This window comes from Patella vulgata, chromosome 6, assembly GCF_932274485.2.
Source record: "Patella vulgata chromosome 6, xgPatVulg1.2, whole genome shotgun sequence".
NCBI lineage: Eukaryota > Metazoa > Mollusca > Gastropoda > Patellidae > Patella > Patella vulgata.
Window position 1 is genome coordinate 4370942 of NC_065884.2, and position 72089 is coordinate 4443030.

The 72089-nt window shown below is 38.6% G+C and overlaps 2 protein-coding genes and 1 long non-coding RNA gene across 3 annotated transcripts; all 3 read right to left on the bottom strand.

Moving 5' to 3' along the window:
- Positions 1-812: 812 nt before the first annotated feature.
- On the bottom strand, positions 813-3626 carry LOC126823592 (uncharacterized). The gene is made up of 2 exons (XM_050552513.2): positions 3558-3626; positions 813-2212 (listed from the first exon to the last, which is right to left on the bottom strand). Exons 1-2 carry the CDS (start codon positions 3623-3625, stop codon positions 814-816), a joined length of 1467 nt encoding a protein of 488 aa, XP_050408470.2. The 5' UTR covers position 3626; the 3' UTR covers position 813.
- Positions 3627-19136: 15510 nt separating this feature from the next.
- Positions 19137-23701, bottom strand: LOC130013246 (uncharacterized). Its single transcript, XR_008788623.1, has 3 exons — positions 23618-23701; positions 20200-20380; positions 19137-19191 (listed from the first exon to the last, which is right to left on the bottom strand). It is a non-coding gene; the product is annotated as an uncharacterized LOC130013246 (long non-coding RNA).
- A 1843-nt stretch (positions 23702-25544) lies between these two features.
- Positions 25545-30963, bottom strand: LOC126824191 (prostatic acid phosphatase-like). The gene is made up of 5 exons (XM_050553376.2): positions 30868-30963; positions 30053-30139; positions 28194-28346; positions 27975-28070; positions 25545-25559 (listed from the first exon to the last, which is right to left on the bottom strand). Exons 1-5 carry the CDS (start codon positions 30961-30963, stop codon positions 25545-25547), a joined length of 447 nt encoding a protein of 148 aa, XP_050409333.1.
- Between the last annotated feature and the right edge of the window lie 41126 nt (positions 30964-72089).

The window sequence follows — 72089 nt, forward strand, 5'->3', positions numbered from 1 at the left end:
GACCCCACCCCCTCTGCATTTGCCCCCGTCCTGTTATTCTGTCTGTGATTTCATGTACATAACACAAAAAAAAACGTAATTGTCATTTAAGATTCTGCTGAATCTTATTGTAATATTACTTTAGTCACATATTCTCCATTCCTTATGCAACATAAGTTGTTAGGTCAAGTGAAGTGGTGTGCTAAATATTTAGCCTTGGGATTTAGAAGCTGGATACAAGATAACATTTTTGCCAACAAATGTGGTTTTGTAGTTTGGTGGACTAACGCTTCGCATTAGATGATAAGATATGCCATTGAGTCAGGTGACGTGGTTTCGATTCCCAGCTTGTACATGACAAAGAATAAGAGTCGCCTGTACAACCTAGTGTGTTATGTCTAGATCAACCCCAGTTTCCTCCTAAGAGAGAAAGAGAAATGGGGTTTAACGTCCACTCGACACAAACTAGGTCATTTCGGGACTAACATATGGTTCAATTGTATTTCAATAATTCGCTTGCGCTTAGGGGTCTTTAGCAGGGGGAAGAAACCGGAGAACCTGGAGAAAACCCACGAGGTTGGACAGGCGACCCTACTCCTTGTCACTAGACAAGGACAACTACACAAAAGCGAATTATTGAAATATTTAGTCATGCAATGACCTATTCTATGTCGAGTTGAGTTAAACCCAATTTCTCCTTCTCTTTTAGACCAAAGGCCAACATCCGGCTCACCAGCCCAATAGTTTTAAATAGACAACAACGATAATAAATTGGTTATGTATAGATTTTATTTATTTCTTGAGGCAGAATTAAATATTTCTAAAATATCCACTCTAACCGATAATGGTCGAACCAGCCTCGCTTATCCTAAATACAACTGCACCCTCGGTTGGTATGTCTGTATATTTATACGTGTGCCTGCCAATGGTGACTCGGAAAGTTTGTTTACTGGTCCAGCTGTCGTTGATAACGATCAAGATTATGTCACCATTAGGATTTTTAAAAGCAACCGAATGAAGAGTTCCTCCATCTCCAAGGTCACTTGTCGATTCTAGACGTATTGCGTTTCTGTGTACGAATTTCGTGAAGTGCTGTATGATATAATATTCGATGTTTTTATCGAAACCAGATTTGTCGTTGCGAACAGTAACGACGCCACGACAGTCCTTGCAACCACATCCACGTGAACATCCAGGTGTAGTCAATACTGGGCCGTGGTTTTCATCCAAAGCTAAATTCCATAACAGAACAGTCCTGGCAAATACCCGAGGTTGTCCAACAAACAGATTGACGAAGTTCCATCGGAAAACTCGCTTCCACGTGGTGTCACTACCACTTCCGGTACATTCGGTGAAATAGATATCGCGATCAGGATGCGCGTTGACTACCTGTGCCGGAGACTTTCTATCACCACCATAACAATGGAAGGCTGAACCAGAGATATAGCGCTTGGCTGTATGATCGTTGAGAACACTGATGGGATATTCTGGATGATCCCAATTATGATCGTAGATGATGATTTTAGTGTGTATATTGGCGCTAGCAAACTTTGGACCCAGCACCTTTACAAAATCTCGTTCATCTGGAGCACCTAACTTCATGGTCGGATATCCATCGGCTTCAAATCCCGGTTCATTCTGAATAGTCATGGCATAGATGTTGACACCTTCATGTTGATAAGCTTGAATAAATTTTACAAGGTACGTAGCATAGGTATCTGCATATTTCATATTGAAAGAACCACCATTTAGAGATGATCTTTGGTTGTTCCAATATGGAGCCCATTTCATCCATGCCGGAGCACTCCATGGTGATGCTATTATCTCTAAATGTGGGTTCAAGCTGAGGGCTTGCTTCAAGATTGGGATCATGTACTGTTTGTCCTTGTTTATGCTGAAATCGTTAATATTGCCGGAATCGGCATACGTGTAGGGTTGATTCGGCACGAAGTCAGAACCATCTATCGGCATCCTGATTACATTTATACCAGCCCCTTTAGAGGATGAAAATAAGGATTCCATGATCTGATTTCTATGGGGACTATTGAAGATCAGATATGCGGAAGAATGCGTCATTGCGGCACCAAATCCCAACATCTTCTGGTGATGTTTGTTCAGGTCGACTGTTATATGAGATCCACTTGAATCTGAGCTAGGGGAGAGACATCCTTGTTTAAAGAAATTCTTCTGCTGAGGGAATCCTTCAACGTCACTTACCCAAAACTGTAAATCACTGCAAACAAAAATGGAGAAAATATATTGTTTTAAATCTGCATAAAATAAATCTAATTCATTTAAAGGGGTATTAGATAAGATTTAGATGGGCCGTTCTCGCTATATTAGCTAAAAAAAACCCCATAGATCATGAAAACGGAACATCCTGAAACTTTCAGTTAAATTGCTTCACTCTGAACCGAGATATTAGAGATTCAATTTTAGGCTAACCTCGATCGTCATTACTACTGTTGGTACGATAATAAACACAGTTTCAATTATTCATTTGTATGTTAAATCATCCATCACAAAACGTATTCACTAAATATCGCAGGCTAACGATGACATTCAGAGTTGATTATGGTCTGGATAAGTTAATTAATGTCTAATTAATAATTTATATAACATTTCAGGTTTAAACAAAGATCTACAGTGGACATGTTTAAGGTTATCTTGTGTTTTATTTCCGTTTTTTTTTAAACTGACATCTGACAATTTATAATCGACAACTTTCAACTGGCTCCGGGTGTGTAATTGATAAATTATATGCATTGAGTCCTTGTTCTCACCCAGTAGAGTATCAATGAGGTCAAAGTTTGCCGAGCGACCGTCAAGGACTGGGCGTGGATGGATTGATTAAGATACCCAACGTGTCCATGAGATGAATGATTAACTGGATTCGTGTCATCTGTTACTAGACATTAAGGTCAGAAAACATCGCACACAAGCATTGATTGGTTCGATAATTCATTGAACTCAAACTTGAATTGATTTGGCCTTGAGTTACCTAGCCGTTACGAGTATTTGTAAAAGAGAGAGAGAGAAATAGGGTTTAACGTCCACTCGACATAAACTAGGTCATTTCGGGATTAACACATGGTTTAATTTTATTTCAATAATTAGCTTGAGCGTAGGAGTCTTTAGTTTGGGAGGAAACCGGAGGACCCAGAGAAAACCCACGAGGTTGGACAGCGACCTACTCCTTGTCACGTACAATCGGGGAATCGAAACCCCGCCAGTTGACTCAATCGCAGACCTTATGATACAGCGCGCACGTGCTAACCATTCGGCCATCCAACCCCCCAGTATTTGTAAATTTTACACGTGTAAGACCTTTGGCTGTAGATCATTTACATATAATGTAGCACAATCTACGTCTACATCTACCGACATTACCGTCTTTAAACATAAACTCAAAACCTACTGTTTTATTGTTGATAGTTATAACTATATCCTGTAAAGTTTGTCAGCGCTTTGAGCATACACTACTATTGTAGTCTAGCGCTTTATTAGAACCCTTATTATTATTATTATAACCCGTACGTTTTATGAGCAGTATAGATATGATTTAATATTACACCTACCTTTCTTTGCAGCAAATGACGGCGCCAAATGAATACAATAATATATAGATAGACCCCAAGTACTTCATTATTACTATAATTAAAAACAAAGTTATAATTTAACTTATTTCGAAAGTAATAGAAGATAATGCGCCGGTATCTACATCTACGGACGGTCACAGCGTCTTTAAACATAAACTCAAAACCCATTTACTCCAGAAAGTTATCAAATATTTGCCTGTCAGGGGATCTTTAAAACGGGACCTCGGTGTTTCGACACGACTATTGTCTTTACCAGCCCCTCCCCACCTCCTCTTTAACTGCTGACAATGAGGAAGAAGTTGAAACATCCACAAAAGGAATCTTCATCAGCCTACACTGGGATTGAACCCGAGTTAAAGAGCCATTCTTCATACTCACTGGGCAACACGCCACTCCGTGTCACGCAAGGGCAGGGGACAGCGCTGCTTTTGCATTGAGGCATAAAATCTCGTTGGGCACAATATTTATATCGAAAGGGGAAAGGGTCATGCTGGAGTCGATTACTAGCATATCGAAACTAATGACACTGATTTAACATTATGATTATGGCTACACCCATGACTCAAAGCGCTCCATTGTGCCCGCTCGTGTCACAGAGCTAAATACAAGCGGAGAGGGAGAGAGAAATGGGGTTTAACGTCCACTCGACACAAAGTAGGTCATTGCGGGACTAACATTATGGTTTAATTTTATTTCAATAATTCGCTTGCGCGTAGGGGTCTGTAGCAGTGGGATGAAACCGGAGGACCCGGAGAAAACCCACGAGGTTGGACAGGCGACCCTACTCCTTGTCACGTACAACCGAGGATTCGAAACCACGCCAGTTGACTCAATGACAGGCCTTATGATACAGCGCGCTCGTGCTAACCATTCGGCCATCCCCCCACCCCCCCAAAAAAAATACGAGCAATATAAAGCAATACATCAATGCCAAGTTAATACCGAACAACCAAAAAAATAGACAGAAGCAAGGAATTACCTGTCTTTCACGTAGAATTCAGTTGTTGATATGTTGTATATATTATCTTATCTGGAACCTATCTACGCTATCTACATGCAACTCTTTAGAGATTATGACCTTGAACATACTTTATAGGCATACAGTCATACAGGGTTCACACCACTGATGTCAGTTCTCAGCTGACAAAATCTCTCATTTCAAATCCGACAACTGATATTAAAAGATGAAGTATGTAAGGGCTAAATCTGCCTACTCGTTATAAATTATGACCTTGAAATACTTTATAGGTATATATAGTTTCTCATTATAAACCACATACAACAAATAAAATAACACAATATTGACTTTGTGACGAAACTAGCAAACAGCTGTATTTAGTATAATCAAACACAAACGGTTGTGTTGCATGGGACCAGAGTGTGGGCTTGTTTACAAGGATTGGTAGCAGAGTCAGAATGGGATTGTTAACAAAAGTTTGGGGTTTGGGTCAAAGACCCGAATATATTTATTAACATGAGTTATTATATAAGTGATGTACATGAAACGGAATACGTCGATTCAAGATCAAATTAAGAATTACGATCAAATTAAGAATTATGATCAAATTTAGAATTAAGATGGCTGCGATGACGTCATGGGCCATATAGTTCGCTCGTGCTCGTTGCATCTGTATATATTACACGTTAGTGCCCCGTCATGGTTTCGTTTCAGGACCTAGGTCAGAAGATGCACGGGAACAGGACAGGCAATTGAGCCCAAAGGTCTCGGCGCATTGGATTCATTGTCACAACAAAGAGTGTTACTCGTGCACGGGAACAGGACAGTCAATTGAGCCCAAAGGTCTCGGCGCATTGGATTCATTGTCACAACAAAGAGTGTTACTCGCTTTGAAATGATTGTTTTATACTTACAGCTGAATAAACCATCATTTTCTCTGTGAGTGTTCCAGCAATCTTCATCTTCATATTCTTTATCATCTGTTTTAGTAAGGGACCTGATATTTTAATATGAAATAAACGTTGAGAAAATCACACGAAACCCGTCATAATGAAACACGTTGTTTAAAGTTTTGGTAGCTATTGTAACCTAAACGAGCTTAGTAAAGACGACGGTGTAATTTAAATCTACAAAGTTCAATTTATTACCCAATTAATTCTACAAGCTAAGTTAAATCAAAAAGGTTAAGTTAAATCTCCAAGCGAATTTCAATATCCAAGCTAAGTTAAATCAATTAGGTAAGTTCGATCTACAAGCTAAACTCAATCTAAACGTTAAATCTAAAAGCAAAGTTCATTCTACAAGCTAAGCTCAATCTAAAAGTTAAATTTAAAAGGAAAGTTCAATATACTAGATTAATCAACATGCTAAGTTCCATCTACAAACAAAGTGCAAGTTCAATCTACAAGCTAAGTTAAACATACATTATGCTAGAGCTAAAATTGCCCATTGCAGGTCGATCTTAAGGCCTGAATGTTATCTACATTATTAATTAGATATTAATTAACGTATCCAGCCCATAATTAACTTTCGATGCCATCGCTAGCCTGCGATATTTACTAGAGTTGAATACAGTTTGTGATGGATGATTTAACGTCAAAATGGATAATCGAGACTTCGTTTTTTATCTTACCAACTTTAGTAATGATAATCCAGTGGAGCAATTTGACTGAACTTTTCAGCTTATTCTCTTGACGTTATCTATTATTAACTATTATAGCGAGAACTGTCAGCTCTTTATCTAATCTCCCATAATGACTCTTTAACTTTACAAACTAAGTTAAATCTCCAAGCTAAGATCAATCTACAAGCTAAGTTCAATCTACGAGCTACGTTAAATCTACCAGCTACGTTCAATCTACAAGCTAAGTTAAATCTAAAAGCTAAGTTAAATCAACACGCTAAGTCCAATCTACAATTTAGTGCAATCTAAAATGTCAGTCCAATATACGAATTAAGTAAAAGATACAAATAGTCTCGTTCACCCAGGACGGCCATATTATATTGTGATTTTTCTGGTAACAGAGATAAAAGTATGAAATGAAAAGAAATAAAATGGGGTTTGACGTTCTACTGTTCTGCTCCCAACTGGGCTAATGAAGACGGGCATACGCCATACAGTGTACTATGAGGTAAATACGGCCTACTCTTATATCGAATTCCAACTGTCAAGGGATATTTTACGTGCACGCCACCTTGGTTTCTCTACACGGGACCTCGGTTTTTCGTCCTATCCGAACGACTAGACAGCTGTCGTTGTCAGGTACTCTGTCATGCATCACTGACAAGGGGGAACCACGTCGGAAAATCTGTATGTATAGTTAAAAAATCAGGTTGTCATGTAAATATACTCTAAAGACAATTTTGCTTGGTAAGCGACATTTCCTTTTATTTGGATTGTCATCCAGTCGGTAGGGGAGATCTTTATTGTTCATCTAACCCGATCCTTGGCAGTTGTTATGGTGCATGATATCTTTAAAGGATCTTGTACCGTATGTTTTATGCGCCATTGTTTTCTACCCTTTTGCATACCCATTGTTGTTGATTTTTTTTGGTCTAGAATGGACGTAGAGGGTTTGAATTAAAATTTTCTGCCATGTTTTGGTAAATATTCATGATTTGGGTGATGAGGTGGGGGGGGGGGGGGGGTTACCGAAGTTAACAGGTTGGTTACGGTGATGTGATATGTACGGCGAATAATTACATGTTTTTAGTATGCTGCTTCAAGTTTGGGTATCTCCAAATTTTGGTGGTCAATCTCATACAAATTTTGGTGCAAAGATATGACCATTTGATTCTCTTCTTGTAGTGAAAAACATTCGGCCAAACGATAATTTTGGGAAAAGTTGGAGCCGGGCAAAGACAAAGAATTAATTTTGAAGTCAATGTGGAAAGTAATGGTGGTCTGCATCCTAGATTACCATGGGCGGAACAAACGTCAAGGGAGATAACTGACGTACTAAATACTATGAACATAACACCGTGGTCTTTATGGGACTAACACACGAGAGTTTTATGTTTCTGTGGTTATGCGTGCAATGAGGTATTATGGCCACTCACTCTGGTTTTCAGTTTTTTCTAGGAAAACCGTTGGAACAGCATTCATGGGAGATAACTGTCATAGTAAATATGGACTTAAACTAGTAATTATGTAGTGCGAGTTATAAATAGACAATTTTTCCCTTAATTTTTTTCTCCCCTCTTTCTGAATTTTTGGGTTGACTTTTTGGGATCAAATTTGTAATTTCACAGCAGTTTAGGGTAATACAGATGATTTTACAGCGGAGGGATAGGGGGTGTAACGTGTCTTTCTGCAGACCAATCATTGTGTCGGAAGTGAGGTTTTCGCCTCAGTCAACATCAAATCCCCGTAGCAAAAAATCTAAACCGTCAATCCCCTACAAAATTATATGATGAGGAGATTGCCAAATGTGGTCCCCGCTGTGCCTATAAAGATCGGAACGAACGGAATGTTGAGCAAAACGTTACAGCCTGTGATATTACAGCCATTTAACATTGAAGTCAATGGGCAAATTATTGCTAGTCTGAATCCGTACTCCATGTCACGTACTCCTTGTCACGCAAGTTGACTCAATGACAGGCCTTATGGTAAAGCACTCGGCCATCCCCCCCCCCCCCCCCGCCTAACAACAAAGAGAACAGTTACAACAATAATAAACAGATCGTCGCATACTGGAGTATGTTAGATAGAGCCAGGACGGTCCTAGAGTAATTCATACCCGGGGAGGGACTTGTCAGGGTATCGAGTCCAAATAGGGTTATAATGCAGAACACATATTTGCGAGATGGGGGTGCACTCGTTTTTCGACTACCAATAATACAAATTTAAAGTTGAGATGTTTTAGCTTCTTAGGGTTTAACATCCTAATGTTCTGGGCTATGAGGTAATTTTCCAGGGCAGCGGCACTACAGCCTACTTTTTTTTCAAAAATCAACTGTCAAGGGCGCTTTTACGTGCATGCCAATGTGTACACGAGATCTCGGTTTTTCTTACCTCCCATAAGACTAGACACTGTTCTTTGCAAGGGCCTGTACCACTGACAAGAGGAAACCCCATCGGAAAATCCAGATGAAATGTTTCGACCAACACCGGGATCGAACCCACTGAGCCACCGCGGCTCCTCAGATTCGTACTGGCAAAGTGTACCGGTCATGACGTCAGTGGTGCTAGTGTAGCCTACTACTCATGACGACGATGGTGCTGGTGTAGCCTATTATTTACGACGACTGTGGTACTCGTGTAGTTACTAGTCATGACGGCGGCAGTGCTAGTGTAGTCTCCCAGTCATGACGACGGTGGTACTAGTGTAGCTTATAGTAATTGCGACGGTGGTGCTAGTGTAGCCTCTTAGTCATGACGACGGTGGTACAAGTGTATCTTATAGTGATGACGACGGTGGTACTAGTGTAGCTTTTTGTCATGACGACGGTGGTACTAGTATAGCTTATAGCCATGACGACGGTGGTACTAGTGTAGCCTATGGGTCATGACGACGGCAGTTCTCGTACAGGAGGTGATATTTTAGTTTATATTGTTTACCTTATTTTCGGCTTCTTCCTCTAAAACTGACTTTGATTGGTACGAATCTTTATAAAGAGAGAGAGGGAGAGAGAGCAATGGGGTTTAACGTCCACTCGACACAAACTAGGTCATTTCGGGACTAACATATGGTTCAATTTTATTTCAATAATTCGCTTGCGCATAGGGGGTCTTTAACAGTGGGAGGAAACCGGAGGACCCGGAGAAAACCCACGAGGTTGGACAGGCGACCCTACTCCTCGTCACGTACAACCGGGGAATCGAAACCCCGCCAGTTGACTCAATGACAGGCCGTATGACACAGCGCGCGCGTGCTAACCATTTGGCCATCCCCCCCCCCCCCCACGAATCGTTATAAAGTTTATCATAATATGGACACGGTTTGTTTATACTCAGCATCTAAAGACAGAATAAAGTTTATTTTATGGATATCCTATTTAATCCTGTTTTTTTTATTCTTTAATAGCCCACTCGCAGCGCAGCAGAACAGTAGGACGTTAAACCCCATTTTATTTTTCATTTGGTATCATTCCGTTCTACTCCGCTCACCCCTAGGTCCATTCACGTGGTTTTCATGAATTCAAATTATCTGCTATTGATCGTAGGATGATTCTAAGAACCAATACAAAAAAAAATGTTCACATCCCAGTCTTAGCGTCATTGTTTACGTTCACCACAATGAAACAGTTTGTACGCTCGATTACGAGAAGGGATGCACGAAATATAAATGTCAAAGAAGTGGCATGTACACAAAACTATATCCTAAAATATTTCGACAAAGTTGGCAACACTGATTCGGTTATCTTAATTGCAATAAAATGGTCGTTAAAATAGCTTAAGTATGAAGGGGAGATAATTTGACTATGTGTCTCCGTGAATGGAGCCAGGGGTTAGTGGAGAAGAACGATACCACTGGGGATACCGAAGATGTAAAATCTCATGGGGTTATTACAATTGATCTTATCACAAAAAACAATTCGGTATGGAATTTCTAAATTCGAAAGTGACCAGCATTGTTTTCGGGTAAGTATTTGGTTGCCCAGGGTAACTGACTGTATTGTTACCGTGGTACCTCAGTCATAATTTTGTATTTCTCGTTAATTCATATCTTTGTTGTTATGCTTACTCACATTATCTAAATCGTCAGGTATATAGTGTGTACCGGTATGGGTTGCCATAGTAACTCATTATTCCATGTTTGACGACCAGTAGGCGGAAATAAACTGGCCAAGTTACAATATGCTGACATAAGACATCTATCTACCGTAGAACTTGTGATATGGAACTAAAGAATAATGAATTGTACCACAACATCAGGTTAACCTAGAAATTAGGAGATGCTAGTGTTCACTAAAGGGACTGGGTGATATTACTGCAGGGAGCTGCTGTGGCTCAGTAAGTAACACGCAGGCTCGGGTTTATTAACGGTGTTCCTCGGAATTTTCCGGCGTTGTTCCCATTTCTTTGTGGTGCAGGGAACATGACCTGACAAGGACAGCTGTGTAGTCGTTCGGGTGGAACGGAAAATCGAGACCCCGTTTACACTTTGGCCAATCTGATTAAAACACCTCTCCTATTTCGTTTCGTTTTTTATAGTTCAAAATTTCGTTTTACTTGTCTTTACTACACAAGGATATGGAAGAGTTTGTATATTACCGGTGTTCTGAATGATGTGAGGGATAAGATAATGAAACGGTCTGTTACGGCGAGCCCTTGGCGTGCGATGCACGAAACTGTGGGTAAACCACTAGAAACGTCAACGCTGATTGATTAATCAATGTCTGACGTCATAGGTCCAAAAGCCGCTCGTACGACCCCTGACACAACCTTCGAGTACAACTTGTCAGATCTTCATGTAGTGTAGGCAATCGAAAGTATAAAAAAAACGAAACGAAATATAGATCTGTATTTTAAACAGATTGCACTTTGGCATGTACGAAAACGGAACCCCTGACAGTAGGCCATTAGCGCCGCCGTGTGGGCAACATTTTCTCCCTCTAAGCACACTGCATGACGTATACCCGTCTTCATCATTAAACCAGTCACTGCAGAAAAGTAGGACGTTAAATCCCATTACATGATATTCGTGCAATTAGACCCATTCTTGGACAAATCAATAAAATCGCCTTGCTTAATTGGGATGTATACATTCTAAGGCGCACGAAAGTTAAATGCCGATATTGGTAATAGTTTTGTCCATAGGCTAATATATATTTATGTATTGCGATATAAGCTTTCTGATTATTGGGATATTATAAAGAGTGCACCAGTTTTCTTATGTTTTACAAATGGGCAGAGTGGTGCCGTAGCTCGAGTACGAAGCCTCTCCCAAGCCTGTTTTCCATATACGTGTACATACCTGTTACAAGGAAACAGCCCTATTACATTTGCATTAACCCCCCCCCTCCCTGGACAGACTAATTTACGACGTAACACGTTCAACCCATGGACACAAGTTAACATTATTTTCTCATTACCCAAGGAAGTTTCCCGGGCGTCCTCGCGATTGCAGGGTGGACATGAAAAACCTGGCACGGTACAGTATCTAGGTGTTTGGATGGTCAGAAAAAACGTTGGCGCGTATGTATCCGGACGCAATTATCCCCGTTATCACACTGTCCTCATTTTCCCCGATAGTACTATGTCCTCGTTATGCCAGTTAGCACAATGTCCTCATTATCCCCGATAGTACTATGTCCTCGTTATGCCAGAACAGGAGGACGTTAAACCCCATTTCATTTAAAATTTATTTAATTTACCAAACATATTACAGTTTATATTATTTTCCATAAGACGGCTTTTCGTTTCATTCGATCGGGGGATCACGGTGGCTAAGTGGGTAAGACGCTGGCTCGCTAGCCTGGGGTCGGGTGTTCGATCCCTGCATTGGCCGAGAAAGTTCATCCAGATATTCCGGCGTGGTTCCCCCTTGTCAGTGATGCAGGACGGAGGGACTGACAAGGACAGCTGTCTAGCCGTTTGGATGGGACGGAAAACCGAGGTCCCGTGTACACTTTGGCGTGCATATAAAAGATCCCTTGACAGTTGGAATTCGATATAAGAGTAGGCGGTAGTGCCGCTGCCCGGACAGTGTATTATGAGGGAAATTTTGCCCGGACAGCGGCACTAAGGCTTACTCTTATATCGAATTCCATTGTCAAGGGATCTTTTACGTGCACGCCAATGTATACACGGAACGACTAGACAGGTGTCCTTGTGGAATATGTCTAGCCTCGTGCTTTGAGTCCCTTGTTCCAAATGGCGCTGAAACGAATTATGGTACACGATTCGTGTACCAATGGTCATAGGCGTACGGGCCCGATGACAGTTAGGGGGGCAGAACCCGAAATGCCCAAGAAAATTTTGGAATATTTGATGGCCTCAAACGCGTTTTACTGCTATTCCAGCCCCTAAAAATAGTGTTTTATTAGATTTCGGGCACTTTATTTTGCCAAGTAGATGAAATAAATTTTTTTTTACACTTTACCCGTCTGACCGAAAAGTCAGCTTGCCCGAAAGTTAATGGGGCAGCTGCCCCCCTGCCCCCCTGCCCCCTGGCTCGTACGCCTATGCCAATGGTAAAATGTTTATTTTGTCTTGAATATTGGATATCACACGCCGATCTTTTCCCCGTAAGATCACAAGACCAATGTTGATTTGAATTGACAGATAATTCGCGTTTTCAAAGTCGAAGATTTTTAATGATATTGAGTTAGAGACTTAGCTACTTTAACCCTCCCTCTCTCTCTCTCTCTCTCTCTCTCTCTTGAGATTAATGTCAGCATATTAATTAGCATATCCAAGAGAATTATTTACCACATTAGCTAGTTTAAGTGTATTAATACCAATAGCAGACATCTTGTATATAAAATATCAACATTTTATCTGACGACATTTTCATCTTGTCTGCTAGGATAACTACCCGTCTATTTATCATATGACGTAAATTTACACTACTTTTAATTATCTATATGTTAAAGGTGCGCTACCAGTTTCCATTAAGTCGCGATTTGATGAGTCATTACGTGTAGGATAAAGCACGAGACTGTGTCATAACCGAAGTCGAGGACTTTATCTTGCTTAAAAACCGTCTATATTTACATGTACGCAAGATGAGAATATCCCAGAATTCCCATAAGAAAAACCTTTTGTCATGTTTTCTTATGGAAACAAAACCTACCCTGGAAGAACAACCCGGTACAGGTTTAAAGAAAAACTTTCAGAAGAATGACCCCAAGTTTCCCTGACTTTCAGACCGCAAGAGATTTACCGTTATAGGTTTATAAGGCGTTGTAAAATTTACACTTTACCTTGAATCACTGCACAATACATTTTAGCACAGAAATTACTATTGGCAGCGAAACCCGTCCATACATGAGATAATGCCAGTTTCAGGGTTGGTCCCTTAACACTCAACCTGTACGTTCAGTAACGCGCATGTTTAATAAAATGATACATGAGAGAACGATGAGACAATATGGATGCTGATGAGACAATATGGATGCTGATGAGACAATATGGATGCTGATGAGACAATATTGATGCTGATGAGACAATATGGATGCTGATGAGACAATAGGGATGCTGATGAGACAATAGGGATGCTGATGATGAGACAATAGGGATGCTGATGAGACACTAGGGATACTGATAATTAAGACAATATGGATGCTGATGAGACAATATGGACGCTGATGAGACAATAGGGATGCTGATGATGAGACAATAGGGATGCTGATGAGACACTAGGGATACTGATAATTAAGACAATATGGATGCTGATGAGACCATAGGGATGCTGATGAGACAATAGGGATACTGATGAGACAATAGGGATGCTGATGAGACACTAGGGATACTGATAATTAAGACAATATGGATGCTGATGAGACAATATGGATGCTGATGAGACAATAGGGATGCTGATGAGACAATAGGGATACTGATAATTAAGACAATATGGATGCTGATGAGACAATATGGATGCTGATGAGACAATAGGGATGCTGATGAGACAATAGGGATACTGATGAGACAATAGGAATACTGATGAAGACAATTGCTGCCCCGAACGAAAAAGTCTACTTTGTGGCGAGTGTACTCTGGACGTTACTTTAAATAAAGATAACACCGCCCCCTGGTGATGTATAATAATATGTCAATCATGTTTTACTATTTACACGTTCTAGTAACTAGATAAAATATGTTAGATAAAATTATAAACAAATGACTTAATATAGTATTGTCAGTGTAATGATATCAACAAATAACTATGTATATATAACACGTGGTTTATATTGATTTATATTTTTAAAGTGCACTGTCAAGCCATTTAAAAATGAAAGATCTTGTGCTCATGACAGGACAAACTCTATTGATATTCAGCGTTTCAGAGTTACATCCCCTTTTCTAAAACGTTGTGAACATGACAGAGACTAGAGCTTTTAATAGATTTATTTCGAATGTGTTGTGAGACACTGGGTTATGAGAGGACGAGCATTCTAACTGTTCAGCTCTCTGCGACCTTCAATTCCTAAGTTAGCCCCCTCCCCTATATCCCGAAAACCCTTTTGAAGGGCATAAAGAATCCTTATGAAATTTGATCGAACTTCCAGATATTCATATCATATAAACTGCTGTCGCTTTGCGTGGCTATCCTTTTGTAAATAAAAACTTAATAGAAGGGAATCCCTAAGGAGATTACGAGCGAAAGGTATGAAGAAGGAACTGACCATGATCGGTCGTCATCTAAACCATTTTGGAATTGTAATGCAATTGTCAAATGAACAGACATACCAAGTCTTCTAATATCTCTGTAAAAAATAACTGCCTTCAACACGTGACGTCATATCAAGCGGCGTCAATCATTGGCGCGTGCATTGTTTACATAGGACGTTACTGATTCGAGCAGAATGGAGACTTTTACTCATTTTAATACCCATTTACACTAAAATAGGAAATAAATTATTACCTACAAATACTTTAAACTGCTTTATTTATTTTTTCTAATACATAAAAAAACATGATTTAGAATTTTATTTGTCAGAGGAAAAAAGTTAATATTTGTGGCTCATTAAGTCGCATCAATGCCATCCTTATCAGTGATTGTCGCGGCCTAACGAATATTCACTGCTGATAAGTTTTGTCCATCGTATTCGAATTGGCGAAGCCTCCGACTTTTTTTTCAAGAAGAATAATTTTGTCAAGTATACAGGTAATAAGATGGAGTTTAACGTTTCTATCTATTCATAATCGAATTACAAATGCCAAGATTTCGTTTAAACCAGAAAGTGCACTAGCGGTCTTGTAACATTGAGAGTGAGCGTCTCCTCATTTGAATTCCAACTGGATCTGATAGTCTATCTGCATACAGATATTCGTCTGACCCGAAGGACTGGGCGTCTTTCCTTCCCCAGACCTATGAACAACCGACAAGTAATATGCTTGGCTCCACTTTAGAACATAAAATGCAGTATTGTTTTATTTATACTAAGAACAATTTGCATCTCCTTTGAATTGCAACTGCCAATGTATCCTTTACCTTCGCCACCGATATGTTGTTACGTCCCAGTCGGAATTGATATGTTGTTTTGTCCGCTCGAAATTGATGTTGTTTCGTTCCGCCCGGAATTGATATAGATGCCACCCTAACAAATGAGATCTTCTCATTTGAATTGAAACTGCTAAGGGATCTTTAATTTCTTAGCTATATCAATTTCGCAAACATATTGTGCCTGATGCACAACATTCTTGTCTTGTCGAAGTCACACAGACTATGTTTATTATTGGAGCAGGACGGAGGGCCTGACAAGGACAGCTGTCTAGTCATTCCGATGGGACAACAAAACCGAGATCCCGTGTACACATTGGCGTGCACGTAAAAGATCCCTTGGCAGTTGGAATTCGATATAAGAGTAGGCCGTAGCGCCACTGTCCGAGCAACATTTCCCTCATAGCACACTGTATGGCGTATGCCCGTCTTCATTATTCCAGTTTGGAGCAGAACAGTTGGACGTTAAACCCATTTTATTTCATTTCATGTTTATTATTATGAGCAGGGCAAGTAGTATTTTGTCACAGCAGTGGTTAAATTACAAATTCAAACAACAAATTACAAGTTCTTATCTTAGCTACAAGTTTAAACAGATTTTTTTATTATTTCTTGTTTTATAGAAAATAAACAATGAACTACATATTGCTGATATGAAAGATTTATTTAAAAAACTTAAAGGTCAGGACCATTGTTGTTTAGGCTGACTGTTATTGGTGTGAAATCGGATTTATCCGCGGACACATAATTGAAATAAATATGGATCCAAACCAAAGAGATCTCGTCATTTTAAACTCTCTGTCTGTCTGTCTGTCTGTTAGTCTCTCTCAGGGTCCGTATTCAAAGGTTTTCTTAAACGGTATGACTCGCCATTACTATCATACATAGTGATATCACAGACGAGAAACCAATCGCAGTCGATTAATAAGTCACGTGATGTATCTGTCAAACATGACCCGATATACCAATAACGACAAATTGATTGAAGAGGAGACAAATGTCAGTGGAGTACCAAACCCCCAAATTAAAACGAATTGACAATGATCGGTGACCCCTTTGAAGTTTACACATAACTAAAACTGGGCGTAACACATTAGTACTATTGATACACCAACTTGTATTAAATCATCATAACCCATATAGAGAACTAACATAAGAACCCCACGCCCACACTCATGAATAAAAAATATAAAACGAAACAAACCCAATAATACAACAAAACAACAACATATACAATCCAACAAACAAAACAACACCCCCCCCCCCCAAAAAAAAAAAAAAAAAAAAACCCAACGAACAATTCAACACAAACAAAAAACAAATAAAGTCAAAAACAAAACAGAAGAAGGTGTTACTCGCAAGATAAATTACAACGGCTAGATTGACATAAGGTAAAATTATTTAACGGCTAGATTGAAATAAGGTAAAATTATTTAACGGCTAGATGACATAAGGTAAAATTATTTAACGGCTAGATTGACATAAGGTAAAATTATTTAACGGCTAGATTGACATAAAGTAAAATTATTTAACGGCTAGATTGACATAAGGTAAAATTATTTAACGGCTAGATTGACATAAAGTAAAATTATTTAACGGCTAGATGACATAAGGTAAAATTATTTAACGGCTAGATTGACATAAAGTAACAATCTTTAACGGCTAGATTGACCTAAGGTAAAAATCTTCAATTACAGTTACATTATTTAAGATTTAGATAAAGAGCTGAAAGTTCTCGCGATAATAGTTTAAAACCTACACAATGAAAAGGGGACATCTTGAAAATTGTAGTCAAAATTCTTCATTCTGAGCGACGTTATGGTAACCAGTGAGGTCTCGATTATCATTGCTACCGTTGTTACGATAGTAAACAAAGCATCGATTATCCATGTATTAATTTATATAACATTTAAGGCCTAAAGAAAGACCTTCAATAGGCAGATATAGCTTTTATATACTGTATCTTTAATAGATTTAATATATTCATGTAACATAATCCCTGTTTATTCTGTGTCCTGTTCTTCGGTGATATCGAATAGTTCTACATCCATCTTATACCTACAATTATAAATTTTATGAATTGTAATCCTTATACTCCCTATAAAGGAGAATGAAATGATGACCGAATGGTTAGCGTGTGCGCGCTGTATCATAAGGTCTGTAATTGAGTCAACTGGCGTGGTTTCGTTTCGATACGTGACAAGGAGTAGGGTCACCTGTCCGGCCTCGTGGGTTTTCTCCGGGTCCTCTGGTCCCCCCACTGCTAAAGACCCTAAAAGCAAGCGAATTATTGAAATAAAATTGAAGCATATGTTGATCCCGAAATGACCTAGTTTGTGTCGAGTGGACGTTAAAACCCATTTCTCTCTCTCACACAACTGTTAGACTAAATCATTTATTCAAATATTAAAAGAAAATTCAAATATATATGAGAGAGAGAGAGAGAGAGAGAGAGAGAGAGAGAGAGAGAGAAATGGGGTTTAACGTCCACTCGACACAATCTAGGTCATTTCGGGACTAACATATGGTTTAATTTTATTTCAATAATTCGCTTGCGCGTAGGGGTCTTTAGCAGTGGGAGGAAACCGGAGGACCCGGAGAAAACCCACGAGGTTGGACAGGCGACCCTACTCCTTGTCACGTACAACCGGGGATTCGAAACCAATGACAGACTTTATGATACAGCGCGCGCACGCTAACCATTCAGCCATCCAACCCCCCTGAATATAAATGAAACATTTACAAATATTTACAAATAAAATTAACATACCGACTGCCAGAGCAAGCATCATCATCATCCACACTGGAAAAATAAAGACAAATAAATAATCTGACGAATACTATTAATATTATTTCGTAAATAGATCTTTGGTGCGAGTACGGTCGTTGAACAAACGTTACAGTATACACAAACTAGGTCATTTCGGGACTAACATATGGTTAAATTTTTCTTCAATAATTTGCTTGCGCGCAGTGTTCTTAGCCGTGGAAACCGGAAGACCTGGAGAAAACCCACGAGGTTGGACATGCGACCCTACTCCTTGTCACGTACAACCGGGAAATCGAAACCACGCCAGTTGACTCAATGACAGACCTTATGATGCAGCGCGCACACGCTAACCATTCGGTCAACCAACCTCCTTTTGTATGGAGCAGATTTACACCGGAGTACGATCTAAGTACATCTTGATGAAGTTTGTGGTCCGATGATCGTCCTTGACCCTATTTTCCTATGAAAATATCCAATCACAGTGGATCAAATTGGAAAGAAGTAAATAGATATTATGAATAGTAGACCCCCCCCCCCACACACACACACACACTCACACACACCCCAAAATTCTAAAAGTTGGATCGAAATAAAGATCCGATGTTAAATTAGATTGGGCCATTATATTATTCTGCTCACCTGTGTTAAGTTTGATAATACCGTAACTAGATGTTGACCCTGCTGGCGCCATCTGACACTCCTCATCCCAGTCACCAGGTATTTTGTCTTTGGTCAATTCAATAAACTTGTTATAGGGACATTTCTCGTCACACCCTGATATAAAAATAACATATCATAATAAAACGGGAGGCCGGTCAACTCTGGCTTCCGGTCGTGGTTTCGATCACTAGTGTGAGCGAATGCAGCTTGGAGATAGGGACGCCTTCTCAATCTCGTGGGTTTAATCCGGGTACTCCAATTTTCTTCCACAGGAAAGACCTCTACGCATGCGCTAAGATAACAAAAATAAGATAGCTTGTCTGCAATATCAGTTCGATGGAAGCGGACGTTAAACAAGAACAACACAAACACAATGACCCTGTCGTTTACGTCTCATCCGAATGACTATACCATGTTCCTGGCCATGCCCTCTGTCTTGCACCGCTGACAAGGGGGTACACGACGCGGTAAAATTTTGGTACCTCTGCGTGAGTGTGCCAGCACCTTCTCCGCTGGTTATTCTAGCGTCCGAGTGGTGGCGAATGTGTACGAAATAGGAGGTAATGTTGTATCATTATTGACTCGATTGTCACGAATGGATTTATTTAAAGTTAGTGTCACTGAGATCTGGGTTATCAAGATTGGATGTTTGTAAGTGTTAGTGTTACGACTCGATTGTCAAGAATGGATCTATATAAAGAATATCAGGCAATGTTAGATTCGCCATAGACTGGATTGTCAAGATTTAGTATTCATGAAGACTGTTAGTGTTGTAATAGACTCAAATGTCACGAATATAACTTCATAAAGTGTTAGACTGGATTGTCAAGAATGGATTTATATAAAGATTATCGGGCAATGTTAGATTCGCCATAGACTGGATTGTCAAGATTGGGTATTCATGAAGAATATAGACTCAATAGACTGTAATAGACTCAAATGTCACGAATATATCTACATATAATGTTAGTGTTAGACTCCATTGTCACGAATGGATTTATATAAAGATTATCGGGCAAAGTTAGATTCACCATAGACTGGTTTGTCAAGATTGGGCATGTATAATAAATGTTAGTGTCGTAATAAACTCGAATGTCACGAATATATCTACATAAAGATTACCTGGTAAAGTTAGTGTCATGACGTTTTCTGGTTCCGGCCACGTGTCATTTTTATAGTAAAGCTGTACATAATACTGTTTATTCTCTTGGTGTAAATCCATCATGACCGTTGCGGTGTATTGTGGAGCCTGCTGATTGAACACTCCCATGGCGGTAAGTAAAGCCGTAATAGTTGTATCATGCTGTAAGATCAACGGAAGAAATTGGATATTTCATGCAATAAAAGAGAGAGAGAGAGAGAGAGAGAGATGGGGTTTAACGTCAGGTCTTAATATTATTTCTTAAACAGATGTTTGGTGCGAGTACGGTCGTTGAACAAACGGTACAGTATACACAAATCATGTAATTTTGGGACTAACATAGGGTTTAATTTTTTTATTTCAATAATTCGCTTGCGCGTAGGGGTCTTTAGTAGTGGGAGGAAACCGGATTACCCGAAGAAAACCCACGAGTTTGGCCAGGCGACCCTACTCCTTGTCACGTACAACCGGGGATTCGAAAACACGCCAGTTGACTCAATGACAGGCCTTATGATACAGCGCACACGTGCTAACCATTTGGCCACCCAACCCCCCTTCATGCAATAAAGCTAAAACTTCAATCGGATTAATACACAGATCCTAGTTCGTTTCATTTTTTATGGTTCAAAATTTCGTTTTATTTGTCTGTACTACACTAGGATCTGGAAGAGTTGTTATACAACCTATGTTCTGGATAGCATGTGGGATTAGCCAATGAAACCATCTGTTATGGCGACTTTTTGGTGTGCGATGCACGGAACTGTGGGTAAACCACTAGAAACGTCAACGCTGATTGATTAATCAATGTCTGACATCATACGGTCCAAAGACGTTCGTACGACCTCTGACGCAACCTTTTACTACAACCGGTCAGATCTTCACGTAGTGCAGGCCATCGAAAGTATAAAAAAACGAAACGAGATCTGTATTTTACTCAGATTGCCAAAACTTAAACCTGTATTTTCCGTTCACAAATAAATGGCGATGGTTTCCTAAACAGTGGCGCGCAGATGCGTGGTAATGGGCGGGGCGAACTCCGTGATTGTATACCCACAAGACTCAGTTCATTGGTTTATTTACTCAGAACTGTGGAAATGGAAGACATGTTTAATATATAAAAACAGATGATATAAACTTTTCATTCTAATTTTAACAAAGTTAACAGCGATAATTTCAAATTTCAAACTTTAAATAAACTTTAATTTGATGTCACTGGTAAATCGAATACCTCCTCTGAAATGGATGACCGTGGCCGTCTCACGTACCCCCCCCCCCTCTCTCTCTCTCTCTCTCTCTCTCTCTCTCTCTCCCCGATTGCTGCCCGGGCAAAATGTCCTCTATAACACAGTACATGGCTTATGCCCGTCTTTATTAGCCCGGTAGCAGCATCAAAGTAGGACGTTGAACCCAATTTCATTTCCTTTCGGGGGGGTGGGGGTGGATGGCCGAATGGTTAGCACGTGCCCGCTGTATCATAAGACCTGTCATTGAGTCAACTGACGTGGTTTCGAATCCCCGGTTGTACGTGACAAGGAGTAGGGTCGCCTGTCCAACCTCGTGGGTTTTCTCTGGGTCCTCTGGTTTCCTCCCACTGCTAAAGATCCCTACGCGCAAGCGAATTATTGAAATAAAATTAAACCATATGTTAGTCCCGAAATGACCTAGTTTGTGTCGAGTGGACGTTAAACTCCATTTCTCTCTCTCTCTCTCATTTCATTTCAAACTTTTATAAAATTAAACGACAACTCGTCGAACTTTTCCTTCATCGTAAATTTGTTGATAGTGACCTGCCTTGGAGTGGGAGCCATCACGCTAAGGCCATCCATATCTAAATCTTAATGGAAACATCATGGGATAACTGTAACGAATGTATGATATCCGCTTAAAAATTGAATTACGACTGTAATTATAGGAATATATATAAAAGGAAATGTTTATTCTAATAGAAGATCGGAGCCACGGTGGCTAAGTGGGTAAGACGCTGGCTGGCTGGCTGGCTAGCATCGGGATTTTTCGGCGTGGTTTTCCCTTGCCAGTGGTGTAAGGCGGAAGGCCTAACAAGAACAGCTATTTAGTGGTTCGGAAAGGACAAAAACCGGGGACCCTTGTATCGATTGGCGTGCACGTAAAGATACCATGGCAGTTGGAATTCGATATAAGAGTAAACCATAGTGCCGCTGCCCGGGCAAAATATCCCTCATAGCACACTGAATCGCGTATGTCCGTCTTCATTAGCCCACTTGGTGCATAACAGTAGGATGTTAAACCTAAATTCATTTCATTTCTAATATGAGATCGAGACTACTGACATTGACCACATGTCATGATATAACTGGATTATGTTGTGTCACATTACGACTGGTTAACATAGACTACGTTTCCTACTGATGTCATCAATCAAATCGCAAATAAAGCATCAGGATACGTCGGATCTACAAAAATAGTTCCATAACAGCTTGATAATCGCAACTAAATAGTCATTGCACGCGATAAGTATTATGAACGACGACATTAAAGATACATCATGTAAGGTTTAGATAAAGAGCTAGTCATTCTTGCTATAATAGATAGATCAAAAATAATTCATGCAAAATGAATATATTGAAAATTTCATTCAAATTACTTTATTCTATGCGAAGAAATGAAATGGGGTTTAACTGCTCCGAACTGGGCTAATGAAGACAGGCATACGCCAAACAGTGTGGTATGAGGGGAATTTTGCCCGGACAGCGGCACTACGGCCTACTCTTATATCGAATTCCACCTGTCAAGGGATCTTTTACGTGCACGCCAATGTGTACACGGGACCTCGGTTTTCGTCCTATCCGAACGACTAGACAGCTGTCAGGCCCTTCGAGTTATCGAGAGAGTTGATCTTGGTATGTTAATAGATGTTTAAATAAAAAACCTGCAGTGGGCAGATTAAGCTATAACACACCACATGATGTGTCTTTAAAACGAAAAATAAGAATGAAAAAATCCTATACGACGCGAACAATTCGACTGACCAGTAAACCTTACGTGCTAGAGCTAATTGTACAACAGGAATAGAATGGCTATTTCTGTCATTACGTGTGCACTTATTTTGATCGAATTCCAACTGTCAAGGGTTCTTTTACATGCACGCCAATGTGTTCACGGGATCTGGGATATTCGTCCAATCCAAACGATTATCCGTTGCCCCTTGCCATTTAGTAAGCAAACCAACTACCACCCATCCAATTCTTTAAAATGACATTTATTCGGAAAGAGATTGCCTCATCACTGATTAAAATTACACATCGGGCCAATAATTCTGGTCATCAAGTCATGGCGACCTACATCTAAATAGTTTAGTTTTGTTTAATGGAATATAAATAAAAGGAGTTTGGGTATTTAAAAAAAACACCAAAAACTTACAGCAACGTAAACCATCATTTTCTTGGTACTTTTACCGGCAATCTTCTGTTTCATATTCTCGATCATATCTTTTAGTACAGGTCCTGAAATTAGTTAACAGATTATATAATTATTTCATAAATTATATAATTATTTCATAAATTGTATAATTATTTCATAAATTATATAATTATTTCATAAATTATATATGCCACGACGAATTGCTGAATGTCTGAGGATTGGTGGAGCAATTACTCACTATTAAGACAAAAATCAAAAACGTTCATTTTCACATTTGACGGTGTATCTCTTTGCGAGTGAAATGGGACCGTCAGATAAGCCGCCCATGCATATGAACTGTTGATGTTCATGTGCAGTCAATTGGCATGTTATTAACATACATTGGTTACCTCTAATAAAAACACCAGTGCATTTCCGCAGTTTTGTATTGTTTCTGAATATCCCTTACTTTTTTTAAGAGTATATACACCATTTTGTAAAACATTTACGTGTCATAATATTATAAAAGGAAGGTCGACGTAGTTGACAATACTGCGGATTGCATTTATGGAGTAGTCCGAATGGAATGAGCTTAAACTTCTCTCTGTTCTGAACCAACCGGGAAGGTGAAGGCTAAAGATGGAGATTAACGTCTTACTGTTCTTCACAGACCGGGACTATGAAGACATTGCATAGAACTCTTCTGTTGGGCACAGCGCGGAAATGAAATGAAATGGGGTTTAACATCCTACTGTTTTGCTCCTATACTGGGCTAATGAAGATGGGCAAACGCCATACAGTGTGCTATGAGGGAAATTTTGCCCGGGCAGCGGCATTATCGCCTACTCTTATATCGAATTCCAACTGCCAAGGGATCTTTTACGTGCATTCCAATGTATACACGGGACCTCGGTTTTTCGTCTCATCCGAAGGACTAGACAGCTGTCCTTGTCAGGCCCTCGTTCTGCACCACTGACAAGGGGAAACCACGTCGGAAAATCCAGATGAACTTTCTCGGCCAATGCAGGGATCGAACACCCGACCTCCAGGCTAGCGAGCCAGCGTCTTAACCACCTAGCCACCGTGGCTCCCAGGTACAGACCGGGATTATGAAGACGTTAGAGATAACCCTATAACGAAGTAGACTTTGTATCCTGTACCTGATTATCTGGGATAGTACGCAGAAAGCCATTGATCTATTTATAATAAGAGAAACTTACCCCCTTTCAGTCGACTTTCTACCGAACCTTTATAGAGAAGATCAAATCCCCATGTCTCAAGGTCTCGTAGTTTGTTGTAAACTGTGTCATTTACCCATAAAGGCCAGGTCATGTTGTGCACTTTCTGTCAAGAGAGAGAGAGAAAAATGGGGTTTAACGTCCACTCGACACAAACTAGGTCATTTCGGGACTAACACATTGTTCAATTTTATTTCAATAATTCGCTTGCGCGTAGGGTCTTTAGCAGTGGGAGGAAACCGGGGGACCCCGAGAAAACCCACGAGGTTGGACAGGCGACCATACTCCTTGTCACGTACAACTGGGGAATCGAAACCCCGCCAGTTGACTCAATGACAGACCGTATGACACAGCGCGCACGTGCTAACCATTCAGCCATCCAACCCCCACTTTCTGTCAGGAGAATAAATGAAATGAAATGAAATGGGGTTTAACGTCCTACTTTTCTGCACCGACTGGGCTAATGAAGACGGGCATACGCCATAAAGTGTGCTATGAGGGAAATTTGGCCAGGACATTGGCGCTACGATCTGCTTTGATACAGAATTCTAACGGTCAAGGGGTCTTTTACGTGCACGCCAATATGATCTCGGTTTCGTCCAATCCCAAAGTCTAGACAGCTGTCCGTGTCATGTCAGACCCTCCATCCTACACCGGAAGCGAACACCGGAAGGATGATGGCCGTAATGACTACAATCTGTTATCATCTGCTATGTTCCCTTGTGCTGTTTTGGTTGTTAGAATTATAGATGTAGTAACTTTTCGGCAATACTATATACCGGAAAACACCGGAAAAACACTAAATACCGGAAAATACCCTAAATAGGTAACCCGGAGACTGGCACCCTAAATAGGTAACCGGAAGCCTGGTCCTCTGTGTGCCTGGGTTAGGGTTAGGGTTAGTTTCCGGTTTATAGTATAGCCCTTCTCCGGGTTACCTATTTAGGGGGCGGGGGGTCCGGTATTTAGTGTGTTTTCCGGTATTTAGTGTTTTTACGGTGTTTTCCGGTATTCAGTATAACATGGTGTCTTCCGGTAGTTTTCCGGTGTTTTCCGGTGTATAGTATAGCCCGTAACTTTTAATGTGTGTTCCTGCATTGTTAAAATAAAGAAGTCAAATCCACAGTTAGCGTTATCATGAGATCCTTCGATACTACGTATGTTACATGTGCCTTTAAAGAGTAGGGTATGTCTGTTTCCTAAATCCCTTCAGATATCCTGAACAAACTATTGCATATAAAAGAAAACAGTCAGATAACAGCTTCAGTGCATTGATGACGTCTGAGATATCATGTACCGACTGGATATATTCGCCAACCTGAGTACCAATCTACTTTGTTCATTAAGTGCCCCACCTCTTTAGTTAAGTTTTATAAGGCTATGCCTACACAGTTTGGTAACATTTACGTTACCAATCGTGTTGTTCGTATCGAAACGTATCCGAACGGATCTACACGTAGTACATCGTGGACGCAATTGGGACAGTCCTATCGTAACGCACTGCACGACAGTGGGGACTTAGCATAACTACTAATTATAAAATAATTGATATCACATTTACCTCGCAGTATAGGGTATCACCAATCGACCAGACTTTATCTATTGTTTCATGGGGTACTCCACTTTTCTCCGATAAAAACTTGTAGAATTCCTAAAAAAAAACAAACATCGCACATATACTCTTCAAAAAAAGTAGGGATATTGAAATGCAAATACCTATGCAGGTTGTGATATGATAAATAGTTATAGACACTTGACATGCTTTGAGAGTATGTTCACAGATGAAGAATGTATCGCCCCAACAGAACCACTGAGGTGCACATGCGACACGCAATAGCACCATACACGCGGTAGGGGTTCATTGTCAAATTTGACACTTCAACGAAGGGTTGATAAAAACTGCTGGTTTATCTATCCATGTTTGCTTTCCTATCTGTTCTTGCATAGGATTTACTGTTTAGCGTATCTTTGATTTAGTGTGTTACGTTTAATTTGATCGGGAGACGTGTTCGTCGACGTCAACGTCAACCGATAACACTGCAAGAATTGGCCGTGGCACTGCAAGAGGAGTGGGTCGGATTCCCCCAAATCGTGATTGGACGGTTGATTAGGAGCATGCCACGACGAATTGCTGAATGTCTGAGGATTGGTGGAGCAATTACTCATTATTATGACAAAAATCAAAAACGTCCAGATAATGGGCCGTCAGATAAGCCGCCAATACGAACTGTTTATGTTCACGTGTAGGTAATTGACCTGTTATTAACATACACTGGTTACCTCTAATAATGACAGCAGTGCATTTCCGCAGTTTTGTATTGTTTCTGAATATCCCATACTTTTTTTGAAGAGTATATATAACTTTGTACTTTAATATCGTGCTCGAATTCTATTCAGGCACATAAACGCTCTAATATTCTGCTATCGCCCCGGTTTACATTCAACTAACACGCTAATATGGCCGTGGACTGCTTGAACGAATTTGAAATAATGTTGTAACAAATAGATATACAAAAACAGGCTGTGAACGATGACACCTGGCCGAGCATCATTCCGATCAGCTCTGTAATACAGGTGACATCTTTGGGTAGATTGAACCATCAAATTCACTGTGATAGTATTGCCAGGTATCGACTAAATAAAAGGCTACGAAATTCCGCTATCCATAGGTGATTGATGTTGCTGTTGATAATGTTGTTGTCGGTGTTGTTGTCTAGACTTGAACAACTGATAGGGCAATTTGATTAAAATACAGATCTATATTTCGTTTCGTTTTTTTTAATACATATTTTCGATGGCCTACCCTACACGAAGATCTAACCAGTTGTACTGGGAGATCGAGTCAGGGGTCAGGCATTTGATTATCCAATCAACGTTGATGTTTCTAGTGGGTTACCCACAGTTCCGTGCACCTCACGCCAAAAACTTGCCGTAACAGACCGTTTCTGGCTACTCCCTCACATCATCCAGAACGTAGGTTATATAACAACTCTCCCAGAACCTAGTGTAGTACAGACAAATAAAACGAAATTTTGAACTATAAAAAATGAAACGAACTAGGATCTATGTTTTATTCAGATGATGATGATGATTAAGGGGGGTTGGGATAGAACGATTAAGATGATAATGGCGATATTTACCTTATTTTCCGTCTCTTCCTTTATAACTACGGGTGATCTTAGCGACTTTTGGTAAAGTTGGTCATATTTTGGACAGGGTTTGTCTATAGCCAGCATCTAAGTAAGGAATGTTAATATTAATTAAACTCTAATTATTAGTGGTACTTAGGACTGCAAAAAAAGTATCTTAGAACTAAACGCGGATGTAGTAATATTCATACGCTTTCCATAGTAACTTACATTGTCTAATGGTTCAGGTATAGTGTGTACAGGTATCGGTTGCCATAGTAACTTTTTATTCCATACTTGACGACTCGTGGGAGGGTATAATCCAGCCAGGTTGCAGTACGCCGACATTAGACATCTATCTATGTTAGAACTTCGGATACTGAACTGTAGAATATACAATACATATAATAAAAAAAACCCAAACAAAAAACAACTAGAACTGCGATGCAGTGATGACGGGTTTCACGGGTTAGAGCTTCAGATACTGCACAGTAGAAAAATATACAAATAACAAAACAAAATGAAATGAATTGAGGTTGAAAGTCCTACTTTTCCACTCCAACTGAAACAATGAAGACGGCAATACTGTGTGCTATGAGGGAAAGTTTGCCCGGACATCGGCACTATACACGGGACCTAAGTTTTTCGTCTCATCGAACGACTATACACTGTCCATTGCCAGGCCCTCTGTCCTGCACAACAGACAAGGAGGAACCACCGATGATTTTTCTCGCCCACCTCAGGGATCGAACACGTGACCCCTAGGTTAGCAAGCCAGTGTCTTACTCGCTGAGGCACCGAGGCTCCAACAGTTAATATAACAAATGATGTAACACAAATATAAAATTTCCTTTATTCCGGCTGGGGGAAATGCATCCTCTATTGGATAATAACGCCACTTTGTTTTTTGGACGATTCGTGGTGAACTGATATATTACCTAATGCTGGGTTCCCACTATCACGATATGTGCTGCGATTTAAATCTTGGATTTAATCGTGGAGTAATCGTGGTGATCATATCACGTCTTATCATATATTGTGGTCAGTCGTATCAATCGTGTTGATCGTATCGAAACGTGGGAGAGAGAGAGGAATAGGGTTTAACGTCCACTCGACACAAACTAGGTCATTTCGGTACTAACATATGGTTCAATTTTATTTAGCCGTGGGAGGAAACCGGAGGACCCAGAGAAAATCCACGAGGTTGGACAGGCGACCCTACTCCTTGTCACGTACAACCGGGGAATCGAAACCATGCCAGTTGACTCAATGACAGACTTTATGATACAGCGCGCACACGCTAACCATTCAGCCATCTACCCCCCCCCCCCCCCAAGGAATGAAATGAGGTTTAGGTTTAACGTCTTACTTTTCTGCACAAAAGTGGATAACATGTATTATATATATACTTTAACACAAGGTACACTTTTATGGATACACAATTTAATACTAAGCGACGTTTCGACGAGGACAATCTCGTCTTTATCATTTGCTTGATAAACACAGGAGTATCCTCCTCGAAAACATCGCTTAGTATTAAACTCAGTAATTGTGTATCCATAAAATTGTACCTTGTTTAATTACTTAATAGTATTTATAGTAAATTTACCATGAACATATAGTATACATTTTGTTTTCAAGGAAATTATAGAAATGAAAATGAAATGAAATGGACTTTAACGTCCTACTGTTCTGCTCCTAACCTGGGCTAATGAAGACGGGCATACGCCATACAGTGTGCTATGAGGGAAATTTTGCCCGGACAGCGGCACTACGGTCAACTCTTATATCGAATTCCAACTGCCAAGGGATCTTTTACGTGCACGCCAATGTGTACACGGGACCTCGGTTTTTCGTCCCATCCGAACGACTAGACAGCTTTCCTTGTCAGCCCCTCCGTCCTGCATCACTGACAAGGGAGAACCACGCCGGAAAATCTGGATGAACTTTCTCGGCCAATGCAGGGATCGAACACCCGACCTTCAGGCTAGCGAGCTAGCGTCTTACCCACTTAGACACGTGATCCCCAGGAAATTATAGAAAGTTTGTAAGAATATACACATCCCGTGAAAGACATTTTATAGACTTACCTCGGACAGAAGATACGATTCGTTTAAAAATCCGTTATATCGGTTTCTCAGATATTTTCCCAGTATGTAATGTTGCTCCATGCCAAGCTATAAACATATATAACATGTACATTATAGTATTATGTATATGAGGTTTTATTTTACACCAATCTGATTAAAACACAGATCTATATTTCGTTTCGTTTTTTTTTAAGACTTTCAATGGCCTACAGTACATGGACATCTTAACAGGTTGTAGTAAAAGGTCGGGTCAAAGGTCGTACGAACTGCTTTTGACCTCTGTCAGACATTGATTAATCAATCAGCGTTGACGTTTCTAGTGGTTAAGTAAGTAAGATTCTGGATCGCTCGTCTGGAAGTTGCTGGTTCGCTCCCAGTGTTAGTCGAGAAAGTTCGTGGTGCAGGACGGAGGGCCGAACAAGGACAGATTTCTAGCTGTTCGGATGGGACCAAATATCGAGGTCTTGAGTATATACTGGCGTACACGTAAACGATCCTTTGGCAGTTGAAATTCGATATAAGGTAAAAGAAGCATCTGGAACCCCGATTATCCAACGACGTTTGACAGAATGACTCCATGACATACCTTATGATCTAAAGCGCACGCCATTCGGTAACCCAAATCCCCGTTGATATACTGAACACATGTAAGGTATACACTATCTGGAGATGGCGGTAACACAAGCTAAATTGAATATTAAGACAAATTCAAATTTGTCAGCCACGGGCACCTGCTAAATGACATAAAACCCTCAGCACGCATGCGTAATTACAATAATATGTTTATCTTATATAATGAACTTATATAGTCATACCTCAGTAAGGTAGCCCTCTCCTTGAAACCAACTATCAGCTTGATTAGGGTCTGTTTTAAATATTTTAACGGGACCCCTATCACCATGACGATACATCTGTAAATAAAATAAATGATTATTGTGTGTAAACACTCGGCAAACATGTAGGGTACCGGAATCTGCCGAGGTTTGCCGAGTGGTATGTAAAGTCAAAACAATCCCCGTTCTCAGCATCCATGACTTCATATATTTGAAAGCAACTGTGTTGTGTATTATTTGCATAGTCCGACTTGTTTGTCCACGGTTTGTCTTATTGGTGCCTGTTTATGTGCTGTGTTGTTCTCCTGTACTTACTATATCACACTTACCCCAGTCTAACGACACGCAATAGAATATAACGCTCTTACCCAGACACCAGGCAGACTATAACGCTCTTACCCAGACACCCGTCATACTATAACGCTCTTACCCAGACACCCAACAGACTATAACGCTATTATCTAGACACCCAGCAGACTATAACGCTCTTACCCCAGCATATTATAACGCTCTTACCCCACCCAGTCTAAAGACACAGGGCATACTATAGCGTTCTTACCCACTCTAAGACCTTACCCCAGTCTAGAAACACAGCACATAAATGATAACGTGCTTACCCCAGTTTAACGACACAACACATTCATAATGTTCTTATCCTAATCTAAAGACACCGGGGACGTTCTTACCCCAGTCTAAAGACACAGCGCATAATTAATATAACGTTCTTATCCCAGTCTAAAGACACAGAGAAGTTCTTACCCAGTCTGAAGACACATAGAACGTTCTTACCCCAGTCTAAAGACACAGAGAAGTTCTTACCCCAGTCTAAAGACACATAGAACGTTCTTACCCCAGTCTAAAGACACAGCGCATAATTAATATAACGTTTTTATCCCAGTCTAAAGACACAGGACATATCTCACTATAATAAACAGCTACCGTGCATTATGTTACTGGTAGTCCGATTGGACTGGAACATACGAATACAATGTCTAATTCAAGGGCGGAATACGAGGATCTCACATGCGCGATATTATTCAAAGAAAGTCGTCACAGAGATCAATTCCTACCACTTCTATACACATAGCTAAATTCTATATTTTTGTATAGTCAATAAGTCATTTTATTTGGCGATTCTTTGAAAGTAGGCCACATCCACACAGTATAAATAACACTATGTGCAAAACTTAAAGCAAATCGGTCAATCTATTCGTAAACGACTCATATGCATTCTATTATATATTATCCAATGTCAACGAAGACAGGCTGACATCTCACGCAAACAAATCAGCACATACATTTCAATGAAATCGGGAAGCCGCGGTACCTCAGTGTGTACGACATAGACTCGCTAACTTAGGGGTCCCTGGTTAATCCCGGTGTCGGCCGAGAAGCAGTATTGTAGGACGGGGGACCTGCAAAGGGAAATTATAGTCGTTCGGATGGGACAAAAAACCGACGTCCCGTGTACACATTGATGTACACGTACAAGGGCCCTTGACAGTTGGAATTCGAAATTAAAGCAGGCCATACTGTTGCTGCCCGGGACCGGGAAATTTCTCTCCTAGCACGCTGTATGGCATATGCCCGTCTTCATTAACCCAATCGGAGCAGATCAGTAGGACGTTAAACCCAATTTCATTTCCAAGTAAATCGGTCATTTTATTTTTGACCCGTATTAAAGCGGGTGTGGCCATTTTAAATGGTTCTGACCTTTATCAATAAAGGATAAATAAAGAACAAATAAAGGTTATATATTATAAAAAGTGCAACACTTACCACATTGGCCAGTTTAAGTGTATTAATATCAATAGTTTCACCGTTTTCTATATAAAATATCAACAGAACACAAAACAGCACTTTAACTGACGCCATTTTCATCTCGTCTGCAGTGGTTTACGTGTATTGTAACAGATACGAAACGACTGATATACGATCCAGGGTTTACTCGGCCACAAGGAGATATATTGAAATGTTTTGGTAACTAGACTGTCAGGTATTTCACAGATAAAGTATCTCTGATTACAGATGCAAATATAGAAAATATACCATACTTGTATTAGAAGAAGAAAAATGTTGATAATTTTCTCTCTGTTTTTTATTTGTTATAGAATATAATTTGTCGCACATATTTTCCCACAATGTTGGCGTTATTCGGTTAGTATTGGGTAGAGTTGGGTAAGTTATCCTGCGGATATTACCTGTTTAAGTATTGCAATAATATCATTTGGCGTTATTCGGTTAGTATTGGGTAAAATTGGATACGTCGTCCTGTGGTGGATATTAACTCGTTCGGTATCGCAATAATAACACTTGCAAACCAAAGCCAGTCACCTGGCTCTTGCTTTAAGTTTCTTATATCTATTTTAACAGGTTGTAGCTTGCAGGTGTTGCCTGACTCATTTATATCAATTTTACGAGCAATCGAAGGTTTGGTTGTTATTGACAATTTTCACAAGAATTCCCTCCCTGACAATTATTTTACATTATATCATATGTCCAGATCAAATAAAACATATTATTACATCATTCCAGATACGTATGGCACACAAACTGATTAAAACACAGATCCTATTTCGTTTCGTTTTTTATAGTTCAAAATTTCGTTTTACTTGTCTTTACTACACTTGGATCTGGAAGAGTTGTTATTTAACTCGTGTTCTGAATGGTGTGAGTATTTAGCCAATGAAACACTCTGTTACGGCGAGCTTTGGGCGTCTTTTGCACGGAACTGTGGGTAATCCACTAGTAACATCAATGCTGTTTGACAACATAGGGTCAAAAGCCGCTCGTATGACTTCTGATGCGACCTATCGCTACAACCGGTCAGATCTTCATGTAGTTTAGGCCATCGAAAGTTTAAAAAAAACGAAACGAAATATAGATCTGTATTTTAATCTGATTGTATGGCACAGTGTTCGACGTCTTGAATGTTTGCACCTGTGTTTAAAACAATATGGCGTAAATATATATTTATCATGTGAAAAGCCAGAGATGGAAATTTGAAAAGTTAAATAATTTTGTTTTCGAACAATATTTATGCCAAGTTATTTCGAAAGCTGCAGGGAAATGCTCAAAGGGCCACTAAAATGGATTATGGTAGGGAAAGACCGGGGTATTATTTAAAGCAATATTAAAGGAAAATATTGGTGGCAACCATTATCACATATGTGACAGAACTGGTTAAACATATTCCAAATATAATTTTAACACAGTGATCATTCCTACGATAGAGGCGTAAAGATGATTTGAATAAAACTGAACTGGCGCACACAATGGAAAACAAGCTGGCGCACACACTGGCGCACACAATGGAAAACAAGCTGGCGCACACAATGGAAAACAAGAGTTATCCTTCTGTATAACTGACTGAAGTAACGAGCGATAACAGATACACGGGCGAATTTCGTCTCGCTGAAGAGGAAAAGTTGTTAAATGAAAATGTGAGCGGATATCTGACAATTCAAGTAAGTGAATGTCACTAGATAAGAGAACACGAGAAAAATAGAAATAGTCCATACATTCACTTAAAGATACATTATGGGAGATTCGGTAACGATTTGGCAGTTCGCACTATAATAGTTAAAAACTAGATAATGTAGAAGGCAATTTGGTGAAAATTTCATTCAAATTGATCCACTATGAACCGAGAAGTAAGCGTCTGAAATTCCCATAAGCCTCGATCATCATTACTAAAGTCAATACGATAAACAGCATAGTCTCGATTGTCCATTTAATCGTTTAATAGAGAAGGAAAGTTATGCAGTAAATCGGCTTACAATCCACTAAAGATCACAGGCTAGCACAGCCATCTAGAGTTGATTATGGCCTGGATAGGTTAATTAATGTCTAATTAATAATTTAGATAACATTTCAGGCCTAAAGAAAGACCTGAAATAGGCAGATTTAGCTCTTGCATAATGCATGTTTAATTATACTTATTTATTCTAAACTTAATAAAAACATGGTAATGCACGAACTTTTCTTCTATTTTTTCGTTTTCTCTTATCAAGTGACAGTCAGTTCTTTTTATAAACTGTCAGATATCCTTTCACAGTCTCATGTAACAACTTTTGGTATTCGCAAGAATTATCAGTTAGCAGAAATTTGCCCGTGTATCTGTTATAGCTCGTTACTTCAGACAGTTATTTTCGTACTTAAATATAATTTATTACAAAATGGTTGTTATGCTGGTATCAAGTGTGGTTCTTCTCCTTTTAGCCCAGAGTTTAGAAGAAATAGAAATGATGAACTGATTGATTTTGAATAGAAATCAGATTTAACATAGTACATGATCAACATATTGTTACGGATATTATCAAATTGTTCATCTTAGTGTTTAACGTCCGCTTCCACTGAGGGTGATATCGCAGACAAGTTGTCTTATTTTCATTTTTTATTATCTTTGCGCACGCTCAGGGGAAAGTCCACGAGGTTGAGAAGGCGCCCTACGCTCACACCGGGGATCCAAACCACAATTGCAAGCCATAGGTGACAGGCTAGCTAGAGGTCGAACCGCGACACTCTAGATCACTCAGCCATCCCAACCGCCATATTGAACAATGTCTACACTGTTTTTCTTTAATAGACTCAACTTTCATAAAATACCTCAAGTAACAATAAGCGGTTGTAATGACCTTTGTCATTTTGAAGCAAGCTCCCCACCCCTCCCCTGCAACCCACATCCAACAACCCAGACGAATTGAACACATCTCCTGGATGCTAAGCATTGAGTTTCATAAAGTAATGCCCACTGTCAAGCAACGACCCATCCCTCTCCAAACCCACAACCCAGACGAATTCAAGATATATCCTGGATGCTAAGTATTGGGTTTTAGTTTTATCCAAATACAGCCATTATCCGAGTTTTTGATTACACTCTATTTAAAGCATCTATATATACAATAATTAAACAACGTGTATCAATACAGCAGATTGTTACCAAACAGATTTATCTCGGCGATATAAAAACCGTATACTTATTGGAACCAGGTTGAAATGAAAATGAAAGGAAATGGGGTTTAACGTCCTGAGGTTCTGCTCCGGCAGAGTGCTATGAGAGAAATTTTGCCAGGGCAGCGGCACTATGGCCTTCTCGGAAAATCCAGATGAGATTCTCGGCCAATGCAGGGATCGAACGCGCGACCTCCAGGCTAGCGATCCAGCGGCTTATCCACTTGGCAACCATGGTTCCCAGGTGGTTGATCTGAGGGTGCGGGTGGACGTATAGCTGCACAATCGGCCTTGGCATAAATATACGAATGCACCAATTAAAAGATTCTAAACCTAGCATACAGAAGACAAATGCGATATAATTCAGTTTCTAAACCAAATATACCAAACAGACCCGTAGCCAGCGGGGGGCAATGCCCCACCCCTCCCTGAAAAAATGTTTTGCCCCCACCCCGAAAAATATTTGCCGTCCATAGCTCTAAAATAATTACTGTAGACGGTGCCGGGGTTGACCAATACATTTTTTATGATTGCACCAGTGCGTCTTTGTTGGAGCAATGGAGATCTAGGAATTCATTATTGCACAGTACTATGTTGTGGGAGCAATGGCGATCTATGAATTCATTATTATTGCATAGTACGCCGTTGTCGTAGGAAAGGTGACCCGCCATAACTGCATTACATTACAAATAGTAAGACACAACTATGTGGACTTACAGCATTTAGTCACGGCCAATAATATACCAATGCTGCTTGGTCTGCCAAGACGGTTAAACAGACCTCATTAGATAAATAAATATGATATAACACGGGAATGAATGCAGTGTTGTATTTCGTATCGCTTACATTTTTCTCGACGGTATGATACTCGGGCTAGAAAATTAATGGTGGGAGGGCACATCATTATGTGTTTCTACCGCAGCTATATGCGGCACCCAAAGAAAAGTTTAGACTCGCTGCTTTAAGTGTTCGGGATAGGGTGGGGAGAAATGAAATGAAATGGGGTTAACATCCTATTGTTATGCGCCAACTGGCATACGTCATGCAGTGTGCTATGAGAGAGGGAAATTTGCCCGGGCAGTGGCACTATTGGCCACTCTTATATCGAATTCCAACTTTCAAGGGATCTTTTAGTGCACCACGTCAATGTATACACGGGGCCTCGGTTTTTCGTACTATCCAAACGACTAGACGACTGTCCTTGTCAGGCCCTCCGTCCTGCACCAAACATAAGAATCAAATCCCAGTTCGTACAAAACCAAGACCCAAACTTCAACAGTATAACTACAATAGAAACATTTGTAACTATATACGTAAAATCGAAACTCGAAATCCCATTAATTAAATAACAAGACCAAACAACTAAACGGACAGACTGAAAATATAGGCAAACTGCTGTATATTCTGGGCTTCTTGATATTGGGAGCTGATTTAAATATTGCTTATAGAACATATAGATCGCGGTGTCCCCCAAGGTCCTATATTGGGTCCTACATTGTCTACCAAGTATGTAGCAGTTCAATGGGGAAATCAATCCCCATTTCTAACGTCATGCAGATACGACTCAATGCCGGATTGTGCAGTTCTCAGTTGGTCGCATTTGATCATGTTGACAGGGTTCCGTTTCTGATAGCCAGGGTAACAATCCATTCCGTAACTTTATTAAGTACTCTCAGATTACGGTTATCGACGATGGGGGGAGGGGGCGGTGTGGGGGGGGGGGGGCGAAGTGTTCATTAAGTGGCGTGGTGTCAATATGAAGTTTGTGTGTGACAAGGGTTATGCTCGCCTGACCAACAGCTAAAGGCCCGTACGTGAAATCGAATTATAGAAATAACATAGCACCATATGTTAGTTCCTAAATGGCCTAGTGTGTGAGTGTGAGTGTGAGTGTGTGTGTGTGTGGCCTAGTGGGCGTTTATCCCACTTTCTTTGTAACCAACTTTAGTGCTTTCCGGTCATTGTGCCATACACCGATGCGGCAGTTCGGAAGTTCGTTAGGTCGACCGGATACTTCACATATAGCAATATTATTGTTGTTTGGGCGTTAAACCCATTTCTTTCTTTGTAATCAACTTAGTGCTTTTCGGTCACTGTAAAATACACCGATGCGGCAGTTCGGAACTCCATTAGGTCGACCGGATACTTTAATATAACAATCGTATTATCCTTAATTAAGATGTTTAAATGTATGTCAATCAACAGTTTCTTGTATCATGACCTATTCTTAGACGCAATGTAAAGATAACTTGCTGAAAATTTCAGTCAAATTGATCCACTTTGAACCGAGATTTTAGCGTTTGAATTTTCGGCCTAGCCTCGATCCTCATTACTAAAGTCGGTGCGATAAAAAGCCGGCCGACCGGATACTTTACTTATAACAATCTTATTATCTTTAATTAAAATGTTTAAATGTATGTCAATCAACAGTTTCTTGTTGCATGACCTATTCTTAGACGCAATTGGTAGTACTACTTCTCCTATGTCGGACTCACTTGGTGTATAATAAAACTTGTTAGTCCCAAAATACAACGACTAGACATTAATCACCGCTCCTATACAAATTATAGTGGATTCAGGTACGGAAAAGGAATACACATGCATTCTTCAGATCTCAAATTCATCTGCATTTATATTGCGAAGATGCTAAACTGGTTATTAAAGGTTTCTATGTGTCGCAATCATCGCCCACTTGTTTTTACTTGAAATAAATTTAAATACAGGTCATTTAAAACGTATGTATTGGAGAATATGTTATTAGCCGTTTGTATATGTAACCCTTGCTATAAAACAGCAAGAAAAGACAGAATGTTACAGAAACAAGTGTATGTTGGTGAAGGTTGGAAGAAAGCAGGTAAGTGGTTTATTATAGTAACAATATGGTCGCAAAAATTCCAATTTTCTTGTCTTTTATTCTCAGCAAAGTAAGAATTTTACATAATACTGTTTAAACGGTATTTGGTAATTGAACCCATTAAAATAAAAACAACAGTTCTATGAATAACTGCATGGGATCACGGTGGGTAAGACGCTGGCTTTCTAGCCTGGAGGTCGGGTGTTCGATCCCTGCATTGGTCGAGAAACTTCATCCAGATTCATCCAGGGTGACGTTGCTTGTTGGTGATATGGCCTTGTAGTTAGCGATATATTTCACACTATCTGCTGGTAGATATAGTTTCATTGTGTTTTTTTGTATGTTTAATTACTCATTGATATCCATTTTCTTTATTTTGTCTTTTCTCTAAAGATTGTATTGGATGATGTAGGTTATTGCGAATACGGTTATATTAGGGTCTGTTTCAATACGTATACAATGAATCTTTTAAGATTGTCAAATGAAATGAAATGAAATGGGGTTTAACGTCCTAATGATGACGGAAAGATTTATACCCGGAGAGGTTGGTGTGCGAATGGTTTATCACATGTAGTTTAGATCTTAAGGCCTATCATTGGGTCAAGTGGCGTGATTTCGATCCCACACTTGCACGTGGCAAGAAACATGGATGCTGCCAAACCTAGTGGATTGTCTCGCTATGGGTCCTCCGATTTCCTCGCTACGTGCATGCGAATTATTGAAATGAAAATGATGATCTCTCTCTCTCTCTCTTTCTCTCTTGATCTTGATTTAAACCCGAAATAATAAAACATTGTATAGATTTGTGCACTAATTTCACCCAAAAACAGTCAATTAAAAGAGCATGCTATAAGCTAAGCCAGGGAGGATAAATAAGAATGAAGAAATGTCATTGGACAAAAAAATAACCATTTCTCCAGAAATATAGTATGAATGTTTATCATGAATTCTCCTAAAAATTCGCTGGACAATTTTGAATTCCCTGAGATGTTTCAAAGATGCATTATGTAAGATTTAGATACAGACTGACCGTTCTTGCTCTAATAGTTCCAAAATAAACAATTCAAAATTACTACATTGGAAATTTCATTCAAATTACTTTATTTTGAGCGAAGTTATCAATATTTGAAGTTTAACATAGATTGTTTATTATTGTAGCAACGTTACTGCTTAATCGAGCCTCGCTTCTACAATTTTAAATTAAATCATTAAATGGCAATCGTATTGTAATTTGTGTAGATCTGAGCCACCCGATAGTCGAGAGAGTTGGCCATTGGCTGTTGCCATGTGAATAAATATCTAAATAATAATCTATATAACATTTGATGCCGAGCAAAAATAAAAACCTGTAATAGGCAGATGCAGCTTTTACATAATGCTTCTAAATAACACTTTCGGGTGAACAGTATTATTTAAACTACACCTTTTCTTTACCTGTGAATAAACACCCCCACCCCCTCTCTGTCTCTCGCCTTTTACGTGGTCATGTTTGTTGGGTTCTGCCAGGGTTGGGTAAATATACATTGATAAGAGATGGAAAATTGATTGTTTTAAAATTTCCTTCTGTTTGTGTATCTCAAATATCGATGGTCATTTCTTAGAGCAACTTGTTGCTCTTTCTGTGTTGGAATGTGTTCAGTACAGCCAAAATGTGGGACAAAGTTGGGTCCGGATAAAGGGACCCTAATTAACCTTGCATATATGCCTTGCAAAATATTTCTGGTGGCTGCAACAACTAATCTCTGTTAAAGGAAATTTCTTCACTCTATTAAAATAAAAGTTGCAGGGTGCTCAAAATGCATACAATAGTACCATGTGCTACTAATTCACAAAATATCTTGCTATTTCCATTGAATGGTGTTGTCTTGCATTCAGCCATTTCAAGGAAGTAAAATAACTCACTTTCTTTCAAAATATCTCTTGGTAAAGATGATGACGACCCTCCAATAATCTAGAATGCCCGTCTATAATTTTTTGAATATATTAATCTGTTCTAGATGATGCTAAGACAATATTTGCTATGGAAGACGAAATGGGACAATATTAATTATTTGTGTTTCTACATTCCAATGTGAACATTTTATATACGAAAGTAATATTTTAAACTAATGACTGTTGTCTCTGCGTTCTTATGTCAACATTTCATATACAAAATCGACATTTTAAACATAAAACAGGCCTTATGTTTAATTGTTGGCGATTTTGTTTTTAATATCCTTAGATATCAATAGATATTAATACTGAAAAACGATGTCATAATTTTACACGACAAAGAAATCAAAATATATGTTTCTTAAAGTATTAAAAAAGTTACTTGAATTTGAACTCTTGTGAAAATATTTCAAACTTGAATAAAAAACCCACAATCATTAAAGTTATCCCATTTGGTCTGCTATAATTTATCTTCAGAGTGGCCGTCTTTGCGACGCTTATGCCTAGCCCCTGGATCCAATCACTTGATTTGATATTTGTTTATTTGGTGCAATGTCTATTTTCTGTCTTGTCCGCAGGTTTATCTTGTAGATTTTTGTTTTGCGTGTAGTACGGTCCTCCTGCACTTACTATTTAAGATACTATTGGTGCGTCTCCGTCATATAAATAGTCTGATAATAATCCGTTATGTTTTATTTATTTCTGATTGGCCTATAGCATATTCTTTTAAACAAATTTTTGTTATTGCGTATTATCACCAAGATCACCAACGACTGGATGAAATTTTATCTTTGAATAGTAACGTGACTTCATCAAGGTCGACAGTGTGCGCGTCTGAAATAAGTTAATTTAACTTGTATGTTATCGCAGACAAATTCATGCTGTGATATAGCAAATTAAAAAATATCATTTATCTAAAACATTGTGAAGCAGGTAAGATGGAAATAATTATAAATTCTTTTAAATTAAAACATTTAAAAATGTTTTCTTTTATTTTGTACGAAATGAAAATCTTAATAATTAAGTTAATTTTGTTGCTGATGTACATTTTGGGCAGCTATCTTCATTAAAAATACAAGATCCAAGGATACAACCTACACTGCAAAAAATAAATTTCTAAAAAATTCCGATAGCAGATTTAACAGAAAACCAAGATCATTTTTTCACTTAAACTTTTTCCGTGTAAATCTGCCGCTCGAATTTTCGTGTTTTATCGCTGGGAAACAGTCCGGATAAATCTGTGTCCAGCACCTTTTACGTTTCACGCGTGTCTGTACATGTATTAGCCCGTGTAAATATTCTCCCAGGACGTTTTACGCATGCCCACAGCATTGACTGTTAATTACTGCATAAAAAAAATTGTAACTTACTGGTAGTAAATTATATTTTCACTGACTTCAAAACAATTAAAACTATTTCAACTGATAAAATTATTACAATTTAATGTTTCGTGCCAAATCCTTCAAGCGAAATGTTACTCTATATTCCCCTAGTAACTATAACTAATTAAACTGTCATCGATCATCATATAAATCAATCAATAACGGATATACATATTTATAGAATGAACTTCTCTCAACTACTCATAATTATTACAAATAACGCATAGAAATACGTGCAAAACCATCGTATCGCTATTTAACTTGGTTTATCCCTTCAAATCGGTTTGTCCTCGCGTTAAATACCTTAAAATTGTGATTTTAACAACAACTGGTATGTTTTAATATTGTATATCTAATGATTTTTAAATTGATTTTGTGACACACTGTTCAAAGTCATAAATTAAAACATTAATCTATGTATCACCCAGTAGATATCGCTTGTGTAATAACTTTCATAATCTACTGAGCGATATATAATTGGTTAATTAAAAAGGAACTACTTTTTACATAAAAGGAAATAATTTTCGGATCCAGTAATTTTGTTGGAGAAAAGTCGGGTCAAGTAGGACTTTGCAACGGGTGACTTGTTGTCAAAAAATGATGTACATGTATCACTACGTCGTAGTGTAATCAGGTTCAGTAAATTTAAATCAATAGCAAAGAATTACATATACTTATTTGTGCGCGTAAGAAAGGGTTGGGTGAAAATAAAATCTCCTACTCGTCTTTCTTTATATCAAAAAATATCCACACTCGTCGATATAGTAAAAAGAAAACTCGGCAGGGCCTCTTTTTGTTATTTAATCGCTTTATGTTGATATTTTTTTATATCAAAAACGACGACTTGGAGATTCCCTATACAACACGAAGTATCAACCCAAAGCAAAATCTGATCTTGAATGGAAACTAAGAGAAATCGTTCATTTAAATGGGTAAACCTCTAACTTAATATTTTCCATAACATTCGGAATTAAAAACACGAATTAGAATTCAATATTGGTCCGTTATCTTGCCATAAATGGGACCCTAATATCGAATATTTAATGCACAATGGACATTTTATGCTTAGTACACGAATCGTGTATTCTTTGGTTTCGGGCGCCATTTGTAACGAACAAAGGCCTGTCAAAGCACATTAATGATCGAATTCTCAAACGTTATAAAATGTTTTCCAAGTTGTTTGAAATTTTTTCGAGATATACGAAATTTGAAAATTTGGCTTTACAGTCGTTAAAAACACGAGGAAATAATAAAATAAAAACTTCCGGCGGGATAGAAATAAATTTCGAAGAATTAATTAGAAAACCTCCTGTTTTAACTTGTCGTTAGCATTTTTTTTTATCAAAAGTTTTTATTGGTTCTGCCGTTCATCAAGGGGATCGCAGTACGTTGAACCTAATATTTCATTTCATTTTCAACGAGATCAAACGCTTCTTTCAGATAGGGAAGGAATTGTATTTTGTATACAAATTAACCAAATGATTTACATATTAAAAAATCAACCAATAAATAAATAAATAAATAAATAAATATATTTCAATAAAACGATAACGGTGAGGCATAGGTTATTTTATTTTATATAAATATATTAATTTGTGTTTTATTCTGCGATTAGACAGTGATTCCCACCCAAGCTCTCTGTATAAATTGTTTTTAGATGAATTTATTCTAAGGCCAGCTATTATTTGAACTGTTTCAGTTTGAACACTTTCTAGTAGGTCAGAATCTTTCATTGAACAGTTTCCCATACAGGATCAGCATATACTAAAATCGAGCGAATAAAAGCAGCAAGATATATTTTATTAAGTGAAATTCTATCAATTGTATAATTCAGTATACGCCAAATATTTAATCGACCGCAAGATTTCTGATATATATTTGAAATATGATTTGCATTAGACTAAAAGCGTGAATCCCAAATGCCAATGGGTATTTACATTTTCAACTGTTTTGTATTTTCAAAAATAACGTCTCGATGAATTGTATTGTTCCTTGTATATGGGCCACGATTAGAGTGGTTCGTGCAAATAACAAAAATCAAATAAACGAGCTATATTTGGGTCTTATTTTAACAAATATGATAAGACTTACCATTAAAATCATCATTCATTAACAATTAAACTATTGCTAAGTTGGATATTTGTGTGATTTGGCCATTTGAATGGGACTTTCTAATTATATGGAAAAGTTGATCGCCCAAGTAGCGTTACAGCGGTAGATTTTTTCATTAAAAAGAGTTATGTTTCTTGGTCACATCAAAGTTTCAAATTTTGTTCTGGAAAACGAATTCTTATTTTCCGCAGTCGGCTTTCTTCGTTTTTTTACGTACGTACATTTAACGATTGAATTTAACATTTGTACGCGTGCGCAGCCCTTAGAGAGAGAGAGAGAGAGATGTCTGTATTTCGAGCTGATTTTTTTTAACGTTTACATGCAATAGACTATAGTTGAAACTTTCTAATAAGGGGTGAATTTCGTGGTTTACAAACGCAGTACGTAGAGAGTGCTTACCGTACTCATATTGTAGATGTTAAATATCCTTTATGATAATCCTATTTTGTTTCAAATAATTATCACAAAAATAAAAATCATACACATCAAAAACAGAGGAGCACACGGCATGCGCAAAGAAAAAAAAGCCTTAAGCATTTTCAAATCGGTTCGGCAGCAGTGGTCCAAATGTCTAGCATTGCATCCGGAATTCCGTATAAGAATCTACTTAGAAGTCAAAAATGCGACTCCTACACATTGTGCTCTAAACCGTGTTATAAATTATAGAATAAACCGTAAATCAATTGAACCCATTTCAAGGTGGAACTGCATGCTTTTTGATATGATTGGGCTATGTGTGGCGCCAGATAATCCAAAAATATAAGTCAATACGTAACAATGCATCTCGAAAAATTCTTTGATCTGTTATATGACTGGAAAATTCTGTTATTAAAAACAACCGGCATGACAATGACTACATAATAAGTTGGGAGTTCTGCAATAGGGATCTTTTAGTGAAATGTTAGAGAAATTTAAGTTTAAATATATCCTTTGTGTTTGAATTACCACTTATGGTTGGTTGTGTCGTATTATGTATCAATCTGGAAATTTCTGTTTTATAGCTATTGTTCTCGGAAGTAAGACGCACAATTTACGCATCGTGTCGCGTTTTAATATTTTTAATAATTATCATAGGCGTACGAGCCGGGGGGGGGGGGCAGCTGCCCCCCTAACTTTCGGGCAAGCTGAATTTTCGGGCAGACGGGTAAAGTGAAACAAACACTAATTTTACGGGCTGGAATAGCACTAAAACGCACTTGCGGCCGTCAAGTATTCAAAAAAGTTTTTGGGGGTCCAGACAAGGTCAGCTCCGCTTCTTCGCCTCTCGAAGAAAACGGGCGCCGCTGTCTGTAAACCTGAAATTTTTTCGGGCATTTCTAGTTTTGCTTCCCTAATAAAACACTAATTTTACTTTTCTTTTAATTGAATACAACGAATTTGTACCGAGTTGACTATGGATTAAAACATTTTGTCTAGAGCCATTCTTTGTGCGACATTTTTCTGGCATCGATTATTATTTGTGAATGCAACTGCAACAGTCTGACTGGATGGTTGGAATTCAGAATGGGATTTTGGTTACAAAACCATTGGATACTTTTGGAGCTGCTTTCACGGGCTAGGATAGCAGAAAACGCATTTGCGGTGGTTAAATTTTCAAAATTTTCTCTGGGAGGGTGAGGCCCCCATAACCCGCGACGATTGATTGGTTGTTTGGAATTCGGGTAAACTAGGTAGGCTGTATTGGACCGAATTGAAGTTGCTGTATTCACAGGCTGGAATAACAGGAAAAAACGTTTGCGGCAGTTTCTTCCCATCGGTTGATCTTTTGATTGTCATTAGGCTATATTAGACCACATTGAAGTTGCTTGTTCACGGGCTGAAATAGCAGGAAAACGTCAAATATTCCAAAATTTTCTTGGGGGGGGGGGCATACAAGGTAAGCTCCGCTTCTTCGCCTCTCGAGGAAGACCGACACCGAAATTTTTTCGGGCATTTCGGGTTCTGCCCCCCTAACTGTCATCGAGCCCGTACGCCTATGATAATTATGAAACAGTCAATGCGCGTCTTTTTGGTTATATTTCAGTTCTACAAAAATGAGTTGTTACTGGATTTATAATAACTGAAACGTTTTGTAACCACCATGTTAGAAATGGCAAATGCATAAGGATACTAAACACGAATGGCATAGCAATAATGGCACATCCTCCTATTAAATTTGACACAAAACCGGAGGCCAAATTCGCAGCGCCCTAAAATGATTAGAATCCGAGTCTTGTGACCAGTACCGTAATTTTATTTTAATCATACACGTCTGGTTAATCGAGACTAGGGAAAATAATTTCGTTCAATTAATTTCCAGTCTCAAATTTTGTCTGCGTATTTAGAGCTAGCAACAATGTAACTTCTAAAGTAACTAAAGCGCCCACTAACAACAGAGTTTTGCGGTTAAATAAAAGTAACTTTCACAGTCTTGCAGTGTCGGTATGTTGCCACGAGAGTGGATTTAAAAGATAGAAAAAGGGCGAAACTAAATGAGTTGACTCTGAAACGAGAACCGTTACAATATATACGTCATTGGTTACAATCAACTAACTTAGAAATTAAATCGCCGAGTTTTAGCCAAAATTTTAATCTAGTTCTTAACTTCTTACTCCAACGAGTAAAGAATAATTTTTTTACATGGCTTCATTGATAAATAGGTGAATGAATATTGTCACGTGAATGTCTATTTTGGGCGACTGTTTGCTGCTTACAGTGCACGAGCGAGCCCGTGAGAGCACTTTTCTCATAATCGAAGTTTTGATCCGCGTGACAACATGCTGTTAAAACAGGTCAGTTTATATAGTACAGATTAGGGTGACCCACCATAAATAAATATCTCCAAATATCTCGACAATTACGCCACAATATTTATATATATGCCAAGCCTCAAATCAGTTTCACACAATTATAGTCACTAAATAAACGATCATGTTGTACCTAATAAGCTATGACCATTAATCATCTATAAATAATAGACTGAAAACTGGTTCCAAGTTGCGTCCATAACATCCAGACACTTTTGAGTAAAAGATAGGTTACGTGCCCTTGTTTTGAAATTACTCTCGCTTAACCAGTCTATCGACCATTCTACGTCTGATTGACAGGTCGGGATAATCAAGACTACTTTTTTACGAAACATAACAGGAAGCTAGAACAAGAAATTGAATTTAGAAATAAGCACTTTAGACAACTCAACAGTTGTTTTAAGAAACTTGTAAAAGTAAAATGAAACTACTGCTAGTATCATGTTCCTGCTAAAGAAAGTGATTCAGAGATAGTATTTGTACTAAACCAAAAGATGCCGCTCTTAACGGTACAGTTAATGATAAAGCAATTTAAAAAATAAAACAAACGTAATTACTAAAGCTGCTGTAATAACCAAGAAGCTAAATTTTACTGCTATTCAAAATCGTCAACAATAGATTTTTTACGGCTGTAATAGTTGATATATTTGTAGAGAATTGCACGTGCCATGGCTATTTATCGACTCAAAGCGAGTGCGGGGTAGTCAGAAATCAGTTCGAGACACGCAACGGAAGCGTGCACATTTAGCCATGTCGAGACCAACTTTCTGTAAAGTGCACGGGTCATCCTAGCACTGCACTTACTATTTAAGATACTATTGGTGCGTCTCCGTCATATAAATAGTCTGATAATAATCCGTTATGTTTTATTTATTTCTGATTAGCCTATAGCATATTCTTTTTAAAAAAATTTTGTTATTGCGTATTATCACCAAGATCACCAACGACTGGATGAAATTTTATCTTTGAATAGTAACGTGACTTCATCAAGGTCGACAGTGTGCGCGTCTGAAATAAGTTAATTTAACTTGTATGTTATCGCAGACAAATTCATGCTGTGATATAGCAAATTAAAAAATATCATTTATCTAAAACATTGTGAAGCAGGTAAGATGGAAATAATTATAAATTCTTTTAAATTACAACATTTAAAAATGTTTTCTTTTATTTTGTACGAAATGAAAATCTTAATAATTAAGTTAATTTTGTTGCTGATGTACATTTTGGGCAGCTATCTTCATTAAAAATACAAGATCCAAGGATACAACCTACACTGCAAAAAATAAATTTCTAAAAAATTCCGATAGCAGATTTAACAGAAAACCAAGATCATTTTTTCACTTAAACTTTTTCCGTGTAAATCTGCCGCTCGAATTTTCTCTTTTTATCGCTGGGAAACAGTCTGGATAAATCTGTGTCCAGCACCTTTTACGTTTCACGCTTGTCTGTACATGTGAGAGAGAGAGAGAGAAATGGGGTTTAACGTCCACTCGACACAAACTAGGTCATTTCGGGACTAACATATGGTTTAATTTTATTTACATAATTCGTTTGCGCGTAGGGCTCTTTAGCAGTGGGAGGAAACCGGAGGACCCGGAGAAAACCCACGAGGTTGGACAGGCGACCCTACTCCTTGTCACGTACAACCGGGGATTCGAAACCACGCCAGTCGACTCAATGACAGACTTTATGATACAGCGCGCGCACGCTAACCATTCAGCCATCCAACCCCCCGTCTGTACATGTATTAGCCCGTGTAAATATTCTCCCAGGACGTTTTACGCATGCCCACAGCATTGACTGTTAATTACTGCATAAAAAAATTGTAACTTACTGGTAGTAAATTATATTTTCACTGACTTCAAAACAATTAAAACTATTTCAACTGATAAAATTATTACAATTTAATGTTTCGTGCGAAATCCTTCAAGCGAAATGTTACTCTATATTCCCCTAGTAACTATAACTAATTAAACTGTCATCGATCATCATATAAATCAATCAATAACGGATATACATGTTTATAGAATGAACTTCTCTCAACTACTCATAATTATTACAAATAACGCATAGAAATACGTGCAAAACCATCGTATCGCTATTTAACTTGGTTTATCCCTTCAAATCGGTTTGTCCTCGCGTTAAATACCTTAAAATTGTGATTTTAACAACAACTGGTATGTTTTAATATTGTATATCTGATGATTTTTAAATTGATTTTGTGACACACTGTTCAAAGTCATAAATTAAAACATTAATCTATGTATCACCCAATAAACCATTCTACAGTAGATATCGCTTGTGTAATAACTTTCATAATCTACTGAGCGATATATAATTGGTTAATTAAAAAGGAACTACTTTTTACATAAAAGGAAATACTTTTCGGATCCAGTAATTTTGTTGGAGAAAAGTCGGGTCAAGTAGGACTTTGCAACGGGTGACTTGTTGTCAAAAAATGATGTACATGTATCACTACGTCGTAGTGTAATCAGGTTCAGTAAATTTAAATCAATAGCAAAGAATTACATATACTTATTTGTGCGCGTAAGAAAGGGTTGGGTGAAAAAAAAATCTCCTACTCATCTTTCTTTATATAAAAAAATATCCACACTCGTCGATATAGTAAAAAGAAAACTCGGCAGGGCCTCTTTTTGTTACTTAATCGACTTATGTTGATATTTTTTTATATCAAAAACGACGACTTGGAGATTCCCTATACGACTTGGAGATTCCCTATACAACACGAAGTATCAACCCAAAGCAAAATCTGATTTTGAATGGAAACTAAGAGAAATCGTTCATTTAAATGGGTAAACCTCTAACTTAATATTTTCCATATATACATTCGGAATTAAAAACACGAATTAGAATTCAATATTGGTCCGTTATCTTGCCATAAATGGGACCCTAATATCGAATATTTAATGCACAATGGACATTTTATGCTTAGTACACGAATCGTGTATTCTTTGGTTTCGGGCGCCATTTGTAACGAACAAAGGCCTGTCAAAGCACATTAATGATCGAATTCTCAAACGTTATAAAATGTTTTCCAAGTTGTTTGAAATTTTTTCAAGATATACGAAATTTGAAAATTTGGCTTTACAGTCGTTAAAAACACGAGGAAATAATAAAATAAAAACTTCCGGCGGGATAGAAATAAATTTCGAAGAATTAATTAGAAAACCTCCTGTTTTAACTTGTCGTTAGCATTTTTTTTTATCAAAAGTTTTTATTGGTTCTGCCGTTCATCAAGGGGATCGCAGTACGTTGAACCTAATATTTCATTTCATTTTCAACGAGATCAAACGCTTCTTTCAGATAGGGAAGGAATTGTATTTTGTATACAAATTAACCAAATGATTTACATACTAAAAAATCAACCAATAAATAAATAAATAAATAAATAAATATATTTCAATAAAACGATAACGGTGAGGCATAGGTTATTTTATTTTATATAAATATATTAATTTGTGTTTTATTCTGCGATTAGACAGTGATTCCCACCCAAGCTCTCTGTATAAATTGTTTTTAGATGAATTTCTTCTAAGGCCAGCTATTATTTTAACTGTTTCAGTTTGAACACTTTCTAGTAGGTCAGAATCTTTCATTGAACAGTTTCCCATACAGGATCAGCATATACTAAAATCGAGCGAATAAAAGCAGCAAGATATATTTTATTAAGTGAAATTCTATCAATTGTATAATTCAGTATACGCCAAATATTTAATCGACCGCAAGATTTCTGATATATATTTGAAATATGATTTGCATTAGACTAAAAGCGTGAATCCCAAATGCCAATGGGTATTTACATTTTCAACTGTTTTGTATTTTCAAAAATAACGTCTCGATGAATTGTATTGTTCCTTGTATATGGGCCACGATTAGAGTGGTTCGTGCAAATAACAAAAATCAAATAAACGAGCTATATTTGGGTCTTATTTTAACAAATATGATAAGACTTACCATTAAAACCATCATTCATTAACAATTAAACTATTGCTAAGTTGGATATTTGTGTGATTTGGCCATTTGAATGGGACTTTCTAATTATATGAAAAGTTGATCGCCCAAGTAGCGTTACAGCGGTAGATTTTTTCATTAAAAAGAGTTATGTTTCTTGGTCACATCAAAGTTTCAAATTTTGTTCTGGAAAACGAATTCTTATTTTCCGCAGTTGGCTTTCTTCGTTTTTTTACGTACGTACATTTAACGATTGAATTTAACATTTGTACGCGTGCGCAGCCCTTAGAGAGAGAGAGAGAGAGATGTCTGTATTTCGAGCTGATTTTTTTAACGTTTACATGCAATAGACTATAGTTGAAACTTTCTAATAAGGGGTGAATTTCGTGGTTTACAAACGCAGTACGTAGAGAGTGCTTACCGTACTCATATTGTAGATGTTAAATATCCTTTATGATAATCCTATTTTGTTTCAAATAATTATCACAAAAATAAAAATCATACACATCAAAAACAGAGGAGCACACGACATGCGCAAAGAAATAAAAGCCTTAAGCATTTTCAAATCGGTTCGGCAGCAGTGGTCCAAATGTCTAGCATTGCATCCGGAATTCCGTATAAGAATCTACTTAGAAGTCAAAAATGCGACTCCTACACATTGTGCTCTAAACCGTGTTATAAATTATAGAATAAACCGTAAATCAATTGAACCCATTTCAAGGTGGAACTGCATGCTTTTTGATATGATTGGGCTATGTGTGGCGCCAGATAATCCAAAAATATAAGTCGATACGTGACAATGCGTCTCGAAAAATTCTTTGATCTGTTATATGACTAGAAAATTCTGTTATTAAAAACAACCGGCATGACAATGACTACATAATAAGTTGGGAGTTCTGCAATAGGGATCTTTTAGTGAAACGTTAGAGAAATTTAAGTTTAAATATATCCTTTGTGTTTGAATTACCACTTATGGTTGGTTGTGTCGTAATATGTATCAATCTGGAAATTTCTGTTTTATAGCTATTGTTCTCGAAAGTAAGACGCACAATTTACGCATCGTGTCGCGTTTTAATATTTTTAATAATTATCATAGGCGTACGAGCCATGGGGGGAGGGGGCAGCTGCCCCCCTAACTTTCGGGCAAGCTGAATTTTCGGGCAGACGGGTAAAGTGAAAAAAAAAATTATTTCATCTATTTGGCAAAATAAAGTTCCCGAAATCTAATAAAACACTAATTTTACGGGCTGGAATAGCACTAAAACGCACTTGCGGCCGTCATGTATTCCCAAAAATTTTGGGGGTCCAGACAAGGTCAGCTCCGCTTCTTCGCCTCTCGTAATGTCAGGGAATCTAACTTGTGTCGATTCAACCCTCTGTCGATTGCCTGACATTACGAATTGTTGAAAAAAAAGAGCCGAAGCGAGAGCAGATAAAATCGAGGCTTCAACAGCCATTGCATTCCTGTTCTTTTTTTAAAAATATATTGTCTAGTTGAGTATGGTGTATGCATATATATACGATTAGAAGGTCAGATGTCTGTGCTCTTATCCAAACATTCACATAGTATTCACGGTTTTATCTCCTATGTTATTTTGTTTTGTGTTTTGTATATACTCCGAGAAAACATATCCAAGATCGAGGGATGTTGATGACTGGGTTTTCTTGGATTATAATGTATATTATTGAGTCATATGTTATTGAGTCGATGGTTAGATCAAGATAACATTCTCGAAATTCTAGGCAAAAAATTATCAAGGACTGTTTAATCTACAGATCAAGGATAATAAGTTGGTGGCCCTACTCCTTGTCACGTATAGCCGGGGAAAATATCTTTAGCAATCTGGCCTCGATATTATTGTATAAAGGACACGTGCACGTATTTTTCATGGCCATTTTCTTTCCTTGGCAACTGACTGTTAGTCTCGCTAACCTTGGTGGACAAAGTTGGACCTTAACCACGTAGGAGGTTTTCATGTCCAAGATATATGCATGGCTGTTGGTAGAAACAAAAACAACATCTTCATCGCTGGAAATATAATTTATAATTCTATTACAAGACTTTGTCGGCATAATCCGGTATCCCATAGAGGCATAGCTGGACACGGGCTATACTATATACCGGAAATCACCGAAAAACACCGGAAATCAACCGGAAAACACCATGTTATACTGAATACCGGAAAACACCGGAAAAACACTAAATACCGGAAAACACACTAAATAACCCGGAGAAGGGCTATATTATAAACCTGGAAACTAACCCTAACCCTAACCCAGGCACACAGAGGACCAGGCTCCGGGTTACCTATTTAGGGTGCCAGTCTCCGGGTTACCTATTTAGGGTATTTTCCGGTATTTAGTGTGTTTTCCGGTATTCAGTATAAAATGGTGTTTTCCGGTTGTTTTCCGGTATATAGTATTGTCGCTGGACAATACATTGTCGTGTTATCTGTCCTTCCACCGAAACCGGTAGCAAAAATCTTTCTTTAATTTTTGTCGTCCTTCCGTTCATATCCATAAGAAGGCTGGGTAATAGAGTGTGCAACAAAGGAACGTCCCAGGATCAGGTAGGCAGATAGGGAAGTCTGTTCCGTCCGCCTTAAAGGACAATATTGGTGTCAGTCATTATAAAATATGTGAAAGAACTGGTTAAATACATTTCAAATATAATTTTAACACAGAGATCAATGCTACGGGAGATGTGTAACAAGCACGTGAAGTAACGGGAAGTGACGACAAACATGACAAACACGAGTTATCTTACTATATAACTGAATGAAGTAACGAGCGATAACAGACAAGTCCAAGAAGTTCCATATATAGTTAGTTAAAGGTCCTTTAATACGGTTCACAGCGGAACCTCTCTGGAATCTAATGGAAGTCTAACTTATAGAGCTCATGCATATCACGCACATCAGAGCGTGTTCATGGCCCTGAACTTGTGTAATTAACAAAATGATTGGTTAAATTAAGCTAAATGATGCAATTAGAATATTTCCACGCACGTGATATTTCGTTGTATTTTATAGACACATGTTTTGGCTAAATAACTCTTTTTATGATTTAGTACGCACTATATATAATATATATGTGAATATGTGTGAAACTATTAATTTGCCAAATATATTAATTAATGAAATATACTGCCACCATTAATTTCAAGAGGAAAAATTCTAGCAATATTATTACACTCTCCCCAGATAAAAGTTACCTGAGAAGAAAAAGAAGAGCCAGCAGCATCACATCACAAAACAATTAAAACACATTAAAACGTTTATAGAAAGAATACATGTCTAAATTTTTAGACATAAATTATATTAAATATTGAACTTTCTTATGATATATATATATGGTAGTCTGGACAACCGATCCTAGAAATTACCGGTAGACGACATGACGTAATGACGTCATTTCCTATTCATGCTTTTTGCCCTGAGTAAAAACATAAAACTTATGATTAACGATGTTTGTTGAGAATGTGTCTGTAACGTTATTTATGTAAGCTACATGCAGGCCTTTGAACTATAATATAGCAATTTGTAAAATCTTTCCTTCATTGTTTTCGGTCCTTGGCAAGAGAATGCTAGTCGTTGACCCAATTCTCTACTCGGGGATCGCGGTAGCGGTGGCTAGCTACCACTGGGGTCACGTGTTGGATGCCGGTACTTGCCGAGATCATTCATTGGGATTTTCTAATGTGGTTCCCCTTGTCAGTGGTGCAGGGTGGAGGGCCCGTCAAGGGACAAAGTGCTGTCGTTTGTAGAGAGAGAGAGAAATGGGGTTTAACGTCCACTCGACGCAAACTAGGTAATTTCGGGACTAACATATGGTTTCAATAATTTGCTTGCGCGTAGGGGTCTTTAGCAGTGGGAGGAAACCAGAGGACCCGGAGAAAACCCACGAGGTTGGACAGACGACCCTACTTCTTGTCACGTACAACCGGGATTCGAAACCACGCCAGTTGATTCAATGACAGGCCTTATGATACAGCGCGCGTGCTGTCGTTTGGATGGTATAAAATACATGGGCGTGCACATAAAAGAACCCTTGACAGTTGGAATTCGATATAAGAGTTTGCCGTAGTGCGGTTGTCTTAGAGAAAAAAATGTCCCTCTCAGCAGCTCAGGGTATGGTGGATGATCGTCTTCATTAGCCCAGTCGGTGCAGAACACTAGGACGTTAAACTCCATATCATTTCATTTTAAATCTCGGCACGGGGGATCACGTGGCTAAGTGGGTAAGACGCTGGCTCGCTAGCCTGGAGGTCGGGTGTTCGATCCCTGCATTGGCCGAGAAAGTTCATCCAGATTTTCCGGCGTGGTTTCCCCTTGTCAGTGATGCAGGATGCAGGACGAAAAACCGAGACCCCGTGTACACATTGGCGTGCGCGTAAAAGATCCCTTGGCAGTTGGAATTCGATATAAGAGTAGGCCTTAGCGCCGCTGCCCGGGCAAAATTTCCCTGATAGCACACTGTATGGCGTATGCCCGTCTTCATTAGCCCAGGTTAGGAGCAGAACAGTAGGACGTTAAACTCCATATCATTTTCAAATCTCGGCACTGCGGTCAGAAGGCTGGATTATCAAGACTGACTGACTAAACGCCCCATAATGTCCAGATCATCAGGTCTGTCATGGAGTCAAGTGTCGTGGTTTCGATTCATCTCTTTTACGTGACCTAAAAGACAGTAGGAATTTGAAATAAGAGTATCCCGTAACTCCGCTGTCGGGGGCAAAATTTCCCCCATAACACTCATTAGCCTAGTGGCAGCAGAACAGTAGGACGTTAAACCCCCATTTCATTTCTCTATCACCCTCTCCCATGATCCCAGGACTTCTTAATAAGACAACCGACCTTATAGTTAACAAGTCACAAAACGAGCGGGGCCACGGTGGCTAAGTGAGTAAGACGCTGGCTCGCTAGCCTGGAGATCGCAGGTTCTCTCCCGGTGTTGGCCGAGAAACGGTGTCAGTGGTGCAGGGTCTGACAAGGACAATTGTCTAATCATTCGGATGGGACGAAAAACCGAGGACCCGTGTACACATTGGGGTGCTAGATCCCTTGTAAAAGATCCATTGGAATTCGATTTAAGAGTAGGCCGTAGCGTCGCTCTCCGGAAAAAGCTCTCTCATAGAACATTGTCATTGTATGGCGTATGACTGTCGTCATTAGCCCAGTCGGAGCAGAACAGTAGGACAATAAAACCCGTTTCATTTCATTTAAGTTTCACAAGAAGAGCGATTTAAAAACAAAAGTTATCAAAGCTAACCCCTTCAAATGAATCTTGCTGTGTATACATCTGGATTGGTTAGAAAAATCTTTTAACTTCCTAAAAAATAAATTGTTTTCGTAAATACCCGAGTTAGCGAACAAAATAAAATAAAAACCGCTGTTACAACTACCCACGTCAGTGAACAATCGTGGAGTACTGTTCTACAAGAAGTTAACGAAACAAATCGAGGGTTATCAAATGTCGATATATAAATAGCCGAAACATGAATCCAGGGAGTAGAAAAGTTGGAAGATTATAGTTGCTCAGTGGGTCAATATATAAACACAATCTTAACAATCTATCTCCTGTATAATACCAGTCATCATGTCACCCCAGTGTACATATGTCAACAACATTCTTAAGTGGGGGACAGACGAGCTTTTTTTTTCGCCCGATCCCGGCGATTTTTAAAATTTTAAAATACGCCCGTGTGCCCCTAAAGGGCGATGACGATTCGGCTCGGCGTACCATTCGCCCGATCAATCGCTCGTATCGAGCATGTTAGATATTTTCGGCCGAATATTTTTCGCCGACGATTAAATTCGCTCGTGTGCCCGTGTCCAGCGTATATTGTCGGGCGATTCATTTTTATATGCCAATCATCGACATCGTTGATATCACATGATTTCGAAATGGCTGCCATTTTGTACAAGTCATGTGATCGACATAATTACTCACAGAGTGGCGTACGCTCTCGAGACGATCGCTATGTGTGCCCGTTCGTTATCGGCCGTAAAAATCGCTGGCGAATTCAATCGCCGCGATCGGGCGGAAAATACGCTCGTCTGTCAATAGCACAAATCTCTTAAAGATACATCATGGCAGATTAAATAAAGAGCTGGCAGTTCTCACTGTAATAGTTGAAAAATACATACTGTAATGTAAAGGGAATTTGCTAAAAATTTCAGTCAAATTGATCCACTCTGAACCGAGATTTTAGCGATTGAATTTTCGGCCTAGCCTCGATCATAATTACTAAAGTCGGTGCAATAAAAAAAAATATAGTCTCGATTATCCATTTCATGATTGAATCACAGCAAATCGGAACCTAATCCAATACACATCGCAGACTAGCGATGACATCGAAAGTTGATTATGGTCTGAATGAGTTAATTAATGTATAATTACATTTCAGGCGAAAAGACAAAAATGTGATTTAAAACGTTCTTTCCCTGGGCTCTTCAAATGTATCTTTACTAATTGTTATGGGTTTAAAACATGTTAAAGATCGTAATATTTGTCTTTACAACCGTGTGTTAATTAAAAAATTTTGGTTTATATTATATTCCATTTGATTGGTTCCGAAAAAGTTTATGCCCGAAACATTAATAAAAAAGAGGTAGAGGTGTGTGTGTGCAGGGCTGCCGACAACCAGTATCGCAGCGCAATTTGCGATACATATTTTGTCCGTTGTTAACCAAAAATTAAAATCTAACGTTTTTGATTCGCAGTTACTGCGAATCATTAATATGCCTGTCATTTTGGATATTGACACAAGAATAATCCACATTTTGAAGACTAGAAGGCTTACTCAACACTTTCAACGTGTATAAAATGTTGAATAAAATTTTATAAACAAAACTGAATTCTCCGTGTGACATTTTCTTCTCGAACTGCCCAGACACAATACTATATAACACAGGGACATAACTCTATGAATAGGGACTATTAAACCGGAAATAGGGAATCAAGTAGTACCACTCACGTTGTGAGACATCAAATAATTATATCATATTCATTTTGAAAGAAAATATAAAAAAAATAAACACATGTTAACGTATTGTAAAATGATAAATCAAAGTAAAAATTCCCGTAAAATATTATTGTTTATATCGTGTGTGTCTAGTTAATCGAGGTGCGCCCGATTGAACAAAAATAATAATACACGATAAAAAGCAGACGAAATTGTTTTCTAACGAAGATTTCTAACGTAACAAAAAAATTACAATTAAAATGAGTGGGGCTTCGGAAGTCACTGTCAAGAATTGGCTTCAGACGTAAGACCTAACTAAATGTCTACATCACATTCACAAACTGTCACAAGTACTTGTGGCAGTGCTAAAAAATCTAAGAATAGTCAGAATGGAATCTAATCATATTTCAATTCGTTATGAATTAAAGTAATATCTTGTTATTTAGGTGTTTTACGTTGAAACTGAAAAACTGCTAATCAATTTTTAAATTTGCTAATCAAATTTGGCAAAATTGGACTTTTTGATTAGCAGTGCTGCTAATCAACTGTGAAAAATTACCGACAGCCCTGTGTGTGTGTAGGGGGGGGGGGGGTATCTCCGGGACCATTCCATTGGATCATATCGAACTTCTAGAGGATGTTTACAATCGCCGAAGGAAATATTGTAGTTATTTTCAATCATACCATTATAGTGATAACGCCAAATGAAAGAATATACAATAAGTTCAATGAGAGGGGCGAATCGTTTTCCACGTCTCAGAACAAAGCCTTCCGGCCACTTTTGGAGCGGCGTGCCAACACCAAAACGGTGACTTAAAAGGGTTTCTTTTCTTCCATTTCCACCCTTAACTACAATAAACGGGAAATAATCTGAAACCAATTCTAAGCTATCTCTCCAGTTATCTGACAGATGTGGTACACGGGGCAGGTAATTCTACATTACTTGAATAATAAATATCCAAAAATAATTTACTGTTGAACGCAAAAGGTTTCATTATTTTAGGAAAACAAATAAATAATCAACATGTTCCTAGTATCGCATTGTACCAGGCTTATTTATATATGGGGGGGGGCCGAATGTATAGCACGTGCGCGCTGTATCATACGGCCTGTCATTGAGTCAACTGGCGGGGTTTCGATTCAACTGGCGGGGTTTCGATTCCCCGGTTGTACGTGACAAGGAATAGGGTCACCTGTCCAACCTCGTGGGTTTTCTCCGGGTCCTCCGGTTTCCTCCCACCGCTAAAGACCCCTACGCGCAAGCGAATTATTGAAATAAAATTGAACCATGTGTTAGCCCCGAAATGACCTAGTTTGTGTTGAGTGGACGTTAAACCTCATTTCTCTCTCTCTCTCTTATTTATATATTTATCTATTCTGCTTGTTACATCATGGAATGAGTCCAACTGTACTGCTTGTAAAATTAAGTATTTGTAGAAATAAACTCAAGCGATCGGTCGATATCACGACCTAAAGACAACACCGGGATAATGTCGTAAATATATTTTGTCGTATGATTGCGCCAATACTGCTGTGATTTCGTGTTATGGAAAGAGCGAGATTTTAAATGGCCACCATACCCTAATCATAATACAAATGACCTACGCCAGTTCTGGACATATTACAGAACACGCATACGGTAAACAACGATACGAACTCATATAGAGAGCTACGAAAATAAAAACCTTCAAAACAAATTTCAACTATGCCGCTGGTTGTAAACTTGAAGCAAGGACAGTTGTCTAGTCCTTCGGATGAGACGAAAAACCGAGGTCCCGTGTATACATTAGAATGCACGTAAAAGATCCCTTGGCAGTTGGAATTCGCTATAAGAGTAGGCGATAGTGCCGCTGCCCGGGCAAAATTTTCCTCATAGCACACTGTATGGCGTATACCCGTCTTCATTAGCCCAGTATAGGAGCAGAACAGTAGGACGTTAAACCCCATTTCATTTCATATACGTATGTCAGAGGAGCTATATATATCAACTGATAAGCTGTGATTAAATATCAGTATTTTATTTGTTTTTATTTCAAATTAATTATTACATCAAAACAGCCCACAATGTAAATTTATTAGTAAACTGATTTCACTAATTTGCCCAATCTACCGATAGTGGGAAGTGTTCACCAGTAACAATAACTAGAGTGAGAAGTTTACACCAGTGATACTAATTAATTAAAACAGACTATGGTCCTACACCCACGGTCTACTAACCTCCTAATCCTTTTATCAAAACAATCAAATGTGGGGAAAGTGAGGTTAAACCGTCGAAACGACCTCCTTTAACCCGTTATGGTCAATTAGTGCGCCTTCGTGGGAATAAACCCATCATACTATGACCTGATAATGACTTCAAAGGAAATAGGCAGTGCAATTTCAGATATCGTAATCTGATAAATAAACTGTTATATTTTTTTCTGTGTTTTTTTGTGGATGTTTGTGACTTGGTTTTCTTGTGTACGTGTCGCGCTTTGGATTATAATGCATGTCAAGATAACATCTCTAATTCTAGGCTAAAAATTATCAAGGATTGTTTAATCTAGAGATAAAGATCAATTATTTTGAGAGAGAGAGAGAGAGAGAGAGAGAGAGAGAGGGGGATTTAATCTCCACTCAACACAAACCAGTTCATTTCGGGACTAATACATGGTTCAATTTTATTTCAATAATTCGCTTGGCGAGTAGGGGTCTTTAGCAGTGGGAGGAAACAGGATGACCGGGAGAAAACCCACGAGGTTGGACAGGTGGCCCTACTCCTTGTCTCGTACAGCCGGGGAAAATATCTTTAGGAATCTGGCCTCAATATTATTGTATAAAGGACACTTGCACGTATTTTTCATTCCATTTTCTTTCCTTGGCAACTGACTGGTCTCGCTAGCCGTGGTGGACAAAGTTGGACCTTAACCGCGTAGGATGTTTTCATGTCCGAGAAATATGCATGGCTGTTGGTAGAAACAAAAACAACATCCTCATCGCTGGAAATATAATTTATAATTGTATTACAAGACTTTGTCGGCATAATTCGGTACCCCATAGAGGCATAGCCAGACAATACATTGCCGTGTTTTCTGTCCTTCCACCGAAATCAGTAGCAACAATATTTTTTAAATTTTTATCGTCCTTCCGTTCATATCCATATGTACGAAGACTGGGTCATAGAGTGTGCAACACAGGAACGTCCGAGGGACAGGTAGGCAGATAGAGAAGTCTCTCTTTCGTCCGCCTTAAGGAGGTCCTAGGATCCTCTACCGAAAAAAATCTTATGTTACAGAAACGCAGAAATCTGACGTCTTTTGAATGGTTACCATTTAAAACCCGTCAGATCAGATTGAAACCTAGATCACTAGAAGCAAGAACCGAATCGATATATACCGAACAAATATAATTTTGAATTCAGTTTCCATCCAAAAATAGCGGTTGATTACGCAAATTAAAGCGGGAATTTCATATTTTCTAAGAAAGTCAAAACATAATTATTTCTGTCATTTGCTCAATAGATTGTCAACTCACTATTATCACTATTATACGATCATAGGTGTCATTCTCACACTTAAAAATGATTCACCCCGGAAATAATAACACAATTACCTCCCTTGTTTTTCCATTCCCCCCATGGAATAGCTATCTTCAAACGTTTGAATTTGAAGTTGAATATGATATTTTTAAAAATGTTAAAACAGGAGGTCGAGCTGACTGATGATTGTCGTCATCAGTGCGGATAATAGAAAAACCCTGGGGAAAAAGAATCCGCTTGCGTTATGTGGAAAAGCGAAGTGCTCGCAGTAAAAAACACATAGTTGACCCGTGGATTATTTACAGTGTACATATTAAAAACTGCCCGTCAAATAAGTTATATATAGTTAAAAGTTAGTTAAAAGTCCTTTAATACGGTTCACAGCGTCATCGATTAAAAGTTAAAGGCATTCCATTAGGGTTTTTCTTGCGAATGACTGTCCCCAGATAAAGGTTACCTGAAAAGAAAAAGAAGAGCCAGCAGCATCACAGAACAAAACAATTAAAAAAAATTAAAACATTTATAGAAAGAATACATGTCTAAATTTTAAGACATAAATTATATTAAATATTGAACTTTCTTATGATATATATATATGGTAGTCTGGACAACCGATCCTAGGAATTACCGGTAGACGACATGACGTAATGACGTCATTTCCTATTCATGTTTTTTACCCTGAGTAAAAACATAAAACTTATGATTAACGATGTTTGTTGAGAATGTGTCTGTAATGTTATTTATGTAAGCTACATGCAGGCCTTTAAACTATAATATAGCAGTTTGTAAAATCTTTCCTTCATTGTTTTCGGTCCTTGGCATCAGAATGCTGATCGTTGACCTAATTCTCGACTCGGGGATCGCGGTGGCGGTGGCTCGCTACCATTGGGGTCACGTGTTGGATGCCGGTACTTGCCGAGATCATTCATTGGGATTTTCTAATGTGGTTCCCCTTGTCAGTGGTGCAGGGTGGAGGGCCCGTCAAGGGACAAAGTGCTGTCGTTTGTAGAGAGAGAGAGAAATGGGGTTTAACGTCCACTCGACGCAAACTAGGTAATTTCGGGACTAACATATGGTTTTAATTTTATTTCAATAATTTGCTTGCGCGTAGGGGTCTTTAGCAGTGGGAGGAAACCAGAGGACCCGGAGAAAACCCACGAGGTTGGACAGGCGACCCTACTTCTTGTCACGTACAACCGGGGATTCGAAACCACGCCAGTTGACTCAATGACAGGCCTTATGATACAGCGCGCGTGCTGTCGTTTGGATGGTATAAAATACATGGGCGTGCACATAAAAGAACCCTTGACAGTTGGAATTCGATATAAGAGTTTGCCGTAGTGCGGTTGTCTTGGAGAAAATGTCCCTCTCAGCAGCTCAGGGTATGGTGGATGCTCGTCTTCATTAGCCCAGTCGGTGCAGAACACTAGGACGTTAAACTCCATATCATTTCATTTTAAATCTCGGCACGGGGGATCACGTGGCTAAGTGGGTAAGACGCTGGCTCGCTAGCCTGGAGGTCGGGTGTTCGATCCCTGCATTGGCCGAGAACGTTCATCCAGATTTTCCGGCGTGGTTTCCCCTTGTCAGTGATGCAGGATGCAGGACGAAAAACCAAGATCCCGTGTACACATTGGCGTGCGCGTAAAAGATCCCTTGGCAGTTGGAATTCGATATAAGAGTAGGCCTTAGCGCCGCTGCCCGGGCAAAATTTCCCTGAAAGCACACTGTATGGCGTATGCCCGTCTTCATTAGCCCAGGTTAGGAGCAGAACAGTAGGACGTTAAACTCCATATCATTTTCAAATCTCGGCACTGCGGTCAGAAGGCTGGATTATCAAGACTGACTGACTAAACGCCCCATAATGTCCAGATCATCAGGTCTGTCATGGAGTCAAGTGTCGTGGTTTCGATTCATCTCTTTTACGTGACCTAAAAGACAGTAGCGATTTAAAAACAAAAGTTATCAAAGCTAACCCCTTCAAATGAATCTTGCTGTGTATACATCTGGATTGGTTAGAAAAATCTTTTAACTTCCTAAAAAATAAATTGTTTTCGTAAATACCCGAGTTAGCGAACAAAATAAAATAAAAACCGTTGCTACAACTACCCACGTCAGTGAACAACCGTGGAGTACTGGTCTACAAGAAGTTAACAAAACATTGTGTATAGTTTATCTAATCGAGGGTTATCAAATGTCGATATATAAATAGCCGAAACATAAATCCAGGGAGTAGAAAAGTTGGAAGATTATAGTTACTCACTGGGTCAATATAAACACAATCTTAAAGGACAATATTGGTGCCAGTCATTATCACATATGTGATAGAACTAATTAAACACGTTCCAAATATAATTTTAACTCAGAGATCATTGCTACGATAGCTGAGTAATACAGGTTTCCTGAATCGGAAGTGACGAACGCCAAAGGAAAACACGACTGATCCCTCTATGTAACTGACTGAAGTGACGAGTGATAACAGGTACATGGGCGAATTTCTGCTCACTAATAATTCCTTCGAAGACCAAATGTTGTTATGTGGGACTGTAAGAGGATACCTGACAATTCAATAAAGTAATTGAATGTCATTAGATAAAGAGTCCGTACATTCCCTTGTTTATATTCATTCTATACCTTATAAAAACATGGTAATGCACGGACTTTTTCTGTTTTTCTTTCGTGTTCTCTTATCTAGTGGCAGTCAATTCTTTTTATGAATTGTCAGATATCCTCTCACAGTCTCACACAACAACTTTTGGTCTCCGAAGGAATTATTAGTGAGCAGAAATTCGGTCGTGTATCTGTTATCACTCGTCACATCAGTCAGTTATATAGAGGGATCACTCGTGTTTGCTTTGGCGTTCGTCACTTCCGATTCAGGAAACCTGTATTACTCAGCTATCGGAGCAATGATCTCTGTGCTAAAATTATATTCGGAATGTGTTTAACCAGCTCTATCACATATGTGATAATGACTGGCACCAATATTGTCCTTTAACAATCTATCTCCTGTATAATACCAGTCATCATGTCACTCCAGTGTACATATGTCAACAACGTCCTTAAAGTGGGGGACAGACGAGCTTTTTTTTTCGCCCGATCCCGGCGATTTTTAAAATCGCTCGAAAAATACGCCCGTGTGCCGCTAAAGGGCGATGACGATTGTACTCGGCGCACCATTCGCCCGATCAATCGCTCGTATCGAGCATGTTAGATATTTTCGGCGGAATATTTTTCGCCGGCGATGGAATTCGCTCGTGTGCCCATGTCCAGCGTATATTGTCGGGCGATTCATTTTTATAAGCCAATCATCGACATCGTTGATATCACATGATTTCGAAATGGCTGCCATTTTGTACAAGTCACGTGATCGCCAAGTCACGTGATCGACATAATTACTCATAGAGTGGCGTACGCTCTCGAGCTACGTGTGCTCGTTCGTTATCGGCCGTAAAAAAATCGCTGGCGAATTTCAATCGCCGCGATCGGGCGGAAAATACGCTCGTCTGTCAATAGCATAAATCTTTTAAAGATACATCATGGCAGATTAAATAAAGAGCTGGCAGTTCTCACTGTAATAGTTGAAAAATACATACTGTAATGTAAAGGGAATTTGCTAAAAATTTCAGTCAAATTGATCCACTTTAAACCGAGATTTTAGCGATTGAATTTTCGGTCCAGCCTCGATCATCATTACTAAAGTCGGTACAATAAAAAAATATAGTCTCGATTATCCATTTCATGATTAAATCATCAATGGAAGTCGAACAGCAAATCGGAACCTAATCCAATAAACATCGCAGGCTAGCGATGACATCGAGAGTTGATTATGGTCTTGTCATGTTAATTGATGTCTAATTAATTGTTTAGATAACATTTCAGGTCTAAAGAAAGACCTGCAATAATCAGATTTAACTCTGCATAATGTATGTTTAAATTTGGAGTCCTATGTAAAGGACCGGTTTTTCGTCCCATCCGAACGACAAGACAGTTTTCCTTGTCAGACCCTCCGTCCTGCATCACTGACAAGGGAGAACCACGCCGGAAAATCTGGATGAACTTTCTCGGCCAATGCAGGGATCGAACACCCGACCTCCAGGCTAGCGAGCTAGCGTCTTACCCACTTAGCCACGTGATCCCCTCTGGGTGTTTAAAGGGACTCCTTGATCATATTGGATTTTTGTATCACCATGACTCGAATTTCCGGCAAAAATTCTTTTCGTTGTCCACCAGATCGTTCTTGTGATCTTGGATTAAGCCGTTTATTACATCTATTGCTTCTTTAGCATGGTTAGAATCCATGGTTGTACCCCCCCCCCCCCCATAATATTCCACATCCGTTATACCGATAGCTCTCCTTTCATTGTTAGATTTTAAAGATTGGATTGCACAATGTTTATCCTTTAATTTGATTTTGTGTTGCGTCTTATAGGGGATGACAACTTGGTTGAGTAATAGATGAAGTTTTCCAGCTTCTTAGCTTGAAGTGACTTTTGTTCCTCACAATTTCCTCTATCGCAGCATCTTCAATTTCATCCCTTTAATCGTAGATTCCTACAGAAGGCGTTGATATCACACCCTTAACTCAATTATATTAACTTTAGGCGTGGGTGTGAATTGTTGTCCTCGCTGTAGAAGGTTTATATCGTATTAGAACTACGGATGATACGTTTCTGTTCTTTGGGTGTACTGGTTCTGGCGATTGGACATTGTGTTTACGTTCCCATGGTGACGCTGCAATGTCTTCTTGTAGTGAGTTGGTGGTCGTTGTGGCTAGGTCTGGGATGGCGGTCGGTGGGATTAGGCTTGGCTGGACGGGGGCCTAGCAAGTAATGGGGTGGTATGACAAATCGAGAACCGGTGCTCAGTTTGACATGCCCAAAGAACCCTTGACACTGGAAATTCTAAATAAGCGTAGGACATAGCGCCGGTGTTCGGACCAAATTACTCACCCATAACACACATGCCCGTCATCATTATCTCGAGTGGACGTTAAACCCGTTTTCATATCATATTAACTGTGAGTTCTTTCACTTAGTCATTTATTTTTTTCTTTTCTCTTTTCAGAGATCACGAGGGAAACCATGGCAAAACTTTACACCTACTGGTACTCAATTATAATTCTAATGACGTCATCATGGTTCGACCAACACTCTGCTCACATGTGTGACGATTCGCGCAGATTTACGAACACGTGGCGTAACTGGGACATTTCCATATCGACTGAACATGACGTTTTACCTAGCTTCACGAATATAATTGATTTCCACACGTGTCCCCGAGTTCTACGACTAGGGCCGTTTAGTCCTGAAGAAGATCGGTCGACTTGTCCATACTTTTATGTAGATAACGTGGAGACGCACCGCCTACCTCGTGTTATCCAGGAAGCTAAGTGTAATTGTACAGAATGTTTTGGCGTGACGGCTGATTCCTATTGTAAAGAACAGTTAATACAGATTCCTGTTATTTACTGTATACCCGATACGACTAGAAACACGGACTGTGCTATTAGGCTTGAAATAGAAACATTTAGCGTGGGTTGTAGTTGTTACTTCACTAGAACATTACAATCTATTAGATAAACTCGTCAAACTATTTAATAGACAGCTTATATAGATAGACATTCTAGACAGTTTACAAATATACATTCTAGACAACATTAGAATCTGTTAGATAAACTTGTAAAACTATTGTACGGATATTCTAGACAGTTTACAATACATTAGACATTCTAGACAGTTTACAATACATTAGACATTCTAAACAGTGTACAATCTATTTGATAGACATTGTAGACAGTTTACAATCTGTTAGATAGGTATTCTAGACAGTTTACAACATATTACATATACTGACGAACTATGTTTATAATATAGAGAGTTTACAAGAAACTAGTGGAAATGTGTTATATACATGGTCTACAGTTTATACTGGATATATTATAATATATTCTACAATGTGAAAATCATCTAAACAATCTGTCTACAACATCATCAGTTTACATTCTACCGTATAGACACATTCCAATATAATCATTGAACAGCTGAAAAAGTCGGTGTATAGTTTCCAGTGTAGACAGTAGCCTTTCAAGTGGACCTTGTACATTGTGTACCAATTTCACTTTATTGGATCAACGCTAAATGAACAGTTTGCTATATGTGAGCCTTTTACATCTCATTATTTAAAACAATACAAAATAGACGGCATAATCTCTACAATAAACTGTTAATAACTTCGAAGATAAAAAATTGTATTTTTTATTTCTGTCTATGTGTCTTCCACTCTATGACATGTCTTCCAGGCAAAGACGCTTAAAGGGGCATTATTGAAGATTGGATAAAAAGCTGACAGTTCTCACTATAATAGTTAAAAACATAGATAATGTGAAGGGAATATGCTAAACATTGCACCACTCCGAACTGAGAAATTAGCGATCACCATTACGATAAATAACCAAAGTCTCGATTATACGTTTTTGTGATTTAATCATCAATGAGCGTTGAGCAGCAAATTGGATTCAAATCCAGTGAAAATCCGACACATAAGATGGCATTGAGAGTTGATTAAGGTCTTTTCGTGTTAATTAATGTCTAATTTATAGTTGAGATAACATTTCAGACCTAAAGCAAGGCGTGCAATAGGCAGATTTATCTCTGGTCTAATGTATGTTTAATTTGTTAAAACGACAATATAGAAAAAAGTGTGAGATGTTAGTGTTCGACTTGATAACCACATATTATTCTTTACCGGAAGGTTTTAATGTAAACTACCAAACATTTAAAATTGGCTATTATAAAGGATATTTACATAATGATGGCACTGAAAGATTTGATATTTGTTTTACAACGTTTTAAAAAAATGAAATAAAATGGGTTTTAAAGTAGCCAAGTCTCTAATTCAATATCATCCAAAATGTTCGACATTGAAAACACAAATTATTTGTCAATTTAAATCAACATTGATGTTGTGATCTTACCGGGAAAAGATGGGCTTCTGATATCCAATATTTAAGACAAAATAAACATTTTACCATTGGTACACGAATCGTGTACCATAATGCGTTTCAGGCCCATTCTAAAAAGGGACTCGAAGAACGAGGCTAGACATTCAAAACGTCATGTCAAACGGTGACGGCATATTCATATCGGGAGAGTATGCGCAATAAATACAATGTAGACTACAATAACCAGACGCTAGAAATTTTCATTTGATTGAGACTTCTGACATATATATTTCGCCGAACGTAACTGATTTGAAATTAGAGTAAAAATGGAAACGATTGAATGTAAATCAGTTTATATATATTCTAAGCGTTACGACCCATTTGTGTCAATTCCTAGGTCCAAAATATTAGCGATTTATCTCCTTTAACGTGTGTCGGATAGCAGCGCTACGGCCTACTTTTATATCGAATTCCAACTGCCAATAGTTCTGTCGTGTGCACGCCAATGTGTACAAAGTAGCTCGGATAGTGGTACATTCCGAAGGACTAAACACTGTTCTTGTCAGGCCCTCCGCCCTACACCACTGACAAGTGGAAACCACGCCATATTTCATGGGGTGAATATTAAAATTATGCTGGCAAATGATTTTGATTTTTGGTATGTTGTACACTTTACTGCAGTTAGTGAATAACTAAATAAACTATTTGTTTTTCCTGTAATTTACAGAAATTTCTTCAATTAACATAAATTGCATGAAAGTGATAAAAAATTCATTGAATTAACCATTGACTTTATACGCGTGCGTGAAATACCGTTACTCGTCAGTGATTGAAACAGTTGGAGGTTTTCAGATGTAAGCTTGTGGTACTGTCAATTTGCAGATATGTTAACTCTACCATAGAGACAAACCGACTTACACTGGCCAATCAGTTATATTACCCGGATTCAAGCGTGCTTGGTTAACAGATAATGCAACCTATACACAAGGAGTATTAAAACATTTTTATACATTTATGAAAATACTTACAATCTGATTAACGTATGATGAAAAACAATAAACTTTATAGATCTTATAAATAATGGAAATTAGATATACATGACATGTTATATACCAAAGTTTACAATATATGATTCTTCATATTATGGTTATCATAAGGCCTGTTATTGAGTCAACTGGCGTGGTTTCGAATCTCCGGTTGTACGTGACAAGGAGTAGGGTCGCCTGTCCAACCTCGTGGGTTTTCTCCGGGTCCTCCGGTTTCCTCTCACTGCTAAAGACCCTACGCGCAAGCGAATTATTGAAATAAAATTAAACCATTTGTTAGTCCCGAAATGACCTAGTTTGTGTCGAGTGGACGTTAAACCCCATCTCTCTCTCTCTCGGTTCGTTGGTCGTTCGCATTTTTTCGACCCATGGTGATAAGAGAATTTTAAACAATAATATCCAAGATGCATTCCATACTTTGCATGCCGTATGAAGAAGCGACAGTAAACGGACTTCAGCTATCAATAAAATTCTCTTCGAAAAGAAAATTTTTGGCCATTTGGTTTATTTCCATTTAAGGCCTGTAAATTATTTTTTTAAAGATGATATGAGATATCAAATAATCACCACTTGGATAAATTATTCGGAGTAAATAATGAGTTGTCGACGGCTTTATCATTGACCCGTGACAGTTGATTAGTATTACTCAATGACACACTCAATAGACTATTCCGTGCTTATAATTTCGGTTTATTTGTATGTATGAAATTGTTTTTTTTCTGTAACGTATGATCATATTGAATGTTATTACTATTTTCATCGTTATATACAATGTTTAATAGTTATTATTTCTCAATGTAAGTAGATATTCACACGATTCTTCGGTGCTCAGAATTTATGCTTGTATGTATGTATGTGTGTGTGTGTGTGTGTATGTATGTATGTATGTATGTATGGGTGTGTGTGTGTGTGTGTATGTATGTATGTATGTATGTATGTATGCTTGTATGTATGTATGTATGTATGTATGTGTATGATACGAGAGAGACGAAAATCAGAGGCCCTTTATCACACAAAATAATTTTACCAATTCGTCTATAACAGGTATCAATATATTATTTTGACTGTCACGTATTGTCGTTTATTCAGCAGATTGATGGGGGGGGGGCATAACCTGAATATAGCCAGTGTATACCTGTTTATTTACGATGCATACAAATCAGATCATTCCAATGTCAGGTTTTTTAAATACAACTTTAAGGAATTTGGATTGGTATATGGATAAATGTATTTTAAGCCTATTTGCTGATTTCAGGTTTTCGGCACTTTTTATAGTCAACATGTCGTATATTTATGTTGCTCCCGTCCGGTGTCCACGCCCTGGAGGATGAACAATTATAGTCATGAGACGAAGAAGCCTATTGATTTTCAATGATTTCCGATAATGACTTCCAGATTTGTGGTCCTTGATATTTAATGTTTTGAGTACTCAACGTCAGTATAGGGTAGAATTAGAAGCCAAACAAGTATGACAATTACTTAATGGGTTGTTATTCGTACTTATATTTTAATGTGTTGTAAATGTTTTCCTTACCGACAAGGGGGGGGGGGGTGTCGATGGCCGAATGGTTAGCGCGTGCGCGTTGTATCATAACGTCTGTCATTGAGTCAACTGGCGTGGTTTCGATTCCCCGGTAGTACGTGACAAGGTGAAGGGTAGCCTGTCCAACCTCGTGGGTTTTCTCTGGGTCCCACTGCTAAAGACCCCTACGCCCAAACGAATTATTGAAATAAAATTGAACCATGTTAGTCCCGAAATTATCTCTTTTGTGAGGTAAACATCCCTTTTTTTTTGCGTGTACGAAAGAAATCAAGAAAACATAGTTATTGTTGTTGTCCAACACACTTCCCGGTCTCTTTATTTGGTCCTGGCATTGTCCTGACTACGTAGTTCGTAGCCCAATTCAACTAGAGATTCTGCAAGACGTGTGTAAACTTTTAGATTATGTCTTGCACTTTCTACCTGAACTTGTAAATTTTCATCTCTCAAAAGTGAAATCAAATGAACTGTTTCTTCGGGCGCCCATGCAGTTCCCCCGGCAGCCATTTTGACAGAACTATCAAAAAAGGTCAAGGTTCATCTGATACATGCGCAATAATTCGTGCTCAGACCGGGTAGCGGTTACGTTACGAAAATTAAACCGTGCAATACTGAGAGACTCCCTTCAGTGGCCCTAACTGGAACGTTTATGTTTGACCCGTTTACACTACAAAAAAACAAACCGTTCCTGGCACGCTTAAAATGTAAACGGGGCTATGGAGAGTCTCGTATACTAGGTATTATCAGCCACCATTAAGTTTTAATTACATAGAGTTCATCGGGTTTCCCCTTGTCAGTGGTGCATGACAGAGGGCCTGACAAGAACATCTGTCTAGTCATTCGGATGAGACGGAAAACCGAGGTCCCGTGTATACATTGGCGCGCACGTAAAAGATTCCGTGTCAGTTGGATATCGATATAAGCGTAGGTCATAGTGCCGCTACCCGGGCAAAATTCCCCTCATAGCTCACTATATAGCATCCCCTTCTTTATTAGCCCGACATAGGAGCAGAACAGTAGGACGTTAAATTCAATTTGATTTCCCCTCATTTCTTTCATTACACAGAAAATTTCAAAAAGATAATAATTACTTAGTCTCCTATGTTTGTTGTACTCAAAAATGACAACATATATCCAGAACTCATATTTGAATTGTTTTTAATCATTTAAATCATTATTATTATTATTATTATTATTATT

What these genes read in the sequence shown, in the direction of transcription:
- LOC126823592 (XM_050552513.2), bottom strand. Translation starts at nt 3,625, where the DNA reads ATGAAGTACTTGGGGTCTATCTATATATTATTGTATTCATTTGGCGCC. An exon ending in GTCATTTGCTGCAAAGAAAG is followed by an intron (nt 2,213 to 3,557) that starts GTAGGTGTAATA and finishes TTTTGTTTGCAG; the next exon opens with TGATTTACAGTTTTGGGTAA.
- LOC126824191 (XM_050553376.2), bottom strand. Translation starts at nt 30,963, where the DNA reads ATGTATCGTCATGGTGATAGGGGTCCCGTTAAAATATTTAAAACAGAC. An exon ending in AATCGTATCTTCTGTCCGAG is followed by an intron (nt 28,347 to 30,052) that starts GTAAGTCTATAA and finishes TATATTCTACAG; the next exon opens with TTCAGTATCCGAAGTTCTAA. An exon ending in TACCTGAACCATTAGACAAT is followed by an intron (nt 28,071 to 28,193) that starts GTAAGTTACTAT and finishes TTCCTTACTTAG; the next exon opens with ATGCTGGCTATAGACAAACC.